This window comes from Musca autumnalis, unplaced genomic scaffold (assembly GCF_047663935.1).
Source record: "Musca autumnalis isolate F117 unplaced genomic scaffold, ASM4766393v1 scaffold_1, whole genome shotgun sequence".
Lineage (NCBI taxonomy): Eukaryota > Metazoa > Arthropoda > Insecta > Diptera > Muscidae > Musca > Musca autumnalis.
The window spans coordinates 42,494,696-42,566,784 of record NW_027411644.1 but is presented as its reverse complement, the minus strand read 5'-3'; positions in this window follow the sequence as shown (position 1 = coordinate 42,566,784).

Genomic DNA, 72,089 nt, shown 5'->3' with positions numbered 1-72,089 from the left:
TGTTTATTTTAATAAAGCCCTCACAAATATTTTCCTCAATTCCAACTTTTAATATTTTTGCCATAACTTCTTAATATACATGAGAGTACATAATAGTTTTCTTATAATAGTAATAAATAAATATAGCATTATTAACTTTCTACATTTTATGCAGAAAAAGAAAAACAAGAAAAACATGCCAACTGGTATTAGGAAGATATGACAATACAACAACAACAACAGAAACTTATTTATTGTTATAGTTTGAGTCTTTTTTCATCCCTCCCTTTCTTAATTTACTTTTTTCTCCTAGACTTTCTTCAATAACTTGTAATATTGTTAGATAAAAAACTTTGCCAGAGTTTACCCGTCATTTCACCCCCACCTTCTTAATGTTAATTTCTTTCCTCGTTCCTATGGTGTTCAACTCGAACTTTGTAATTTTACTTTAATAACTATTAATTTTTTATTGCGGCAACATTTCATGTTTAACGTTAGACCACACCATTGACCAAAGCCACCATCCATATAAGGGGAAGTATATTAAGGAATTTTTGGTTTTCTCCCAGAAACTCGTAGTCCCTAGCACCCACATATTTTGCTATCAGGTTTTAGCCACACACACACTCAAGTATATCTTGACAAAGCGTCAGCAAAATATACAGATCATGTCCATCAACATGCCAACATGTTATCTCTCTGTTCTGTTGTATTTTGTACTAATTAATAGTTTCAGTTAGATTTTTGTTGTGTTGTTGTTCTTGTTGGTTCGTTGTTGTTGGCCCATTAAGCCAAAAGGGCATGAATTTGGGGGAAGACCTAGCAAATACCTAGACATGATAATAATAGTGTTATCATGTTGAGAATAAACACATAGTTTCTCGCTCTATCTCTCCCTTTGCTTCTACCAGTTTAGGTCAAATTGTATGTATGGGTGTAAATTACATTTTTGAGTTAGGGAAAATTGTTGGGGTTTTTCTTTCACTTCATGATGACGGTAAAGCAGGTTACATAAAAAAATATAAAAAAATAATATGAGACATTTCGATCCTAAGGTTTATACAATTTATTATGTTTATACCCTCCACTCTAGAGGAGGGTAAATTAAGTTAGTTTTTCCGTTTGTAACGCACTATAATACACATTTGCGGTCTTATAGAGTATACATATTCCTGATCAGTGTAAAAATCTGAGCCGATCTACCCATGTTTTTCTCTTGCAATCACCCCAGCGTCCACTATAATTGAGTTACAACGAACCCGAGGATATTTTTTCTATAGAGCGGAAAAGTTATGGTCTGTACCGCTCCACGTTTTGGTATAGCCCCCATATAACGGTACCTCTCGATACTAGTATTTTCAGTATTTTTGCTACATTTTTTGACCGAAATACCTGTAATTTGACATTTCCTGTTGTGCGTGCATATTTTAGAATAGCCCATATAACGGTACCTCCCGATTTTCGGCATTTTGAATATTTTAGCTACATTTCTTGACCAAACAAGTTGTAGTTTGACGTTTGCGGTTCCCAGTGGCCACAAAACTTCTCCACAACAATTTTCAACATAGGTCCATGCCTTGGTATATCCCCCATTTAGCGGTACCTCCCAATTTTCGATATTTTGATGTTTTTATCAAAATTTTTTGACTGAACTAACTGTATTTTGACATTTTTGTTCTCTGCAGTCACGAAATTTGTCAACAAAAAATTGTCAACATAGGTCCCTGTTTTGGTATAGCTCCTACATAAGGGTACTTCCCGATTTTCGGTATTTTGAGGGTTTTAGCTATCCTTAATTTGACATTTAATGTTCTCTGCACTCACGAAATTCGTCCACAAAAAATTGTCAACATATTTTATTTTAAGGCATTTTGATATATTTATACCCCACACCACTATGTGGAAAGGGTATTATAAGTTTGTTTTGGGGAAAATTCATGTAACACCGCGAAATATTCGTCGGAGACCCCCAATGTGGTATACCAATCTTCATATCTCGGCGAGATAAAGCGATTTTGAGGTGTGTGTCCGTCCGTCCGTCCGTCCGTCCGTGTGTCCGTCTGTCCATTATAAATTGTAATCAAACTCCAGGCCGCAATTATGGACCGATCGTCACGAAATTTGGTATGGAGGTCGGTTTCACATCAGAATAGATCGCTATTTTAATTGGTGATGATCGTAAAATATTTAGCGGGTGAAATGGACCAAAAACATAATTTTTATCCGATTTTGTAGCTGCTCTGTAGGTCGCAATAATAGTCCGATCGCCTCGAAATTTTAAATAAGGTAAGAGTATATGACAAAGAAGAAGCTTGCAATTTGAGATGGCGATCAGATAATATTTAGAGGGTTAAATGGACCAGAACTTTTGTGTGAAAATTGTGAAAATTTTTAATAAACAGCTTATATCTTTGTTCCTGAAGGACACATTCCCCACTCGTGAGCTATATTTGGAAGACGATCTCTTGATCTTTCAATTGATGTCAATTATGTTGATGTACGTGATCAGATAACAGAGTTACAGCCTAATATATCCAGGTTTTTGTTTGTAGTGTAATCATAAACCCGCTAGAGGTCGCAATTATAGCTCAATAGTCACGAAATTTTGCACGAGGTAAGAGTTTAGGTTGAAGAAAATGCCTATAATTCTGCATGATGATCTGATTCTATTTAGCGGTTGACATAAACCATTACTTTTGTATGAAAAATATAAAAATTTTATTTTTGGTCCATATTTTCATTCCTGGAGGGGATATACTGGCAAAATAGCCTACATATGGAAAAATAGCTACTGATCTTTCCCCTGATGCAAATTGCAATAATGTGTCTGCTAGATAACGCACCTACTGCCTGTTATATAATGTGTTTTGTGTAGAGAACCACAATTTCCTCCCATGCTACAAATTGGATTTTTATACAAATATTGCAACATGGGGTTGCCTCGGCACATATTTTATACCTCAGGATTTAGGGTAAAGGGGATACAAACAAAATAAGACCAAAGATGTGTCTCATCGAAATATTGGTTTTAGACCCAAAGTATATGTGAATAAAATTCGTTTCAGACAATTTGGAGTCTATTTAGCGCTGTCCGTTCATCGGTCTCTCTTAATGTCTAGCTGGCTGGTGCGCACAATAACTCTCGAACGGATCTACCGAATAGAACCAAATGTTATACAACGTAATATTTTGCCCAAACTTTGTTTAAGTTCGAATTTAGGCTATGTCCCCCAAAAAAGTTCAAAATTGTATTCGAAAAATTGTGTGAACGATAACTAGCGAAGTGAGCAATCGATTTGCCCATATAATATTATTCCTTCCAGATATAGATCGGATAAGACTAGATCGGTTCACACCTTAGGGTACCTCCCACACAAAATTCGGAAAAGGGAAATTTAAGAGTCCTGTCGAATCGTTTTGAATTGTTTTCAACAGATTGTACTTGCGCCGCAAATCCGCAAGATAACTCTCAAGGGGATTTTCTGATTGCTCGAAATTTTACACATCGTATTATTTCATCCAGTCATGTGTCCGGTCGGAATATGGACTATATCGGTCCGTCCTTCGAGTACCTCCCACACAAATTTTGGGAAAAGTGCAGTTTGAGGACCCGTATCGGATATATTTGATTATTATTATTTATTTATTTTTTATTTTTGGAGAAGGTTCTTTTACTGTCCCTATTCTGGTCCCTTTCCCGTGGTAAGTCATACTTCCTGAGATAATAGTCCAGAATTTCCAAAAACCCCTGCCGGCTCCAACTAAAATTACAATCTGAAAAATAATTCTCAAATATTTCCAAAACTCAGAATTTAGCTTACTAAAATTGATTTGGTATAGCCCCATATTACGATACCTACAGATTCCAAGTATTTTGAAGCAAACTCGTGTTACAAAATAAATATATATTTATACGGCAAAGGCTGAAGGTATATCACCGTTAGCGCAGCTGACTTATACTATCTTCTTTGTTGTATCATTGAATATGAATAATTTTGGGATTTATAAATTTGTTTGAAAGCAACATTTTTGAATTTCTATTCATTTTCAGTTATTTCTACCGGTATAAAATATATTTTTGATTTCACAATATATGCCCACAATGAACTATTTTCGAAGCATTTGTGAGGTAAAAGTGCACAATTTTTGGGCGATAGATCTTCAATAAACTCGCAATTTTCCCAGTTACCAATTATCAAATATGCCAAATTGCATGGTATATATATTTATTTATTTAAGGTGTATTCCAAAAAGGAACTTGATATTCAAAGACAATTTGAAGATGTAGCAGGAGGGGCTAATCAATGTGAATTTTCCAATTTTCGAATATTTTTTAGAAATGTATAATTTATATATTTTTCCACAAACATCCCAGTAAAGACAAGGGAGGCTTCCCTTATATCAATGGATTCATATTAAGTTATTGATATGTGACCTAGTTTTTATCGCCGAGTCCGAACGGCGTGTCCTAAGTTTCCACTTGTAGAAACGTTTTTCATGGCTGAAATACTCAGGAAATATCGCCAACATTACTAAGGGGTAGTTTGCCACCGTTGACAATTTGATGGAAATCGAACCCGGACGTTCAGCGTGAAGGCGGTTTCACATAGCTAATTCCTACAGGTTGTGGTGTAGGGTATCACATGGTCGGCCCCGTCCGACTATAGCCTTTGCTTACTTGTTTTTAACTAAATTACCCGTAGTTTGACATTTGAGGTTCTGCGCCGCCACGAAACTTCTCCATTAAAAATTGTCACCATAGGTCTATATGTATTTTGGTATAGCTCTCACATAAGGGTGCCTCCAGATGTTCGGTATGTTGATAATGTTAACTAAATTTTTCACCGAACTAAATATTATTTAACATTTCAGGTTCCCAGTGGTCACAACACTTATTCAGCAAAAATTGTCAACATAGGTCCATGTTTTGGTATAGCGTCCATATAAAGTTACTTTCCGATTTTCGGTATTTTGGTTTCGGCTACATTGTTTGAAGGAGCTACTCATAATTTGACGTATGAGGATCCCTGCAGTCAGGAAACTCCTCCACCAAAAATTGTCAAAATATCAAAATGTTTGATCATAGCCTCCATATAACGGTACTTCCCGACTTCAGGTATTTTGGGGTTTTCAGCTAAATTTTTTGGCTGACCTACCCGTAATTTGACATTTGATATTCCGTACAGTCACGAAACTTCTGCATAAAAAAAATTTCAAAATAGGTTCATGTTTATGATTTTCGGTATTTTGAGTATTTTGGCTATACATTTGACTGAATTACGCGTAATTTGACACTTAAGGTTGCCTACAGTCACGAAACTTCTACACAAAAATTTACCAATATAGGCCCATGTTTATGTATAGTCTGCATATAACGGATTTTCAGTATTTTAAGGTTTTGGACACATTTTTTGCTGAATTACCCGTAGTTTGACATTTGAGGTTCAGTGCCGTCACGAAATTTATCCATAAAAAATTTTCAATATAGGTCCATGTCAAAACGAGTCTACATAGTTCCATGTGTTGGTATATCGCCCCATATAACGGTACCTCCAGATTTCTGTATTTTGGGAATTTAAGCTACCTTTTTTACAGAACTGCCACTGCCACACTCTTTATCACCTGGACGGCAGAACATATTGGGCGATGGTGCCCTGATTCCAACCAGTAATTACCCCAATATATGTTATGTAAAGTTCGATAGTTTACATTGTCCGCCCAATCCACAGCTATTTGCGACAAAAACAGAAATTGGAAACATGTTCTCAAGTCGCTGGGGTTCTGACAAAGAAATCTTGTTTACCACTTATGTATGTGTGACATGCTATGCGCCGCCAGTGTGGTATGAAAATGTTAACGCTACGCCGTGGAAGAATGTCGACCTGAGGACACCTGCAAGTTGCCCCCTTATGACACCAGTGGACCTATGAGCATCCCTGTCACGATTTAATGGACAGGTTTTCCCTACTCACGTGCCTGCCAGGAGAGATATTCATGATCTAGAGAGAGAGGTGCAACGGTATAAACGAGAACTTCCGGCTTGAATAGCATATGTATTGATGCAATTGCGCAGGCAATATTGCTTGGAAACCATACCCAAAGTTCGCAGCAATAGAACGTCAGCAGCCAAGGCAAACACGAGTTGTTTTAGCCCAGCTCCCCACCCAGGCACCTCAGATGAGACCTTTATGATCTGGAGAGGAAGTCCAGGCACCTCAGATGAGACCTTCATGATCTGGAGTGGAAGGTCCAAAGGTATAAGCGAGAACCTCTAGATCAACGAGTGTATCAGTAAGGCTTGAATAGCACCCATACTGATCATCAGGCTGTATAAATATACAGTATAAATGCCACACTTAGAGACCACACCCCAAAACTTCATATTGGGCTCGAATTAATCGCATGCGTGCCATGTATGTGGATTGGGACGGCACAACACCCTGCATATGTTTAGCTGCTGACTCACTTCTCTCCTGATTCTTTACGAACGTAGCCAATCCAGGTTGCAGAATTTTTGAGTCTGGATACAGAGGAGAAAGGTCCAGAAAACTGAATAAATATACGAATGTTTGTTCCACAAACATCCCAGATGGGACAAGGGAGACTTCTCTCATATCAATGAGTGCCCGCCGATTCATATTGGCTCAACGATATGGGACCTACTTTTTATTGCCGAGTCCGAACGGCGTGTCTTACGACACCACTTGTAGAGAGGTTTTTCATGGCTTAAATACTCAGGAAATGTCGCCAGCATTACTGAGGGGGAACTTTGCCACCGTTGAAATTTTGATGTTGCTTGGCCTGGGATTCGAACCGCAGACCTTCTGAGTGCAAGGCGGACGTGCTAACCATTGCACCACGGTGGCCCCCAAACATATTTGCTTTTTATAGCCTAAGCGTACTCAGGACAGTTTCACATACGACTATGTGTTGAGTTGTTAACAGTGACTTGAAAAAATCAATTTGCAAAAAAATGTAATTTAGTTGTGAACTAATTACCGACGTGAATAATCACGGCAAGAGTGCATCGATCAAATTAAATCTTTGTATGTCGATAAAGGACTATCCTATAGCACTACGAAAAACCGGTTTAATGAATTCAATCGTGGCTAGCCGCTCGCCAAAAAACGAAGTTCGTCCGAGAGTCGTCCAAAAACGGCCGTTGTGCCAGACAAAATTAAGCCGTGTGTGAACTGATAATGCAAGAACGCAGTGCTATGTACCGTGAGATAGAGGCATCCTTGGGCATTTATTCCACCAACTAACATTTGATATTGCATGAACACTTGGTGGCAAAAATGGGGGTTTTCTCATTGAAATTTCGAAAAAGTACGATCGCGGCGCTTCAAAACACGTTTATTAGATGGATCCAGGTTACGATTCATGGAACTATGCGTATAAACCCGAAAACCATGTTTTGGATGTGTCTCAATTAAGCCACTGTAAACAACCCAGCAAATGGTCGTATACCAAACTATCCTGAGTACTCTTAAGCAGAAAACTGTAAAACTTTCAAAAAAAGTCAAATGACGCCTGGCGACTCTGCGCGTTCCCTAGGCCATTAGGTTTTTTTAGTGACCCTCCCATACTATTAGACAAAACCCTATCGTCAGTGAAATTCTTGAGCCACTCGGTTTGACAACAATAAGACCGAAGATGTGTGGCTCGAATGTGGTGCGACATTGTCCATATTTTCTCTTTCGGTTATAATGTTTGTCGCAAAAGTCGCAACTATTTCCTACAGGTCTTCCCTGTTTTAAAACACAATTCGTTGACTGATGGATTGATTGTCTGTCCATTTGGCTGTAACACGCATACCTCTCTCAGTTACAGCCAAAACAACGAGAAAAAAACCATAAAATTTACAGCGTATTTAAACAACAACAACAACTACATTTAAAATAGCAACTACAAAAACTAAACAACAACTAAAATCGAAAAGTAAAACTACAATAACTACAACTTCGCTACTCAGTAGTAGTTTACACAGTTCAATGCATTTTTGTGATTAGTTTTCCAAAAACCAAAAAAACCCTAGTGCTAAATCCAAACAGACTGCTACTGTAACAGCAAGGAACAAAACTACAACATACGGGAGTCAATTGTTTACGCCACTCTAATCCTTGAAGCGTCGAGTTGAGTTGTTGGCACGCAATTTGAAAACCATGCAATCGCTGTTCACAGGATTTTTTTGCCAGTCCAGATAGATAGCAGAAGCTTACTTTGAAACATGCAACTGTAAAGTGCAGAGCAGATTACAAAAATGATGTTGTATCGCGAAAGGGAAAAGTGGAGAATAGCAACGTGGCGATATAAAGGACATTGTACATTTATGTTTTGTTCATGTTGTTGCTGTTGTCATCGTTGCCCCCGCATGAACATTTGTAATTAAGTTATTTAAACAATAAAATTCAATTAAAAATATATATGCATGTGTGTGGGTGTGTGGAATATGGTATGTATTATATATAACGTGATTTAGAGATATTTCTATATATGATGTGGAACATTGTAGAAAAAACTTTGTGTTGGTTGTATTTGTTTTCAGATGTACATCTGACTTTTTATATTTTTATAAGGTAGTTTAACGATACAACACCAAAAATATTGGAGTTTCTGTAATTGGAACTATGATTCGTTTCACTCACAAGATTTATGTCATGCCGATTTTACAAAAAAATGCCTTTGAGATCTTTTTGTCATGTGCGTATGACTTAAATTATGTTTTTCTATAAGTTAGATCACTTTATTCTCGTTAAAGAATAATAATTTTTCCATGAATTATTTGAATGAATTATTACATACCTTAAGTTTAATAATGTTTCCCTTGCTGTAATGATAGAAAAATAAAAGTATATGACAATTAGTTAAAACTATTGAAACTATTGACAATAAAATTTTTAAACAGGGGGTAATGAAAACGATTGCTACATGCGAAGGCAGAAAAGACTACTGTTTCGTATTTATCTAAGCCCCCCAATAAAATAACTGATAATGAAAACGATAACTTGTTTTTCGTAGATTAGTTCCAAACGTAGATCAAGTGCTGTTCAAAAATGCTGTTCGTTAAGGGCTGCTTGATGATCGTTTTGAAATTGTTGCCGAAGGTACCTCCTTGTCGTCCTATTTACACTTTTAAAATATTTTTCGTGGTCAACTTCATGCTTCTAACTAAATTGGTTAATGACCCACCACATCGGTTACCTCCTCCCACCACAGCGTTTCGGATGGTTCTAAGGTTTTTGCAGCATGTTGTCCCAGCGGTCCCTAATACAACGGTGCAATGTTATTCGGGGGCACGTCCATACATCCTGAGATATAACCCAATATTTGCAAAAAACTTTACGAACATCCGATTTGACCGTAAGTCTTCTTGAATATGAACATAGAAAGTCTTCATCTGTCTACTGAAGACCTCAAAAGCTTCGACCATTTACCGCTTTTTAACTAAAACCAATGTTTCAAGATCTTTTTAGAAGACAAAAAACTTCTTCTATCAAATGAAGAACCCAAGGGTTCAACTGACCATACAAGAATACAAAAGGTCGTCTATTCCGTCTATAGAAGACCTCAAGAGGTCGTCTATCTATAGAAGACCTCAAGAGGTTTTCTTTCTCTAGAAGACCTACATTGTGCATTGTAGACCTCAAGATTTATTCTGTCTACAGAAGAACTCAAGAGATCTTTATTCTATAGAAAACCTCAAGAGGTATTCTTCTAAAGAAGACCTCAAGAAGTCTTCTGTCTATAGATGACTTCAAGATGTCTTCTGTCTATAGAAGACCTCAAGAGGTCATCTGGCTTTAAAAAAATCTTAACGCCATCTGTCTATAGAATACTATAAGATGTCTTCTGTCTATAAAAGTCCTCAATGGGTCTTCTGTCTATAGAAGACCTCAAGAGGTTTTGTGTCTATAGAAGAACTCAGGAGGTCTTCTGTCTATAGAAGACCTCAAGAGATATTCTGTCTAGAGAAGACTTCAAGAGGTATTCTGTCTATTAAAGACCTCAAGAGGTCTTCTGTCTATAGAAGACCTCAAGAGATCTTCTGTCTATAGAAGACCTCAAGAGGTCTTCTGTCTGTAGAAGACCTCAAGAGGTCTTCTGTCTATAGAAGACCTCAGGAGGTCTTCTGTCTATAGAAGACCTCAAGAGGTCTTCTGTCAATAGAAGTCCTCAAGAGGTCTTCTGTCTATAGAAAACCTCAAGAGATCTTCTGTCTAAAAAAGACCTCAAGAGGTCTTCTGTCTATAGAATACCTCAAGAGGTCTTCTGTCTATAGAAGTCCTCAAGAGGTCTCCTGTCTATAGAAGACCTCAAGAGGTTTTCTTTCTTTAGAAGACCTCAAGAGGTCTTCTGTCTATAGAAGACCTCAAGAGGTCTTCTGTCTATAGAAAACCTCAAGAGGTCTTCTGTCTATAGAAAACCTCAAGAGGTCTTCTGTCTATAGAAAACCTCGAGAGGTCTTCTGTCTATAGAATACCTCAAGAGGTCTTCTGTCTATAGAAGACCTCAAGAGATATGTATATGGAAGACCTCAAGAGATCTGTCTATAGAAAACCTCAAGATATCTTCTATCTATAGAAGACCTCAAGAGGTCTGTCTATAGAAAACCTCAAGAGGTCTATAGAAGACCTCAAGAAGTCTTCTGTCTGTAGAAGACCTCAAGAGGTCTTCTGTCTATAGAAGACCTCAAGAGGCCTTCTGTCAATAGAAGTCCTGAAGAGGTCTTCTGTCAATAGAAGTCCGCAAGAGGTCTTCTGTCTATGGAAGACCTTAAGAGGTCTCCTGTCTACAGAAGACCTCAAGAGGTCTCCTGTCTATAGAAGACCTCAAGAGGCCTTCTGTCAATAGAAGTCCTCAAGAGGTCTTCTGTCAATAGAAGTCCTCAAGAGGTCTTCTGTCAATAGAAGTCCTCAAGAGGTCTTCTGTCTATGGAAGACCTCAAGAGGTCTTCTGTCTAGAGAAGACCTCAAGAGGTCTTCTGTCTATAGAAGATTTCAAGAGGTCTTCTGTCTATAGAAGACCTCAAGAAGTCTTCTGTCTACAGAAGACCTCAAGGGGTCTTCTGTCTATAGAAGACCTTAGAAGGTCTTCTGTCTATAGAAGGCCTCAATTAGTCTTTTGTCTATAGAAGGCCTCAATTAGTCTTTTGTCTATAGAAGGCCTCAATAAATCTTTTGTCTATAGAGGACATAAATAGTTCTTCTGCCTCTCAAGAAACTCGAAAGGCCTTCTATCTATAGAGGACCTGAAGAAGTCTTCTGTCTAAAGAAGACCTCAAGAAGTATTCTGTCTAAAGAAGACCTCAAGAGATCCCTTGTCTATAGATGACTTCTAGAGGTCTTCTGTCTATGGATGACCTCAAGAGTTCAAGAGGTCTCCTGTCGCATGGATGGCTTTTTAGCAGAAAGCATTTAAATAGTATAAGGTTTAGCACAGCCCTTAAATGATCCCATAAACACCCCATCCGTATAGCACAAGAAGTCCCATTTCGCTCCATCCTCGGCTTCATCCCATCACTCATAAAAAGGTACGTTTATACTGGCCAATGAAACGATTATCATTAATTCAATAATAAATTCATCACTGTCAATATTTGATAACAAATTATTGTCAACACAAAAAAATCTAGATAGCCCCCAAATGGTAGATTTATTGCAAAATTATTAAAAATCGTAGGACACAAATCACCAAAAACAACAAAATATCCAACTATAAATAGAGTTTTCTCTTAAAGCCTTAAAGTGACAAAAGGGAAAAAAGGTTTTCCAACTACTCCTTTGTACCCATATCAATGAAAACGAAAAAAATTGAGAAAGTATCATTTGGAATTCTTTTTACTTGAGGCACGTCTGACCATTTATTTCGACCCACAAATAATTGCTACAAAATACTTTGAGTTTTCGTTTTTTTTCTTCTTTTGCTACTTTACTGTGCTAAATCTGATTTCGAACACTTATGCACGACCACAGAACAATAACAAGAATAATAAGAACAGCAAGAATGGGGAAGAACCAGTAACTACTTTGGACCAACAACATTACGAACACGAATGATGAACATGACGACGGTGATGATGATGATGACAAGCATAGTAAAAAGAAAGTATTGCATTAAAGATTTGTGGGCTGGGCCGACGATGTTGGGTTGGTAAAGTGGTGAATAAATGAATAGAAGAAAGTCAATAGAAAATTATACATTTTTCTTTGACACAAAATTACCTTAGTCAAGGCAAAAAAATGAAACTATGAAAAGAACAAAAATAAAAAAAAAACGAATAAAGCACAAAGGAAAGTAAAGAGTCTTTGGTATTCTACAGTTAAGATAAGTTCCAGTCTGGCTGAGACAAATTCATTTAAACTAGCATAGAAACAAAAACACGAAAGGAATTGCAAGTAGGCAAAAAATGCAAAGACACGCATTATCTGTATTCTGGAACTACTAAAAACTATGCTACAGTTGGAAAACACTTTCATAGATGTGTCATGAAATCAGCAGTAACTGAGACCAATAAACCACACAAAAGGTACATACACATGTATTGTGATGTCAGTAAAAAATGGAAAAAGGAATAGAAAGAATAAAACTTTTTCCTTTGTGTCGGAAAACCTGTGCTGTTTTTCTAGTCACCATGTCTATGGCCATAAACACATGTGTCCCAACAGATGGCTTGCTACGTTTGTTTGTATTTGGTATCGTGTTTGTGAGAAACCATTCATTAACATGTCACGTCAATACATGAGAAAACAATCTAATGGTTTGCTTATGATTTTTATCTTTAGCCAGGATACAAAGAGGACCAATACTAAAACAACGACAACATGTGCCACATAACAGCCGAAGGAAAACAACAATGGCATGAATGCAGAATAAAATAGTTACAGAGAGAAAAAAAAACAAACTCAACAACTAACTTGATCTGAACCACCCATGTCAATTCAACCGGAAAACCCCTTAAACATGAAATCAACACATTCACGTACATAAGTAATACTCATTTGGAAAAAATGACCACAAAATGGATGGGAAAAATTAAATTACAGAAGTGTATGGCCGGCAATGGGGACTAAACGATAATCTATGTGAATGTTTAAAGAGGTGGAAAAGAGGTTCTAAGAGTAGAATTCTTCAAGTTAGAAAAAATTCTTTGAAAAATCCACGTCATAGAAAAAAAATTCTTTGAAAAATCCACGTCATAGAAAAAATTCTTTGAAAAATCCACGTCATAGAAAAAAAATTCTTTGAAAAATCCACGTCATAGAAAAAATTCTTTGAAAAATCCACGTCATAGAAAAAATCCTTTGAAAAATCCACGTCATAGAAAAAATCCTTTGAAAAATCCACGTCATAGAAAAAATCTTTTGAAAAATCTACGTCATAGAAAAAATCTTTTGAAAAATCTACGTCATAGAAAAAATTCTTTGAAAAATCCACGTCATAGAAAAAATTCTTTGAAAAATCCACGTCATAGAAAAAATTCTTTGAAAAATCCACGTCATAGAAAAAATCGTTTGAAAAATCCACGTCATAGAAAAAATTCTTTGAAAAATCCACGTCATAGAAAAAATTCTTTGAAAAATCCACGTCATAGAAAAAATTCTTTGAAAAATCCACGTCATAGAAAAAATCTTTTGAAAAATCTACGTCATAGAAAAAATTCTTTGAAAAATCCACGTCATAGAAAAAATTCTTTGAAAAATCCACGTCATAGAAAAAATCCTTTGAAAAATCCACGTCATAGAAAAAATTCTTTGAAAAATCCACGTCATAGAAAAAATTATTTGAAAAATCCACGTCATAGAAAAAAAATCTTTGAAAAGTCCACTTCATAGAAAAAAATTCTTTGAAAAATCCAAGCTATAAAAAAAAATTCTTTGAAAAATCCACGCTATAGAAAAAATTCTTTGAAAAATTTACGCTATAGATAAAAATTCTTTGAAAAATCCACGCTATAGACTAAAATTCTTTGAAAAATCCACGCTATAGATAAAAATTCTTGGAAAAATTCACGCCATAGAAAAAATTCTTAAAAAAATCCAAAAACAATTATGTAAAAGATCCAAGAATGAAAGAATAAATTCTTTTAAAAATCAACGCTATAGAAAAAAAATTATTTATAAAATTAAAGCTGTAGAAAAAAATTTTTAAAAGATCCGCGCTATAGAAAAAAATTATTTAAAAAATTAAAGCTGTGGAAAAAAGTCTTTAAAAAAATCCTCGCTATACAAAAAATCATGTGAAAAATTCAGGCTATAGAAACAAATTCTTTGAAAAATAAACGCTATAGATAAAAATTCTTTGAAAAATTCACGCTATAGATAAAAATTCTTTAAAAAATCCACGCTATAGAAAAAAAATTATGTAAAAGTTCCAACCTGTAGTAAAAAAAATAAATTCTTTTAAAAATCCGCGCTATAGGAAAAAATATTATTTAAAAAATTAAGGCTGAAAAAAAATCTTTGAAAAATCCGCGCTGTAGAAAAAAACTGTTTCAAAAATACGCGCTGTAGAAAACAAAAATTAATAAAAAACCACGCTATAAGAAATATTTCTTAAAAAAATCCGCGTTATGGGAATCTTTAAAAAAACACGTTATAACAAAATTCTTCAAAAATTCAAAATTAATTTTTCTTTAAACTTTAAAAAATTTACGTTACAGAAAAAACTCTTTAAACAAATTCACGCAATTGAAAAAATTCTTTAAAAAATTCAAGTAATTGAAAAAATTGTTTAAAAAATCCACGCATAGGAAAAAAAATTTAAAAAAATCTACGCCACAGAAGTCATTAAAAAATCCACGTTATAGAAAAAATTGTTTAAAAAAGTCTATGTTATAGAAAAAAAATGTTTAAAAAATCTACGTTTTGAAAAAATCTAAACTATGGAAAATCAATTTTTTGAAAAAACACGTTATAGAAAAAAATCTTTAAAAAATACGCGCTATAGAAAAATATTTTTAAAAAATCCACGCTATAGAAAAAATTTTTTAAGAAATCCATGCAATAGAAAAAATATTTTTAAAAAATCCACGCTATAGAAATTTTTTTTTTAAAAATTCACGCTTTAGAATTTTTTTTTTAAAAATCCACGCTATAGAAAAAAATTGTTTAAAAAAAATATTTATAGAATCTACGCTATAGAAAAAATTGTTTAAATAATTCTAGTTTACAAAAATCTTTAAAAAATCAACGTTATAGAAATAATCTTAAAGAAATTAACGTTATAGAATAAATCATCAAAAATCCTCGTTCTAGAAAAACAATGTTCAACAATTCCAGATATAGAAAAAAATTGTTGAAAAAAATAAAGTTATAAAAAATAGCTTAAAAAATGCACGTTAAAAAATTTTAAAAAATCCAATTATGGAAAAAAATAGTTAAAAAAAGTCCACGTCACAGAAAAAAAATTGTTTAAAAAATACACGTTATAAAAAAAAATTTAAAAATCCACTTTATAGAAAAAAATTTTAAATAATCCACGTTATAGAAAAAATGTTCAAAAAATTCAAGATATAGAAAAAATTTTCAAAAAATTCAAGATAATAAAAAATTGTTTAAAAAGCCACGTCATAGAAAAAATTCTTTAAAAAAATCCCCGCTATATGTGAAAGATCCAACCTGTAGAAAAAATTTGTTTAAAAAATCCACGTTATAAAAAAAATATTTAAAAAACTAAAGCTGTAAAAAAAAACTTAAAAAATTCACGCTATAGAAAAAAAAACTATTTAAAATATACACACTGTAGAAAAAAAATAATAAAAAACCACGCTATAGGAAATAATTCTTTAAAAAATCTGCGTTATAGAAATCTTTAAAAAACACGTTATAACAAAATTCTTTAAAAAATATATTCTTCTTTAAAAAATCCACGATAAAAAAAAAACTTTAAAAAATTTACGTTATACAAAAAACTCTTTAAAAGATTCCCTAAACAAATGTACTTAATTGAAAAAATTCTTTGAAAAATTGAAGTAATTGAAAAAAATTCTTTAAAAATCCTCGTAATATTTATAGAAGTTTTTTAGAAAATCCACGTTATAGAAGTTTTTTAGAAAATCCACGTTATAGACCAACATTTTATAAAAAATTCACGTTATAGAAAAATTGTTTAAAAAATTCACGCTATACAAACAATTTTTGAAAAATTTACGTTATAGAAAAAATACTTTAAAAAATCCACGCTATAGAAAAATAATTTTTTGAAAAATTCTTTAAAAAATCCATGCAATAAAAATTCTTTAAAAAAGTTCTTAAAAAAATCCATGCTATAAAAAATTCTTTAAAAAATCCATCCTATAAAAAATTCTTTAAAAATCCACTCTATAGAAAATAAAAATTGTTTGAAAAATCCGCGCTGTAAAAAAATATTTAAAAAATTCACGCTATAGAAAAAGAAACTATTTAGAAATACACGCTGTAGAAACAAAATTCCATACTATAGAAGAAAATTTCTTTAAAAAATCCGCGTTATAAAAATAGAAATAGAAATCTTTAAAAAAACACGTTATAACAAAAATCTTTAAAAAATTCACAGTATAGAAAAAAATCTTTAAAACAACACGTTATAAAATATTCTTTAAAAAATCCACGATAAAAACTTTAAAAAATTCACTTTGTAGAAAAAAAACTCTTAAAAAAATTTACGTAATTGAAAAAACAATCTTTATAAAATTCAAATAACTGAAAATTTTTTTTTAAAAAATTCAAGTTATTGAAAAAAATGTTTAAAAAATTTAAGTGCATAATTGAAAAAATTATTTAAAAAAGCACGTAATTTAAATTGTTTAAAAAAAGCAAGTTATAGATCATTTTTGTTTAGAAAAAGCAATGTAATTGAAAAAATTCTTTAAAAAATCCACGTTATAAAAAAATTCTTTGAATCATTAAGTTATAAAAAAAATTATTAAAAATCCACGCTATAGGAAATAATTTTAAAAAAATTTAGTTATAGAAAAAATCTTTAAAAATCTACGTAATAGAAAAAAATGTTTTAAAAAATCCACGTTATAGATATTCTTTAAAAAATACATGAAGTTATGTGTGCTATTTCTTCACACAAAAATATTTTCAATTCAAATTCCATGATGTAGAATGGTGTAGGGTGGCTAAGACATAACAAAATACAAATACATTTACAAACAAGAACAACATACATGCTAAATACACATTTCTACCCAGCAAACCAATCGTACCGACATATTAACGAAATCGGAACAAAATTCGGACGATACTTCCGATGTCTGATCCGAAATCGTAAAGATATCTTAACGAAAGTTGTATGAAGTGGTTGCCATAATTGCGGAACGAAATTTCGGAGCGACATCGTATCGATTTCAATACGATTTCGTAACGAAATCTGAAGAAAATCTTTGGGAAATTCGGAAAGGAAATTTCTTTTCGACATTCGTTCCGAAATCGGAACGAAATCGGTACAAAATCTGAACTATTTCCCCTCCGAAAAATCGTTTAGAAATCTGAACGACGTTGCTTCCGAAATTGTTCAGACGTGTCGCACATCCGACATTTGGTTTGCTGGGTAGTTATGCTTCCATGAATGACCATTACGACCAAATCGCTATTGAATGAGAAACCAGGAAGGAACCAGGAATCCATTTAGCTTATACAGGTTTTCTGTATTTAATTTATACAATTCAACAGACATCAATATCTTGAATGTATGGTTGGTTGGCTGAAAGGACAAATAACCACTGAGATAGTTACAAAAGTGGAGAATAGAAAAATTATAACAAAATCCCTTCAACCATCTAATCATTTAGCCAGCAACCAACCAACAAATGAATCATACAGCGTTTCTTCTTGTCAGTTAAGAGCTTTTGGCTATTCCAACCAAACAGTTGTCAAATTAGGAAATTTCAAGAAAAAAAAACCTGAGAAAACTTTACCACTTTCATGGTTCAAATGTAAAAAAATGAACCAAACAACGATGGGCCAAAAATATGATTGAAGGCAATTGTATGTAATTACAGAGAGGCAGAAAGAGAAAGTTGAAGAGAAAAACGATTTATTAATGATATGGTTTTACGTTACGTTGTTCTTTAGTTCCTTTCCTTGGTTAGCTTAACACAACTTAAGGTAAATTGAATGATAAATGACCATAAAGCTTAGGTGTTGTATTTACAATGATCTTATATAATCCAGGGAAAATCTATGTTATTTGTTGGTGTTAAAGAGGCAACAAGTTTTTGGCCTTTAACTGCAGGTGTGTGTGGATATACACAAATAATTGTTGGAATATTAAAGACCATAATTTAAGGGATACCTGAAGCAATGTTTCTTCGGTGGTTCGTCGAGAATTCAATGAAAATTAAATTATGCATTTTTAAGAAAATTTTCATTATAATAGTCAAATGGCTTAAGACGTTGTGGTGAAGGTTGCTATTGACTATAAATTTATGGGTTTATAATCCGCTTGTAGTTTGTATAAACCTTCTATCACGGCTCATAGGCATATTCTAAGGGAAAAATAAAAATAATTTTCCTTTAGAATTTCTGATAAACGTGACACAATAATATTTCCCTAAATATATGAGAAATAGAACGAACTTTTAGTACCAGAAATATTTCTAGGAAAATTATTACTAATTTTAATTTCTTTTCATTGCAGTACTAGCATTTCCTTAAGACATATTCTTCAATAGCATTTCTTCACCACACCCCACCAAAACCTCTCATATATTTATTCATAATCGCCATAATGTACTTCAATTTCTTCCTTTCCTTCGACAATAATCAGCAAAATTTTGGAATCTTAATTAAAGGAAGCTCTTCTATGCGTAGCTGTGTGACTACAATTGAATGTCATTGCGATAAGAGCGTCGTCGCACGCTTTGCCTGGTTACTTGCAATTAGAACCGATATTGTTGGCAACATCAAAGGAAAAGAAAATTTAATAAGTGCAAAGCATACTAAAGGACCTTGAGGTTATAAGTGGAAATTAAGTATCTTTATTGCGAGATATAATAGAGTGGGTCCAATGAAAACAATTTAAATACAAATGTTTTGAAATGGCAACTGAACAATAAACGTGGATTTTTAAAGAATAATTTTTCAAGGACTAACAGACCACAAAATGAGAATTTTTAAAGAATAATTTTTCAAGGACCAACAAACCAATGGACTTTTTTAAGAATATTTTTTAAAGACCAATATTCCAATGTATGTTTTTTTTTTTTGAAGAATATTTTCTTCAAGGACCAAAAAACCAATTGGTTTTTAAAAAATATTTTTCAGGGAACACCAGACCAACGGACAAACTAAAGTAAAATTAAAGTTTTTTCAAGGACCAACAAACAGTGGATTGCTTAAAGAATATTTTTTTAAGGACCAACAAACCAATGGATTTTTTAAGGACTAACGGACCAATAAAAGTGGTTTTTTAAAGAATAATTTTTCACGGAATAACACACCAATAAACTTGGATTTTTTTAAGAAAATTTCTCAAGGACCAATAAACGTGCATTTTTTAAAGACTTTTTTTTTAAGGAACAATAAACGTGGATTTTTTAAAGAATATTTTTCAAAGACCAATAAACGTGGATTTTTTAAAGAATATTTTTTCAAAGACCAATAAACGTGGATTTTTTAAAGAATATTTTTTCAAGGAACAATAAACGTGGATTTTTTAAAACCCCCTTTTTCAAGGACCAATAAACGTGGATTTTTTTAAAACCCCCTTTTTCAAGGACCAATAAACGTGGATTTTTTTAAAACCCCCTTTTTCAAGGACCAATAAACGTGGATTTTTTTAAAACCCCCTTTTTCAAGGACCAATAAACGTGGATTTTTTAAAGAATATTTTTTCAAAGACCAATAAATATTTTTCAAAGACCAATAAACGTGGATTTTTTAAAGAATATTTTTTCAAGGACCAATAAACGTCGATTTTGTAAAAGAATATTTTTTCAATGATCAATAAACGTGGATTTTGTAAAGAATATTTTTTCAAGGACCAATAAACGTCGATTTTGTAAAAGAATATTTTTTCAATGATCAATAAACGTGGATTTATCAAAGAATATTTTTTCAAGGAACAATAAACGTGGATTTTTTAAAGAACATTTTTTCAAGGAACAATAAAAGTGGATTTTGCAAAGAACATTTATTCAAGGACCAATAAACGTGGATTTTTTAAAGAATATTTTTTAAAAGGCCAATAAACGTGGATTTTTTAAAGAATATTTTTTAAAAGACCAATAAACGTGGATTTTTTAAAGAATATTTTTTAAAAGGCCAATAAACGTGGATTTTTTAAAGAGTATTTTTTCCAAGGCCAATAAAAGTGGATTTTTTAAAGAATATTTTTTCAAAGGCCAATAAACGTGGATTTTTTAAAGAATATTTTTTCAAAGGCCAATAAACGTGGATTTTTTAAAGAATATTTTTTTAAAGGCCAATAAACGTGGATTTTTTAAAGAATATTTTTTTAAAGGCCAATAAACGTGGATTTTTTAAAGAATATTTTTTTAAAGGCCAATAAACGTGGATTTTTTAAAGGCTAATAAACGTGGATTTTTTAAAGAATATTTTTTTAAAGGCCAATAAACGTGGATTTTTTAAAGAATATTTTTTTAAAGGCCAATAAACGTGGATTTTTTAAAGAATATTTTTTTAAAGGCCAATAAACGTGGATTTTTTAAAGAATATTTTTTTAAAGGCCAATAAACGTGGATTTTTTAAAGAATATTTTTTTAAAGGCCAATAAACGTGGATTTTTTAAAGAATATTTTTTTAAAGGCCAATAAACGTGGATTTTTTAAAGAATATTTTTTCAAAGGCCAATAAATTAAAAAATATTTTTTAAGAACCAACAGGCTAATTAATTTGGATTTTTTAAAGATTATATTTTGTCGGACCAACAGGCTAATTAACTTGGATTTTTTACGGACCAACATGCTAATTAATTTGGATTAATAGACCAATAAACTTGGGTTTAAAAAAAATATGTACATATATTTCAACGACAAATAAGCGTCGATTTTTATACCTCCACCATAGTATGGAGGGTATATTAAGTTTGTCATTCCGTTTGTAACACATCGAACTAATCATTTGCGACCCGATAAAGTATATATATTCTTGATCAGGATAAAATTCTAAGCCATGTCCGTCTGTCCGTCTGTTGTAATCACTCTAGCGTCCGCAATAATTGAGATAGAGTGCTGAAATTTTGCACCCGATGTCTTTTTTCCATAGGCAGGTCAAGTTCGAAGATGGGCTATATCGCTCCACTCTTTGGTATAGCCCCCATATAACGGTACCTCCGGATTTGAGGTATTTTGACGTTCTTCGCCACATTTGCAGACCGAATTAGCTATAATTTGGCACTTATGGTTCCTAGTGATCAACAAACTTATATTCCAAAGGATATGGGCATAGGTCCATGTTTTGGTATAGTCCCCATATAACGGTACCTCCCGATTTTCGGTATTTTCAGAATTTTAGCCACAATTTTTGACCGAACTATGTGCAATTTGACATTTGAGGTTCTCAGTGATCATGAACTATCTCCCCCAAACATCGTCAACATAGGTCCATGTTTTGGTATAGCCCCCATATAACGGTACCTCCGGATTTTCGGTATTTTGAGAATTTTAGCCACAATTTGTAACCGAACTATCTGCAATTTGACATTTAAGGTTCTCAGTGGTCATGAAACATCTCCACCAAACATCGTCAACATAGGTCCATGTTTTGGTATGGCCCCCATATATCGGTACCTCCCGATTTCCGGTATTTTGAAAATTTTAGCTACAATTTTTAACCGAAATAACTGTAATTTGACATTTGAAGTTCTCAGTGGTCATAAAACATCTCCAACGAAACATCGTCAACATAGGTCCATGTTTTGGTATAGCCCCCATATAACGGTATCTCCCGACTTTCGGTATTTTGACAATTTTAGCTGCAATTATTAACCGAACTAGCTGTAATGATCGGTATTTTGAGAATTTTAGCTACAATTTTGTCTATTCAAAAATAATCGTCAATATAGGTCCATGTTTTGGTATATCCCCCCATATAACTGTACCTCCCGATTTTCGGGGAATTTTCAGTGGTCACTAAATTTCTTCACTAAAATTCGTCAACATGGGTCCATTTTTGAGTGTCTACATTGTTTTGATGAAACTACCCTCAATTTGACTCTTGAAGTTCCCTGCAGCTATAAAATTTTCCGCCAAAAAATTTAAAGATAGGTTGACTCTTTCATATGGCCCCGTAGGTGGTACCTTTCACCTAGCTGAACACATTTTTTTGGATTAGATTAGATAACACTGTGCAACAAAATGGAGGTGGAAGTCTGGGGCACGGAAAATTCCTCTTGGGGAAGAAAGGCCTTGGTGAGTATATTATGAACCCCGAAGGACAGATCCGCCGTGAAAGATATAACGCTAATTCATGATGGCTTACAGGGTCTCTTGCAAAAACTTCATCACGCCATAACGCGGCAGTTCGACTCACGGCGCATCTGTCCTTCGGGGTTTTTAATATACACACACCAAGGGCTTTCATCTCCATTATCTCTGCCCCAACATTTGTGTTCACAATGTAATTTAAGCAATAGTGGGAGGCAGTAGGAGTCTATCCATTGTCGAAAAGGTGTTCCACCTAAAATTGTGAAAGGACCCTAATTATTCCATTTTAATTAAGACTATTTTATGGTGGAGGGTATAAAAAGTTCGGCCCGGCCGAACTTAACGACTTTTTACTTGTTTAATAATATTTTTTAAAGGAACTACATTATGGCTTAATTTTTTATCAATATTCATGAATGTTGTTTGAACGCTTCTAATAAACGCCCAACACCCACGGCATACTCACATAAGCATTTTCATATTCATTTGTATCGTATTATAATTAAGCCTCAAGTGTTGCAATGATCATAATTGTATTACGCATTTCAATTTAAACTTCAACTCATTATTGTGCTCACATTTCACTCACGTATTACAAAATTAATGAATACACACAACATTTCATGGCCTTGTTTCCGCAAATAGCACAATGACATATCGCGGCATTCTTTGAACTTTAAAACCGTGTGAAATCAGTTGAAACCTTTATGGAGATACACATGTAATTTAACGCAGATTATTAGTGAAACATTTTCGACAATTTAAATTATTACTTAGGCGATAATAACTACAAAACTAGTCGAGTGGCTCTCGTTACTATGGTAGAAGCTTAAGATGTTCCTTTGGAGATGTTGGAGGAAAGTATAATTTGCTATTGACTGAATGATGATTAAAACATTTTCAAGTTTTTTTTAAAAAAGAGTAAATACTAGCCCTACAAAACATCTCTACTTAGTATTCAATTTCAAAACCAAAATCAAACAATTTGCTTCTTCCACATCCTAGGCTAGTTGAAAATCACACAACAGTTCTTATTTGTTTTTAAAACCTTTTTAAATGACCTTAAACAAATATTGAAGTAAAACTATGTTTTCTCTTCTATTTCATTATCAACATTCTTCTCAACACTGCCATCATCTTGCAGTTTGATTGAACCCTGTCGTCGGTGATGCTGACAGTTTGTATAAACAAAAAATCAAATTACACTTTAGAAAATATATATTTTATTTGTTCGCACTCTTTCTATGTGTGTGTGTGTGTTTTTTTTTTATTTACCTTTCTATGGATAAATCTGCACAAGGGTTAGGTGTGGGAGAGTGGTGGTGACTCCTAGAAGAACATGAAATAAAATTGCAAAATTTGGCAAAAAAAAGGAGAGAGCCATTTGAAATAAACGAATCCAAAAAAAACTTTCATCTTAACGAAGTATATTTCAACATTTGTTCTTGATTACTTTTTGTTCTCTGACTTTACCTAACAGAACGAACAGCAATGTTCAAAATACAACAAAAAAACAAACGACTCACCAGAAAACTGAAAACTTCTTCTTCTCTGTGATGTGATGAAGGCACGTGTCCTTTCGGATGTGGGTATGAAATAAAACGTAGCAAGAAACACCAACACCAAAAAGGAATCAAAAGCTGGCAAAATGAAAAATTTCACCAACAAGACAAGAAAAAAAAACGAAAGCTGCAAAACGAAGATGTTTTTTAAAGTAAATATTGAATCAGTTGCCAATTAACTTCCATTCACTATATTAAAAATATATATAAAGGAAAACAATAGCAAATAAAGGCAAAAACAAATAAACAGTAAAAAAGGTTATTTGGCCAAAAAGAAAGAAGCAACAAAAAAGGGTTGTTTGAACATGTTTGCTCCAGTCACAAGTCACATGGAGGCATAAACATGTGATTTTTATAAGGGTTTATTTAGTTTTTTTTTCGGTTTCGGTTTTGGGATCTTTCAATATGGTGCCAAGTACTGTTTGGCAAAATGTACATATATATTTTCTAAGGTCACAACACCATCAGTCCAAAGAAGTAAAAGCAAAAAAGGATGTGTAAACATCAACATAATATCATCTTAAATAGAAAATAAAAAATATGGAATAACAACACGTAAAGCAGTGGAGCGGAGGGGGTACGGTTTGCTTCAATATCAATTCAATTTAAAACAACTTTATTTTATATTGTACCAAACAATTGTCTCTACTTGTTATAAGAGCAATTTAGACAACTTCATATTCTTTGAATTCAAATACAATTTTAACATTTTTTATTCGTTCAAAATCTACATTTCCCTTTTTGTGAGGGTTCTTGTTATTTTGCCGAAGGATAAGTTCATCAGGTAGAGGACAGGGCTATTAACTTACTTGTTTCATTTTTATGTAATATTCTCGGGAAAAATAAAGTCATGTATTTGTAACTAAATAAGAAAAAAATCGTGGATAAATACAGAGGGTATGTGCACCTTATCATCGTCACCCCTGTTTGTGTGGCATGAAGGTAGTAACCAGTTCTTCGATACATAGATCAGATTCGAATATGGTCTATGTCGGGTAACACCAACACAAAATTTCAAATTTGTAATTTTCCCCGTTAGGTCGAAAATCTATTTAATATTAATTTTTATTCCATGGCAAGCTTGGCCTCTTTATTGCAATATTCGCACACAAAATATTACAAAAACTTCGGTAAAATTATAAGATTTGAAGCATTGCCAGAGAAACCATTTCCAACGAAGAAGTTATAAAAATGTCAAAGACGTTTTTGAAATTGAAAATTTTGATTAGGTAGGTGGGGGATTAGCTTTCCTACTGCTCCAGTCTATCCAATACAGAGCTATCTCACTTGAGCTTGACTCTAATGAGGTGTGAAACTGCCGAGGTATAGTTGTAATGTATACATCCCTTTGATAAGTACCTATGCTCCTGGTTAATGGAAGGACATAAAAGTATGGTCTTGGGGACCCTTATGCTCATCATGAATTATGACATTGGGTCTTCGGAAATGACCAGAGGCGTAAAGTGCTGGCTAAGCCTATTAATAGCTCCACATTTTTCATTGTCAATGAGGACGTCCCTACCAGAATTAGCGGACCGGAGACGTTTCGCCTGGTCTGACAAATGTTCGCCAAACATTACCAAAGTTTTACTTTGTCTGACAAATGATGTCACCTGGCAACCCGTCGTTTCTCTTGGGTCAGACTATATTCCAACAATCGTCTCCATCAGCAGATCGACCGATTTCATCGCCTCTGAAGGTCGCACTTTCATCAATCACGGGAATGCTTATTGACCTAGTTTAAGAGAGTTCACTAACCAGCGCTTCATATATCTGCCCAACCTTTCTTATGTTCGGGTAGCAGAAAGGAGGTTCCGAGACACCATAACTGCTACAACCGGTCGCCATATACCTGATGGCCGTATACAGGAAGTATGACCAAATTTTCCAGCATAGGCGACGATATTAGCAAAGGAGCGTTATGTGCTTCGTCGTGCCAATCCCAGCGACCCCAAAGTCAGGAAGTTGAAAATGGAAGTTAAACGGTTGGCCGATGAGCATAGTCCGAAGAAGTGGCTATCATCATCCGAAGATTTGCAACAATGAAGCCAGAATAAGTGCATTGTGGGCAACGGTTATGTAACTCTCGAACTCTGGAAAGAAGGAAAATATGACCTCCGTCACGTTGTGCAACATTACACCGACTGATCTAAAGTGATGCGCAAGTTATTTTAAATAACAGTCTGTCGAGTACCCCTAAGTGACAAGGCGAAGAGTACTACGTCTCATAAAATCTCTTCCTGCAGAGGATAAACCGCCACAATTCACAATGGATTATGTTGCAATTGTCATTCAAAGGGTTGGGCTCTGGTGGAATCTTCATCGTAATGCTGAAAAGTTGGATGAGCCGAGTATCTCACCAAAGTTTTCAACCTGTTGCTAGCCTGATGCATCGCTCCCGAAGTCTGAGTGGGCATGGTGGCCTCGCTACTGAAGCCAGGCAAGGATGCAGAGAATGATCCACCACAATTCACCATGGATTATGTTGCGATTGTCATCAAAAGGGTTGGGCCCTGCTGGAATCTTCATGGTTATGCTGAAAAGTTGGATGAGCAGGGAGTCGCGTATTTCACTAAAGTTTTCAAACTTTTGCTAGCCTCCCGCGTCGCTACCGATGTCTGGGTGGGGCATGGTGGATGCATGGATGCCCGCAAAGGCCATTGAGATTTTAATCCACCTCTGCGTCCGAAATAGTTATCCAGTTGCCGATCATTAGCATGGGTTCCGTAAGCATCACAATACGACAACAGAGCTGGAGATCTCCACACATATTAGTCGAGGACTCCACCAGAGCAAGCCCTGTGATAGAACAGTTATTGCGGCGCTTCACTTGTTCAAAGCATTTGACAATGTCAAGCACTCCATGATTTTTGAAGACAAGTAGTAGACTACCCTCCGGTGATGTTTGAAACTTTGGATAATTAATTATACATGTGTGGACGCCAGTCGTACGTGGAATTCATTAACGTAGAGTGATACAGGGAGTTCCCCAAAGTGGGGTCATATCTCCGGAACTGTTTAACCTCTACCGTTCTTAATTTCAACAACCTGCAGACGGCATATAGATGTGTGTAGATGATTGTACGATCGTGCCTTCCCCGATGTCATTTGTGAAAAGCTCATTTCACCACATGGACTTCCGAGGTGAGCACTGAGTTGAATGTCATGTTCAATGGTAGCAGAATTCCGACCGCCAGCTCCAAGATTCTATGGGTCACTCCAGAATGTTCACGTCCTCCGCGCATACCACGCATCTGCAACAATCAGAGATGTAGGAACAAGGTCATCAAATCCCTAGCCGTCAGCTCTTGTGGTGCAGATAAAGAAACTTTGTAGACCACATACAACGGGATAGGTCGGTCTGTGGTAATCAATGTTGCGCCAATGTGGTCCTTGAGTACACCGAATGCCGCCCTGCGAACTGCACCAGGTTGCCTCCTCATGTCTTTCGTGGACCATGAGAAGACAAAGATTCTTGCAGTACAGCTATACGATGACATGCTCCCGTTGCAAGATTTGCTCGGGTGTTAGCGTGTGAGCCACGCTATCATTCAATTATCGTGTGAATGCGGTCCTCGGAGTACAAACCCCATATATCGTGTCGGAGGAGTGTCAGCTGCCACGATGGGGCAGCCGTCTAAATTCATATAGGGCAAGGACTGGTGACATCGTACATCTGTCCAACTTACAGCAGCCCAGCTTACACCGTAAATTTTCCCAGCATGTTACACACTGCATCTTTTCAGATGCCTTCTCAAACATATTCAACTAACTGCAGAAGGTTTGTGGTTACAACCCATTGAAGCAGCAACATTCCTAGAACTGGAGATAGACGCAGAGGCAAATTAAGCTGAAAAACGAAATACTGTTACAACGACAACAACATACGAAAAGAAGTAGGAACAACGACCTCAATTCGGGTGCCGCCAGCAGTTCGGCTACTGACAAAGATGTCTAATAAAGCAAAAATTGGGAATGTGGTCCAGAATAACGAATTGAGGGTTAAAGCCCTTTGTCTGCTTACGACACCATTGGACTATCTTCATGAGGAGCCAAATATTTTACATGTTCGTCAGTACAAAACGACGTTGTTATTCCATCACCTTGTTGGGCGCTAAGAGCTATAAGCACTCCTGACGCAATCTTGTGAATAAGCTGCCCCACCCAGGGAGATATAAATGTGAGCCTCTAGATCATGAATAGAATTCAAACTTCTGAGTTAAGATCTTGTCTTGTGGTATTTTTACTACGGTTGAAGAAATGAAGGACGAAAAGGACATGGAAGGAATTGAGTTAGAGGGATGAAATATTCTACAAAAAGATTCGCTGATTCGATTTGACTGAAAAGATGTAATCTCAAAATAATGCTACAATAACGCTAAACAGAGATATAAAGCTATTTTCTCACACATTAAGGGACCAAAATTATGTTCTAGTAGACTTATTTGCTTACTACAATCCCAAGAATCAGAAACTACAGGCACCCGTGATGGTGTTCAAATCGCCCCACCTTAATAAAACCCCTTTAGCAGATGAAGCAAGAACAGTTCAGATTGGATTAAATGGAGAGCGGAGGAAACAAATTCAGTTGCGATTGAATTTAAAATTCTTATTATTCTTGTTTTACACAAAAAATAAATTATTTATTTATTCGGAATATTTTGCAAAAGCTTGCATTTTTATTGCACCTTTGAAGTGAATAAAAACACGTATCGAAGAGTCCCTTTAAATTCGCATCCAAAGCACTGCATCAAAACACTATTCTACCCTAAAGGGTTAGTTAAAATGCGATTCCAAAGGGTTAGTTAGGTGCATCTCCTGACCTAATTTAGGCATTTGGGTATTCGTGATCATAACATATCTCCACAATCTACAATTGTGGACAGGAAAGAAAACAAATTATGGAGTAATTAGTTCCGTATATTATGTGTTGGAGGGCCTGGCCGAACTTAACGATTTTTCACATGTTAGTATACTGTCTTACGGAAAATGTGAAACAATATTAAAATTTATGTATGAATATATCGCTGCCTCCGCCAATATTTAATATTTTACCTAATTAATTGTTTATTAAATTTAAGAGGTGATGCTCGAAATTTTCGCCTTTCGTTTCTTAAAGAAGATAAAGAAGCAACAAAAAAATATGTAACAAATTTCCATTTTGCATGATGGCACCACTAACAAGTCTTCTTCAGTTAAAGGTTTTGTGCTAACAAACTTTCTTTTATGTCGTCTTCTTCTTGCACCGCTAACGGAGGTAGAACGAAATAACTACAAACAATGAATGAATAAATGAATGTTTCATAGTAATGAGGCAAAAAGAAGATACAACCACATCACACTCAAGGAATAATGCAAAAAAAAAAAACGAGAAGGAAACTCAACAGCAACCACAAAACAATGTCGTGGCATCATGGTACGTGCAACGTACACACATACTTACTCACTCGCACAACTGTTTAACAATGAGTGAGAGTGAGCTCTGGCTGATGCCATAAAGGTGTCAATGATGCCGAACCCCAATGATGTTCAACGACGATAACAATGACAATAATAATAATAATGATGTCGCTTGTACTTGTGGCGACAAGTAGCAAAAGCGAAAGCAACAACACATTTAACAATTGAGGTGGTGGTGGTGGTGGTGTTGGCGGTATTCCCCTGTAGCTTTTTCTTCAACCATCCACCTTAATATTTTCTTTTACATTTAAAGACTAACATGCATTAGAGTGGGCTGGGTGGTGAAGCTGCGAATTGTTAGCTTGGCTGCATATATTAGTGCCACATCGCTGACGAGGCCACAACCAAGTAAATTTTAGCTACATTTCTGCAGGGGCTGTTAGAGAAATCATCATTACACATTTTCGTTGTATTTACCACTGTCAATCCCGCAAGCAAACTCAAGATACAAATGAACGAAGAAAGCACAACAGGAATTCCGCAGAAAGAAAAGAAAAAACTCTACAAATTCAACAAATTTAAGAAATCCTTGAATATCGTTGATAATTTGTGTGTAGCAAATTTATAATAGCAAACATTTGTTATTGTTGCTGCTGTTTTTGTTGTCGTTAGTAGTAAGAGATATAATCAAATTTATGATTATAATAAACAAAAACATTTCAAGTGTAATAAAAGACAACAATATATTCAAAAAAGCAAAAATACACAAACAAAACATAGAATATCATAAGTTTTTAGTACTCTTCTTTAAATGGAATCTCGTTTTATGGAAAGTAATTTGAATAGCCGGCATAACGTGGTGCCTAGCAATGGAATCTCAAATGTGAAATGCAATAAAAATTATCACAAGATATATTTTGATAATACGATTTTTTTGTTTGTTATTGTGGATATGTTAGTTATGGACTTTTAAGGACTCGTCGAGAATTTGGAATGCTATTAGAACTATAATTTAGAAATTTAAAAAAAAAATCATATTTTGAATAACTATCATTGCCCGTCCAAAAATGCATTATGTAATGTCTACCACCAAGGTGCAATGATGAACATGCCCGCAGAAGGTCTTGATTACCAATTTGAGTTTTAATGCAAAATTTAAGTCTTCCCAATTTGCTGAGAGCTTTTTGGTTTTCTAAGAACTTAAAAAATACATGAAATCGGACAATTCCGTTATAAGGGAGTGAAGTGGAGGAGACAACTTTGTTTGACCACTTCAAATCCAGTTTGTGCCGAAAACGTGGATAAAAACTTCAAATTACCTGATATCGGACAATATCGTTATATGGGGGCTCCTCCAAACATGTACCTACATACATATGTCCAAAATTTTTTGGTGGAGAAATTTCGTGGCCAGTGTAGGTAATAAATTTAAAAGTAACCTACAAATTTAAAATACCTTAAATCGGGCGGTAATGTCATATTGGAGCTACTCGAAACAGTTTTCCGATATAGACATTCTTGAAACTTAATGTACGCCTGAAAAATATATTTCGATCGGTAGAGTTTTCACATATTTTAGGTTAAGATGTATAAGTATGTATATTACTGTCATCAGAAATACAATGACTACCTTCGGTTCGACAAAAGCGACGAAACATCGGTAATAAAAAGCAATAAAGTCTTTGTTTTATTTTCCAAAACTACCAAAGGTCTAAAAGCTTAATCAAAACCACAACTAACTACTTTGAATTTCTTTATGGCAAGTATCTAAGAAGATATTCGAAATATGAATGGAAGTTATCATCTCCGAATTTGCAGCAGCTTGGGGAGAAATATTACCATGTAAAAAGTTCGAAAAAAATATCAAGAGATTTTCTGCTTCCTAAAAATCAGCTCTAAAGGCTTATGTTTTTTCTATAGAAGACCATGAAGTTATAGTTATCCATATAATAACTCAAGCGTTTATAGAATACGTCAAGATGTTAGAAGAAGAAACTCTTCTGTTGTCTTAAGAAAACTCAAACATCTCTATTATAACTCAGGAGGTCTTCGGTCTATAGACGTCCCAAAACGTTTTTAAATGTTCTTCTGTCTATAAAATATTGGAAGAGATCCTCTGTTTATTAAAGGACCTCAATACACCTTATGTCTTTAAAAGACATCAGGCATCGATTAAATAATGAAATCAAAATATGTGTGCATTCTCTTGTAGGCAGAAGATCTCTTGAAGACGTCTTAAGGATTCCCAGGGACAGAAGTCATCTTGAAGTCTTTTTCAGATAAAAGAAAGCTTTAGGACTCGTATAGGTATTTTACAGACCTCTTTACGTACTCTGTAGGCAGAAGATCTAATGAGGTCTTCTATGGACAGAAACCCTTTTGAAGGCGGATTGAGGACTTATGTGTCTTTATGGACAAAAGATATCATGAGGTCCTCTGGAGGCTGAAGACCACTTCAATGTACAGAATGTCTCTTGAATACTCTAGAAGAAATCAAGAGGTATTCTGATACTAGAATGCCTCAAGCGCCTTTTTGTTTTTGGGAAACATCCGCCATTAATTAGACAATTCATGTTAGTAGGTGCGTGAATTCAAGGGGAATTCTTCTATAGCCAGAAGTCCCCTTGAAGACGTCTTATGGACTTCCGGATATCTTCGGCTATTCTATAGACAGAATACCCATTGAGGTTTTCTATAGTTAAAGGCCGTCTGGTGATCTTTATAGACAGAAGATATATAAGGTCATCTATAACAAAAGACTAACAGAAGTCTCGTCTACAGGCAGAGGACGTTTTGAAGTATTCTAAAGACGAAACCTCCGTAGTCAAAAAAGGGTTTATATGGACCTTACATTAACTTAAGTGCAGTTTAAGGGCTGTTCAAGGATTGTCTTGAATGTTTCGAAGCTAGTCCTGGATGTGGATTATAATACTATATTTTGCGTGGACCCTTCTATGCTGACATAATTGTCCAAAAGCTCTAAAAAATTAACTATCAAAGGAGCCACCGTGGTGCAGTGGTACGTAAGTACATCCGACTTGCACACAAAAGGCCTGCGGTTAAATCCCTGAACAGAACATTAACATTATTATCGGTGACAAGTCTCCTCATAGTAATAGCTCTGTTCCAGAACTAAAAAGTTTTTAAAATTTTTACCACTTTAACACATTTTGCGTACACAAAATTTATATGCAAATCGTTTACGACTTTTACAACTTTAACGACTTTTACCTCTTTATAAAGTTCGGCCAAAAGTTGACTTGCATTTCCTGAGTATTTCAGCCATAAAAAATTATCTACAAGTGATGTCGTAAGACAAGCCGTTCAAGCTAGGCGATAACAAATAGTTTCCATATCATTGAGACATTATGAATAGACGTGAACTCATTGATATGGGAGCATTCTCCCTTGTCTCTGGGAAGATGTTGTAGAACCATATACATATATGTATGTAGGGCTTGACTGACATTGGTGGAATCTTTGTACATCGTAGTATTTCTCTCAAACGTATATCAAGTTCAAACATGGATTATGTCAGACGACTCCTTCCGGTATCTTCCTCACAAAAGTTCAAAAATGTTGTTGTAGTCTTCAAAAGTTCAAAAATGTTGTCGTGGATTATTTTGAAATTATGACCAACAGAAGTGCTTGTGATTCCGGTTACAGTGCCATAATTTTATTCGTGGCCAAATGTTTCCTGATATAAAGACCTACGATTTATGCAAAGTCCTACTTTAACCAACTGATAATTGTCGCAAGAAATGAATCCCGAAATTAGATACACTTCCTAGATGGCGGTGCATTCTTCAAGTAACTCCACCGCCCTTCTCTGATCGTGTGGAAATGTTAATAGCGAGTGGCCACTGTAGTCATGACAACAACATTATATTTTTCTGCTAGGGGAAGACAATATTTCATGAGGTATGGTTCTCGAAATGATCCAACTTGTGGCCAATTCATACCATCAAGTTTTACTAATCTTTGTTACAATGCTACTATATGTATTAGGCCGGGGCGATTTGTATGGAAGGAAAAAACCGTAATGGGCCCTTCGCGTTTCTGATTCCTGGGCATAGAGCATAGGTCTACGGTGAAAACCGAGCCTCCCAATCTTGACTTTAAATTTTTATCCACGTTTTTTGGACATTTTGGCATAGAGCAGCCAAGGCCTAAAATTGTAGCCAAGAGAGTAATTAAGAAGTATCTAATACATCGCAAAAGCATTGGAACGCTCCTTCAGGCTGTTTCGGCCTTGAGAAGGTGCAAACTTTTCGAAAAATGTCGATTAATGACTGTGTACAAAAGTTGACCAGAAAAATATACAAGCGTTCTGATGCAAAATTATATCGTGTTGGGATCCATGGACAACGACAATGCCAATTCAGTTATAGTTTTTTTGTGGGGGTTTTCAGACATAAACTACTATAACTTAGCCATTCGTTAACCGATTTAAAAAATAATAACTTGTTGGAAAAATATTATTTACCCCTTTAAAAGGGGTGGTTTGGCTGTTATATGGCAAAATTTTCAAAAACCGTGGATAAAAAGTCAAAATCGGAGAGCTCGATTTTCACCGTAGACCTATGGTCTAGTGGACTTTTTGGCTCAGTTCAATCCCAGGAATAAGAAACGCGAAGGGCCCATTAAGGTTTTCAAATCGCCCCGGCCCAATATGTTTACTGTTTTGATTATGTCTGTTAGTGGAACAATTAGGCCCACCGGTTATGAAAACTACCCTACAAATACCTACAAATTTACGCTGGAAGCTTCCAAAACCTCACATGTCATCTACGAAAATACTATTTTTTTAAATTAAAGAATATTTTCATAGCGCTTTTAAATCCACAACTCCTGTTATTATTTTATTCACAGTCACATGCTGAGGGTATATCTCGAGCTTTTCTTTGGAAGTATTTATAATATTCCCCCGTAACAAAATCTACAGCCCGATCATGTTTGGGTTATACCACCCATTGAGTAAATGAGCGATATGTAAATATTTACATTAGGGCTATAACCAAAAAATACCAATTACTGAATGAAATGACTGAAACCCTCTTGACATTTATGGAAAACAAATCCGGTTCTCACAGGCAAAGTCAATCAAAGCGAATTGGTTGCAAATGACCACATATTCTCTTGTCCGATAGGTACAATAAATACAAACATAAAATTCGCGAGTTTATAAAGAAAAACAAAAATTGCAATGTTGTCAAATGTGCATTAAATGCTCTGAAATGTCGCGATTTTATAACAAATTGGTCCAGAATGGTTCGATATTGTTTTTAAGTTAGATTCCAACTGTTAATAGTTTTTTACGAAAAACGTATATTTCATTATAACGAATTAAATTAAATAATGCATTACTGAACTTCAATGCGTTTGGCGCGGAAAAAGAAAAAAAATTACACCGTGTTTTTAAGTAGTTTTTTCTTGCTGGCGGTGCACAGTGTCACGACCGTGGCCAAAAATGGTAAAAACTAAATAGTTCGTTGAACAAATTTATTGATGGGGTGTGATAGAAAACATATTAATTAAGAAGAATCTGAATTTTGGTACTGATACGTGAAGTAGTTTTAGCTATATGAGGATTTAAATCCGACAATTTTAGTTAATACGTATTTTTGTGTGTTTTTTTTTTCTAAAATTAATAAATTATATTATGAGTTAATATTTAAAATTTAAAAGTAACAGTCGCTGCAAAAATGGTTCCTAAGTTCTCTTGGGATGTAATAAACTTGGCTATACTTTTGTTTGCATGTAAATATTAATCATATGGTGTTTACATTTACCCAAACATGTATTACTAAGTTTATTAATTTTCTGAAGCAAATTTTAAATTGAGTGGAGTGGGAAAAAAATTGTATAAAAGTGTATATCGATATTTTTTGCTGTATGAGTAGTAAAAAGTGAGTACTTCAAATATATAAAGGTCCCAGCTGCAGAGGTTTGCAGACGAACGTGTCATTTCTCTTTTTCAGCGACCACCTCACTGAGAGGATACCCCCTTTTTTAACAAATCGTTTTGCGGTGTTGGCTATAGCGCGAAAACGAATGAACCGATCATCATATATTTTTGTGGGCTTATTAAGTACCTAATAGTCTTGCTTTAAAACGAGAGAATTTTAAAAAAATAAATTTTTAAAAAAATTGTGTACTGCGAAAATCAAAATTCGATTTTTTACAAAAAATTGACCGTTTTTTGACCACTAATCGGTCAAAAAAATTTTTTTAAGGAAATTTCTCATATATAGAGACAAGAGTTTGATATATCCAATATGCTCACAAACAATATGAAGACTAAACACCAAATTTCAGTCATATCGGGTGGATATTGGGGCCACAACACTCAAAATACCGAAAATGAGGAGGCACGGTTCTATGGGGGCTATAGGAAGACGAGGACCTATACTGACATATTTCTGGTGGAAGGTTATAAGTCCCCCAACGGAGACTTAATACCAATTTTCAGCCATTTCGGTGTGATAATCAGGCTAAAAGCTCCAAAATACCGAAAATCGGGAGGTACCGTCCTATGGGGGCTATATGAAGGCGTGGACCTATGCAGACAAATTTCAAGGTAAAGGTATAATGCCCCATACGAAGACTAAATACCAAATTTCAGCAATTTCGGTGTAATAATGAGGCTAAAATCTTCAAAATACCGATACTCGGGAGGTACCGTTCTATGGGGCCTACATCAAAACGTCGACCTAAGCCCACAATTCTCTGTTGGAATGTTTAATACCTCTGCCGAAGACTAACCACAAAATTTGAATACTTTCGGTTGGTCATTGTGTCTAAATCATTCAAAATACCGAAATCGGGAGGTACGGTTCTATGGGAGCTATATCAAAACGTGGACCGACCAACCCAATTTTTTGTCCTGAAGATTGTAAGTCAATAATAGGTACGTGTACCAAAATTGATGCACCTACGACAACTCCTTCTATTTTTGGCCACAGTTAATATGAACTCGCGACATTGTGCGGTGGTATTTTTGATATTTACAAAAAAGTGTAACCCTAGTGCACATACTTTATTAACAAACCCAAACGATGTAAATAATTTGTTATGTATTTCATTATCTGTAAACTCTTTCCCTGTTTCACAATTATTTCTACGTATTCCTCCTCAAGACAACCGAGAGAACATTAAGTCTTCTGACAGCTGTAGCTAAGCTTTCATGTTATCAAATTATGTCCATTTAAGTGATACCTGCAAAAAGGAAATTAAATCTTTGTAAGGCATACCACCACCTTTTCTACACTAATTTTTACATTTGTCTATTCATTATGGTGGCTTAGCTTCTTTGGAGATTTACTTCTTTTTGTGGCAACAAATCCGCCTACTCGGCATGACATCAACATCCAGCTATCTGTCTGACAAATGACAAAACAAAAACCATTTATCTATATTTAACGTGATGACAGGAGTGCTGTGCCATGTTGTGTGTATGTATGTATGTGCTTGAACTCACTTTTTCACCTCATACGCATTATGTTGTCCCATATCCTAGTTTTGTAAATATGGAACGTTGGAAACAATTGTCGAGATGTTTGAAGGTGTTTTTAAAGGCGAGAAACAAATACGGAAAAAACAAATATGGAAAAAATGTGTTTTTTTCATGATTTTTAAGAGAACCGACGGATAATTTTTTTAGTAGTACAAATAACACTATACAACAGAACAAATAATTGAAAAATCAACAGAAAGTTAGTGCAAAAGGAGAATATTTGCCCACTATTTAGGTGACATTAGGAGGACTTTCAGAACGCAGATAAAAGTGGACTTTCGATCCACTTTCCTCATTAGAAAAAACTTTAATTTGCAGCATAGTGTGATTGAAGTATGGATTTTATTATACCCTCAGCATTTATGCTAACGAGGGTATATATACTTTCATACGGGCAAAATGTGCCTCATCGAAATAATGGTTTTAGACCCCAAGTATGTTTGGACGAAATCCGTTTCAGACAATTTGGAGTCGATTTAGCAATGTCCGTCCGTCTGCCTTTCTGGCGAGCTGGTGCGTACGATAACTCTCGAACGGATGAACCGATTTGGCTCAAAAAAGTTGAAAATGTTCGGAAAATTTGTGCGCACGATAACTCTCGAAGGGAGTAACCGATTTGGTCCATACTTTGCACATCGTAAAATTTCTAGCAGACTTAGATGAGGTTCCAATATGGACTCTATACGTCCACTCCTTCGGATACATCCCACCCAAAAGTTCGGAAATATTCAGTTCAGGACCTGCTTTCGAATCGCTTCGCTTCGCCAATTTGGTCCAAAATATGGGATTCGTAAAATTTTGTCCAAACTTAGTTTAAGTTCGAAGATAGGCCATATTAGTCCACTCCTGCAGGTACACACATTTCAAAAATGTTCGGATAAATTGTGCAGATGATAACTCTTGAAGGAAGTAACCGATTTGGTACATACTTTACACATCCTAATACATAAACCAGATATAGATCAGGTTCGAATATGGACTATATTTGTCCACTCCTTCGGGTAACTCCCACACAAAATTTCGGATAAGTTCACTTTAAGACCTGCTCTCGGATCATTTTAATTTTTCTTGAAGCAATTGCATTCGCTGCTTCAAATACGACGGTAAAAGTCTTTTTCAAGGGCAAGTCCATACTTCTTGAGAAAAGAGCCCGAAAGGTGTAGAAACCCCCTATGCCCCACCTAACCACCTTAGGAGCACGAAAACTGGTCCAAAATTTGACCTTTGGTCATATTTTGTCCAAACTTTGGTCATATTTTGTCTAAATATTTAAAAAATGTCACTAAAATTATATGTACGATATCTCTTGAACGGGGCAACCAATTTTCCTTCTAAAATGGCCCATATCGGTCCTCTCCTTTAGTACCTCCCCCACCAAAATTCAACATTTGCGCCTAAATGCAGTTAAGGGTCTGGTCGAAGATCCTTTGGAAATGTATACATGCTTCCTAGCATACTGGTCCAAACTGAAACGACAAGTGGGCGCGATATGACTCCCAAACTAACATCCACTTCCATAATGGACTATGTCGGCCCATTTCCTCGTCCTCCCCAACACTTTAGAACTTTAATCCTAATCCACATTTTTGCCGTTTCATACGTCCATCGTTTTGAAAACCCCCAAAAAAACATAAGTTTTTTGGGAAAAAAAAGTTTCAAATTATATAGGCTGAGGGTATATCTCTGTCGGCAAAGCCGACTGTTACATTTTGTACTTGTTGAATTTCTGTACCCTCCACCATAGAAGGGTATCGAGACCGCCATATAACATTTGAACATTTTAGCTGTCTTTCTTGTCCGAACTAACTTTCATTTGACAGTTGAGGTTCCCAGAGGTCACAACGTCTATCCACCAAAAAATCTCAATATACGTCCATAAACACATAATTGCCCTATATTACTTCGCTTTTAGAGGGCAATATCCGTCTGATGCTAGGGGACTACAATGCTCATCATGACCTTTGACATTCCATCCTAGGTAATGACCAGAGGGGTACAGCGCTGCCCGAGCAAATTGGTAGCTCTACGTTTTGCAAGGCGAAGACAGGCAGACGCTCCTACAAGGATAAATGGAGGTTGACACAGCTCGCCAGGTATCGCCATTGTTGCACCAGGTCTGATAAATGACGTATCCTAGCAATCCGTCATTTCACTTGGCTAAGGCCACTGTCCGATCATCATCTCCGGAAAAAATGCCTAGACCACCTGATGCCTAGAACCTGAAGAATGCAATATTAGAGTAAGAAGGCGGGATAGAAGGATGAACGGTTCTTACTGACCTAAAGAGGTGAGCTTGTCATTTTAACCGGCAGTTTATAGATTACCCCGAGAGTGATATGCCATATAAAAATAGCCTTCCCGTTGCCTTTACGTTGGGCGATGTTGCAGACGTCATACGGAACACGAAATCATCCAAAGCGTTCGGCGCACACGGAATGTCAATGATAGTGCTTAAGTAACAGGGTGAACCCGGAAATGAGTATTTAACAAGTGCCCTCAACCTATTGTTAGCCACCCATATTATACCAGAAGCCTTGAAAGTTGGCAGGGTGGTCCCTCTGAATCCGGAAAGGATGACAGCAGAGTTGCCCAGCAACAACATTGATTCCGGAAATGCATAGCACTGCAACAGCATTACAGGACATACCCCCACATATCAGTGTAGGACTGCACCAGAATAGGCCGTGCGACCGAACATTCATGGTGGCACTTGACCTATCGAAGGCCTTCGAAACCGTGAACCATGCCAAGCTGTTCAAGAATATAAAAATACCACTCTCCAGCCAAACGTTTGTGGAACCTGTAGAGTGAGGGAGTTCCCCAAGGCGCTGTGATATCTCCGAAACTGTTCAGCCTCTACCTTTTTAAAATTCCACACACTCCAGACGTCATATTGTCGATGACATATTTGATAGGTTAAATGTCTACATAACTAACCTAATGCAGTGCTTCCATCTGAGGAATTCGAAAATATCAGCCTCTAAATCCACCGCCACACTGTGCACCACTTTGACGGCTGAAATGAGTCTTCCACTGAACATAGTGGTCGATGGTGTACTGATTCCTACCACGAACTACCCCAAAATCTTGGGGGTAACGTTCGATAGCATGTCTAAGTCATGCGCGCAATCCACAGCTATTTGCGATAAGATCAGAAGTAGGAACAAGATCCTCAAGTCACCGGCCGGTAGAACTTGGGTCTTGACCTTGTTGATCTCTTACAAAGCAATAGGCCTGTCTGTGTATGCTATGCGGCACCAGCCTGAAGAATATTTCAACCTGCCAGAATGCCAGCCTGAGGAATGCAACAGGGTGCCTCCTTATGACACCAATGTACCATTTTCATAAGTAGGCTAAAGTTTTACGGATGCATAAACACAACAGGATGTTGTCGATACTGCACCTGCTCGTGGGCTACCGCAGTGAGCATCTCTGTCAAAATTTAATGAACAGGCTTCCTCCCTCCAGGCACGTCAGGAAGGATATTCAAGATCTTGAGAGAGGTCCAAAAAGCTTGTATACCATTCACAGTGATGCAGTCGCACAGGCATAACAGCACACGCCCAACCATCGCAGCGGATGAACGCCAGCTGGCAAGGAAAACTCGAGTGATTTTAGCCCAGTGAAGATCCTCACAATGCAGCCGCCTCAATTCGCATTGGGCCCGAATTAATGTCACGATGTCCAACACATTAGGAACCAGAACCTGATAACTGAAATAATACATGATCGAACTTATATGGTATAGCCCCATATAACGGTTCCTCCCGATTTTAGATATTTTGAAGAGTTTTGCTGCATTTTTAACCCAACTAATCGTAATTTAGCAAGTGAGGTTTCCAGTGGTCGAAAAACTTCTGCACCAAAAATTGTCAACATAGCTCCATGTTTTGTTATAGCCCTTATGTAACGGTACCTCCCGATTTTCGCTATTTTGAGGATTTTTCTGCAACTTTTAACCGAACTAGCTGCAATTTGGCTTTTGAGGTTCCCAGTGGTCGAAACTTATTTGAGTTGCTACAACAACAACATAGGTCCATATTTTTGTATAGCCCCACATAACGGTTACTCCCGATTTTAGGTATTTTGAAGTTTTTCTGTTACATTTTTAACCCAACATAATATAGAATGAGAGTTTCGCAGTGGTCGAAAAACTTTTGCACCAAAAATTGCCAACATAGGTTCATGATTTGGTATAGCCCCCACGTAACCGAACCTCCTGATTTTCGGTATTTTCAGGATTCCTCTGCAATTCTAACCGAACTAGGTTCCCAGTGACCGAAAAACTGTTGCTACAAAAATTTTCAACATAGGTCCATGTTTTGGTATAGCCCCCATATAGCAGTACCTCCCGATTTTCGCTATTTGGATGATTTTAGCTGCAATTTCCAAACGAACTAGCAGTAATTTGGCATTTGAGGTTTCTAGAGGTTGAAAAACTTCTACACCAAAAATTTTCAACATAGCGATTTTCCGTATTTTGAAGGTTTTAGCCAAAATTTTTAACCAATGTAACTCTAATTTGGCATTTGAGGTTTCCAGTGATCACAAAACTTTTCCACCAAAAATGTTTAACCTTAGTCTACGTGTTGGTATTTTCAGAATTTTTTCTAAAATTTTTAAACCAACTAGCCCTAATTTTGTGTTTGTAGTTCCTAGTGGCCAAAAAAACTTCTGCTACAAAAATTGTCAACACTGGTCCATGTTTTGATATAGCCCCGTATAACCGTACCTACCGATTTTCGGTATATGGAAGGTTTCAGCTACAAATTTAACCGAACTAGTCTTAATTGCCATTTGAGGTCCCCAGCGGTCAAAGACATTCTACATACCAAAATTTTCAACATGGGTCCATGTTTTGATAAAGCCCCCTACATAACCGTACCTGCGGATGTTATGTATTTTGACCGGCCTAGCCGTAATTTGGCTGTTGTGGTTCCCAGTAGTCGAAAAACTTCTACAGCAAAAATTTTCAACATAGGCCAATGTGTTGGTATAGCTCCTATATAGAGGTACCTCCCGATTTTCGGTATTTTGACGACTTTTGCTAAAATTTTAAAAGACCTAGCTGTATTTGCGATTTGAGGTTCATAGGGGTTGAAAAACACCATCACAAAAAATTGGCAACCTATGACCATGTTTAAGTATAGGACCTATATAACGGTACTTTCCGATTTTGGAGAATAACTCCATGTACCGATACCACTCGATTTAGGTGTTTTTACGTTTTTAGCTATATTTTCAGGTCAAATTAGCCGTAATTTGGCATTTGTGTTTCCTAGTGCTCAAAACAATTCTCCACCGCAAATAGTGGACGTATGTTCACATTTTGGAATGGATTTGGTTGAAGATTTTGTAATGGTAATAAACTTTGTCTTCTAATAGCTTCATAAGGATATATATTTACAAAAATCATGGACTTTTAGCAAGACTAATGTGGGTATGTTTGTTGTTGTTATCAAACACTTTTCCTTCATCAACACACTAGACACACTAGCACTCACTCCTGTATGCCTGCATTACAAAAGCGACCGCACCTTAATGTTGTGTTTGTTTATGGTAGCTATTGTTGTTTTGTGTTTTCATTTTTTCTTTATGCTCTCACATGTTTCTCATTTCGTTTGTCAGGTTGTCAGAAGCATTGCGTATAATTTCTAGTGCAGACATTATTTGCCTGCAAAATGGATTTGGATGGGTGTGTTTGTGTGAGTTTATGTGAACGCTAACAACTTCCTGTTTTACATACTCGGCTGTACTGAATTTCCTCAACAAGCCATCTTGTTGCTCTTGCTGTGATGTCGGTGTTCTTGTTGTTTGTATGCAATATGTGTCTCAATTGTGTGCTCTTGTTTTGCAACAACACATTGTTAATGTTTAAGTGGTTGGTTACCGCACTTCTGTTGCCACTGCTGCTGCCACTGCTGCTGCCACTACTGGCCTTGTTGTAGCTGCTTTTCAAGCTATAGTCATAGGACAAAGATAAAAACCAAAAGCACAACAAAAAATGGGCCCACATGTGCAAAAGAACATTCCTTCATGCATATTCATGTCTGTGTTATGCCTCTTCAGCTGTTGTATGTGTCTTGACATTTTATGGCACAATTTTCTGCTTATGGTGTGACAGAGGTGTGTGGACCCCTCAATCTTAGGGGCCATTACATCGTTTTCTTTTCTGTTTTTTTTTTCTCATCTTGAGGAATTTTATGTTTTCTCTTTTTTTTTGCCATCGCAAAAAATTATATTAATTCTTTTGCTTTTCGTGTTTTATAATGTGTTTGGTTTTTTATTTGTAATTTTCGCATATCATCAAAAGCTAATAAAGACAAGGCATGCAAATGAATTTATGAGCAAAGAACTTTCTGTGTAACACAATAGCTTAGAAGCAACCAAGGAAAATTAATAACACTCAACAGGATAACACATCATTTTAAGGCAATCAATAATGTGAGTGAGTGTGTGGGAAAAGACATGTATGTATGTGGTAGAAGAGCAATGAAAAATGTTGCTCATTTAGCTCGGCAAGAATGTGAAAATATTTACGAAATTACCAACATTTTTTATACTCACATAAAAAGTTTTTTATGTATAAATGTAGATATTATTACCTGGAAATAGAAAATAAAATTATGGTTAGTATCCATATTCAAATCAATAATTTTTATTGAAAACATTGTAACGATAAAATCAAAAACTTGTCAAGTTATTATTTTATGGCATATAAAATATCGGAGGAATTATTCAAAGCAAAAAAAAAAAACAACATACATCATTATCTTAGAAAAACAAACAATAAACAATTCCTATAGGTCCATAAATTTTATAGGTTAATGTTGCTTGGAAATATCTCATATGCAATGAGGCTATGTACGCTTCATTAGGCTTGTTTGCTCGATAAAGCATAACAGAAATTATGATTTTTTTACTACGTCTAGAAAAGAGAAATATGGGCCTAAATATTTGCGTGGAGAAACAAAATTTTACAGTGGTTCACAATAAATCGATTAAAAGAATCTACAAATTCAGAACGATTAAAAATGAGTTTATAATACATAATAACTGAAGAATGCAAATAAATTATAATAATAATTAATAAATAAATACAATGCGATTAATTTAATTAAATAATTGTATGTCTCTTTTGCAGGTCTGTGAATTTGCTTGCGTTCGCGAAGTTCAACACGATTCGAGATGTGGATAAACTGAATACCAGCGCAAAAGTGTTGTACATTTGAAGAGGAGTTACGTAAAGGAATTGCCCGGATTTAATTTAAGAATTCATTCCATTCGATAGATATCATTCCATTCAGCCCTTTTAGTCTTCTACACGTTGTGACCAGAATCACAGGACTACCTTTGACAAAAATACCAACAGAATCCTCAAACAGTACTGCACATAAGCAAAAGTTTTGAACTTTTGTGATGGAGGTACTGGAAGGAGTTGTCGGATATAGTACGCCTTCGAATTTGATTTAAGTTTGAGAAAAATATTTTGATGTGAAAAGTATGAACCAATGCCAGTCACTCTTTTCGGTAGTTGTAGTTCTTACCAGCCACAATATTTGTACGCCATAAAATTGCCAGGAAGCCTGGACTTGTCTACCAAAAGGATCACCTTTGATGGAAATTTTAAAACAATCCTCGAACAGTTCTTAAACTACACTTAAGCGAAAATTTTTTTATGAGGAAGGTACCGGAAGGACTTGTTCAATTTGAGAGAAATAATATTATGAACCAATGTCTCTTGGTAGTTGTAGTGCTTACCAGCCATTTTATTTGCATATCGTAATATTGTCAGGAAATATGGTCTTGCCCACGAAAATATTATATGACTGTTAAAAGGAGCACATGGAGTACTTTAGCTACAAATTTTAAAACGATATGACTGTGCAGCATAATTTTTGGGGGGTGGAAAATTTCATTTGGAGATGAAAGCCCTTGATGAATATACTAAGAACCCAAAAGGAAATTTTCGCCATAGGTCAAGTTTCTGAGATATCGCTCGATGAAGTTTTTGATTTTTTCCCTATAACACTTGGGAAAATAGCTCCATATCTCCGTTTGGCGTTGTTGAAGCTTGGTTTTGAGGTGACATGTCTTCAGTCAAATCGATTGGCGAATCTTTTTGTAGAACATTTCATTCTTCTAACTCAATGCCTTTCAGGTCCTTTTCGGCCTTTATTTCTTGAACCGTAGTGAAAGTACCACATGATGAGATTTTTCAGCATCCAAATATTCTACAAAAATGTTGCTCAGAAGATTCTCTTTGACAACTAATCGATTTTGTCCCGTTTTCGTTGTAATTTTTGATATTTATTCGGACTTGGTTCGGAATTAAACTATGTTTTGTTTATCTGTATATTCGTTATGTATAGGTATGTAGACATAATAATTGGTTATTGCTTATGTAGACATCTGTAGTGCGATTCTCTAACTCTTTTTTTGAGTTACCGACAAAAATCGTTAACATTAAAACGCAAATGAATGAAAAGTTCAAACAACAGTTGACAACACTGTTGCTATCGGTAGAACTTTACGACTACTTTTTATTAGCCGCTAACTTACCGAATAATATCGTTAATTACCGAAATTATAAGCATTTTAATTTTACCGACAATTGTCAGTAACTCAAAAAATGAGTTAGAGAATCGCACTACTGGGGTGCTTCTGAAATATTTACCAAAAATAGCTCTTGTAATGATGAACACGTTAATAACAAATTTTCTTGGAGGATAAATCCGGTTATCTCAGTTTTTGAACCGGATATTCCGACATTATATATATATCATATTTCAACCGGTTTTAAGTAACCGATTACCATTAAAAAGCTTATAGAGTTGCCAAACTAGAACAACAAACCGTTTTCTTAAACCGGTTTTAAGGAAAAATATCAATACGCGCAAATATGGAGATCAAAGGCTGGGGGGTGAACAATTCTTTTTGGCGATGAATGTCGATGAAGATAATATGATGAACGCAGAAGGATAGTTTTTACAAAGGTCAAACTTCAAACTTCAAAAATGACAACGAAAACGTGACAAAATCGATTAGTTGTCAAAGAGAACCGTACCTAAAATCTTCTGAGCAACATTTTTGTAGAATATTTGGATGCTGAAAAATCTCATATTGTGGTACTTTCACTACGCTTCAAGAAATAAAGGACGAAAAGGACATGAAAGGCATTGAGTTAGAAGAATGAAATTTTCTACAAAAAGATTCGCCAATCGATTTGACTGAAGACATGTCACCAAGCTTCAACAATGCCACACAGAGATATGGAGCTATTTTCCCAAGTATTATAGGGAAAAAATCAAAAACTTCATCGCGCGATATCTCAGAAACTTGACCTATGGCGAAAATTTCCTTTTCCAAAAGAAATTTTCAACCCCCCAGACTTTGAGTTCCATTTTGTGTCACTGTGAATTCAAACAGCCCTTAAACTGCACCTAATCGAACATTTTGAACTTTTTAAGATAGTTTATGTCAAGAGGCCTTATTGAGGTATTCCTCAGAGAGAAGAGACAGAAGTCATATACAGAAGGAAGATCTATTGAGGATCATATAGAAGTCATATACAAATAGAAGTCCTCTTCTTATTAAGGTCAGATCCAGTACGAAGACCTTTAAGATGATTTTGACGCAGGAGAGCTCTTGAGGTCGTCTACAGACAGAAAACCTCTTGAAGTCATATAGAAATAGAAGTCCTCTTCTTATTAAGGTCATATCCAGTACGAAGACCTTTAAGATGATTTTGACGCAGGAGAGCTCTTGAGGTCGTCTACAGACAGAAAACCTCTTAAGGGCGTTTACAGACAGAAGATCTGAGGTCTTATTTTGACCGAAGAAGTCATATGGAAATATAAGTCTTCTTTTTCTCAAGGTCATATCCAGTAGAAAGACCTTTAAGATGATTTTGACGCAGAAGTCCTCTTGAGGTCATCTACAGAAAACCTCTTAAGGGCGTCTACAGACAGAAGATCTGAGGTCTTATTTTGACCGAAGAAGTAATATGGAAATATAAGTCTTCTTCTTCTCAAGGTCATATCCAGTAGAAAGACCTTTAAGATGATTTTGACGCAGAAGACCTCTTGAGGTCATCTACAGACAGAAAACCTCTTAAGGGCGTCTACTGACAGAAGATCTTTTGAGGTGTTTTTTGACAGAAGATTTTTGTGTTCTTCTTTAGAATGAAGACCTTTTGATGTATTGCTTAGACACAAAACTTTCTAAGGTCCTTTGAAGATTGAATAATTTTGCAGGTTTTCTATAAACAGAAGTCCCCTTCAAGTCGTATCTTCTATTGACAGAAGACCTGCTGAAGTCTGAATTATACAGGCAACAGAAAACCTCTTGATGCTTTCTAAAGACAGCAGAAGATAGCTAGAGTCTTCTATAGACGACCTTTTAAGGACTTATATAGACAAGAAAAGGCCTACTGGGATCTTCTATAGACAACATATGACCTATTGAGTCTTCTATAGGCAAAAGAAGACCGATTCAGATCTTCTATATGCAATAGACGATTTCTTGAAACCTTCTATTAAGAAGGAGACATTGAGACGTCGTATAGGTAACAGAAAACATCTTGATATATTTCGTAAGCGACCGCAGATATTTGACGTTTTCTACAGACAACAAAAAACCTCCTGGGGTCCTATATAGATAACAGCAGAACTCTAGGAGTCTAATAAAACAAAAAAAAAACTTCTAAATTTTTTCTACAAACACAAGGAGACTTCCTGAGGTATTCCATAGACAGCATAAATAAGACCTCCTGAGGTATTCTATATTAAGGAAAACCTGTCGAGGACTTTTACATAGGCAACAGAAGACTTCTTGAGGTTTTTATAGACTACAGAACAGCAATCGAGGTTTTCTATAATCAACAGAAGAACTCTTGAGGTGTTCTAGACAGAAAACTTTATGTGGCCTTCTATAGACAGAATACCTAATAAAGTCTGATATAGACAGAAGACCTACTGAGGTCTTTTATAGACAGAAGACTTCTTGACGTCTCTATAGAAGACCTCTTGAAGTCTTCTCTAGGCAAAATACTTCCTAAGGTATTTCATAGATAACAGAAATCCTCTTGAGTTTTGCTAAAGACCTCAGATCACCTCTTGAGTTTTTTTCAGAAGACCTCAGATCACCTCTTGAGTTTTTTTCAGAATATGTCTTGATGGATTCTAAAGACAGAAGACCTCTTGCAGATTTCTATAGACAGAAGACCGCTGCAAGTCGTAGACCTCCTGAAGTCTGAATTATACAGGCAACAGAAAACCTCGTGATACTTTCTAAAGACAGCAGAAGATAGCTAAAGTCTTCTATAGACAAAAGTACTGAAGTACTTTGTAGGCAAGAGACGACCTCTTGAGGACTTGTATAGACAAGGAAAGACCTACTGAGAAATTCTATAGATAACATATGACCTATTGAGTCTTCTATAGGGGCCAAAGAAGACCGATTCAGATCTTCTATAGGCAGTAGGCGATTTCTTGAAAACTCATATTAAGAATAAAACTTTTTGAGACGTCTTGATATCTTCCGTAACAACCGCAGACATTTGACATCTTCTATAGACAACAAAAGACCTTCTGGGGTCCTATATAGATAACAGCAGACCTCTAGGAGTCTAAGAAAAAAACTTCTTAAGCTTTTTTACAAACACAAGGATACTTCCTGGGGTATTCCATAGACAACATTAGACCTCTTGATTCTACAGGCAGAAAAACAACTTTTGAGGCCTCCTATAGATAACAGTAGACCTCCTTACATCATCTATAGACAACAGAAGACTTCTTGAGGTTTTTATTGGTTACAGAACACCAATCAAGGTTTTCTATAACACTGTGCAACATTTTTAAGGTGATCTTGTGCAAACAATTCGAACTGAAGATTTTTTGAAAGTACAGATCCAAACGACAAAAAACCCTAGTTGGGTTTTGTTGTGTCAGATCCAGCTCGGATTTTATGGCCCCATCTAAACATGGTTAAATATTGAGTTTTTAAAGAAATTCGGGGCTATATCTCTGAAAGCAATGCGGATCTTCTTCTGACCTCTGAAGCAAATTTGTAGATAAGGACAAGAATAATACATTTGGAGAAATAATGAACTCGAAAAACTACATTTATTGCCTCAAAATTCAAAATATATGCAAAACTTCCACAATTTTTATACATTTCGCACCGTATCTCCAAAACCGTTAATTTTTTCTGAATATTTTCTTTTGGAAAAATATTCCCTGGAATGTAATACACAACTCTTCAGAACATGTCATTGTTGTAAAATGCCTCTATGCCGTTTTTTCCAGTACATTTTTCAAAGACGATCTAATAAAAATGTCAATAATGCAATGAAATCCAAAATGCGAGAATAAACTGTTGGTGTGAACTGTGTTTGAAATACATGTTGTAAAAGATATGATGCAAAATACCGCCGAAACAACATGAAGTAAGCATTTTAGAGTTTCAGAATGTTCTAAAGAATTGTTGAGAACTTCATTTGGAAGATATTTGCAAAAGGTTACTTGGTTCAACTCCCAACAGTTTTGCCGATACTGACCAGAATTTCAGCAATTATGTAAAATTTTCTATATTTTATAGATTTTGATGCCCTAGATGGAGTTTTTCTTATGAGGTTTTTTCAAAAGATAAGTTCTTCTAATTTAGGGCTACAATATTGAGATAAAGGCCTGATAAATGCAAAAAAGTGTAGATTTAGCCCGGCTCAGATGAGGCCATAAAATCCGAACTGGATCTGACAGGACAAAACCAAAGACGTATAGCAATAAAGACCCGAACAAATGCATTTTCCAAAAACATATGCTAATAGTTCCACATTTTGGTTACAGATGGCTACACAACTCACTGGAATTGATAACAGCAATGCCAATCGTTTTTGATTCCCATTTCTCGCGGCAGAAAACATTAACGTTGTGTTTTGTGGCTAAAATTTGTTTCTTCACTATTTTTTATTTTTTATTTAATAAAAAAACAAAAGTCAACGCCGTAAAATTTGAGTTTTAACGTTTTTCTTGACAATATTCCAATGAGTAACAGTTTTTGTTTAACAGAATGTTGCTATGATGTCGTAGCAACAGAGGTTAACTCCCTCTACAGTTAATTTTTCACAATTGACTTTTCCTATCTTGTAATATTGACATCTTTGACAAAACCCTACAAGGGTTTTTATAGTCTAAATATGTACTTTCAAAAAATGCATACTATAAGTTGTTTGCATTTTCAGTGTTGCATAGTGTAATCAACAGAAGAACTCTTGAGGTGTTCTAGACAGAAAACTTTATGTGGCCTTCTATATACAGAATACCTAATGAAGTCTTATATAGACAACAGTAGACTTCCTTGCGTCATATATAGGCAACAGAAGACTTCTTAAAGTTTTTTTTATAGGTTACAGAACACCAATCGAGGTTTTCTATAATCAACAGAAGAACCAGACAGAAAACCTCATGTGGCCTTCTATAGACAGAATACCTAATGAAGTCTTATATTGACAGAAGACTTCTTGACGTTTCTATAGAAGACCTCTTGAAGTCTTCTATAGGCAAAATACATCCTAAGGTCTTCCATAGATAACAGAAATCTTTTTGAGTATTTTTAAAGACCACAGAAGACCTCTTGAGATTTTTTCCAGAAAACCTCTTGAGAAATTCTATAGACAGAAGACCTCTTGAAGATTTCTAAAGACAGAAGTTTTCTTGACGTCTCCAATAGGCAGAAGACATTTGACGACTCTAGTAGAAGACCTCGTAATGTCTTAAATAAACAGAAGACCACTTGAGGTCTTCTCTACACAGAAGACTGCCTATAACAAGACCTCTTGATGTTCTCTGTAGGCAACGTAAGACTCTTAATGTCTCCTATGGCCAAAGGAAACCCTCCTGAGATCTGATATAGGCAATACAGAACCTCTTTAGGCCTTCCATATACAACGGTAGACCCCATACTGTATTCCACTATAGACAACAGGAACACTCTTTAGGTTTTTTATGGCAACAGAACACACCCTAAGGTCTTATGTAGGAAACAGAAGACATCTTTAGGTCTTCTAAGACCAGTGGATGTCTTCTATAGACAAACGAAGACATATTGAGAGGTTTTTTGGAGTTCTATAGACCTCTTTAGGGTTTCTATAGACAACAGAGGATCTCTTTAAGTCGTCTACAAACAACAGAAGGTCTCTTGATATCCTCTATAGACAACGTAAAGGCCTCTTAATGTCTTCTATGGAGAGGGGAATACCTCTTGATGTCTTTTATAGCAAAAAAAAAAACATTTTAAGTCTTTTCTCTACAGACAACGTCTGCTGCTTAGGTCTTCCACAGACAATGGAAGTCCTATTTAGGTCTTTTGTATACAACCAAAGACCTCATGATGTCGTCTACAGACAGCAAAAGATTTCTCGAGGTTTTCTACAAACAAGCGAAGGCCTCAAAAGGTCGTCTACAGACAACAGAAGACCTCTTTAGGTCTTATGTAGACACCAGAGGTATTCTATGGACAAAAGAAGACCTATTAAGGTCTTCTATAAACAACAAAAAGGCCCCTTGAGTCCTTCAACTGATAACAGAAGATCTCATAAGGTCTTCAATTGATAACAAAAGGCCTCGTATGGTCTTCTATGAACAAAAAAAGCCCTCTTAACATAAGACCACTTAACTTAACCTTAAGAGCCTTACGGTTTTCTATCCACAACCGCTCTGCTATAGACAGCAGAAATTTTCTTGATGTCTTCTACAGACAGCAGAAGACATCCTGAGATATTTTCTAGACAACAAAAGATACATTAAAGTCTTCTAAAGACAGAAGACATCCTGAGATTTTCTTGTCGGTACCAAAATACTTTGTGAGGTCTTGGCTGGACCCAGTAAAAAGACTATCATATAATAATAATATAATAATAATTGTTCCACAAACATCCCTGAAGGGACAAGTGAGACTTCTCTCATATCAATGAGTGCACCCCGATTCATAATAGCTCAATGATATGGGACCTACTGTTTATCGCCGAGTCCGAACGGCGTGTCTTAAGACAACTCTTGAAGAGAAGTTTTACATGGCTGAAATACTCAGGAAATGTCGCCAACACTACTGAGGGGTATTTTGCCACCGCTGAAAAATGTTGCATGGCCGGGGAATCGAACCCACGACCTTCAGCGTGCAAGGCGGGCGTGCATACCATTGCACCACGGTGGCACCCAGACTATGATATAAAAATTAAAAAAATATATGCAATGGGTTTTTAGGTCACTTCACTTCATAAAGTGATGTTATAACGGTAAATATAGAGAAAATGGGGTTTCTTAATTTTCAAGTTTTAACGGGCGTAACTTCTTTTTTTCACAACGGATTCCTATAATTTCCTTTAAAAGAGTCGAACATCATCTTTCTAACAAAGCGATAAGCTTATGGCTTTGTTGTAGTGGTTGAAGTGTGAAAAGAGCGTATTAAAAACACAAACAAAAAACACAGTTTCTACACGTTTTCTACGCTGCTTAGAAGACACCGAGCAATGTTGGCATATATTATTACGATAAATGATATAAGGAAAGCTTTCGAAATTGGGACTAAATATATCACGAATATTGTCAAATATTTCATATTCCATTTCAGAAAAAAAGGATACATTTTTTTCGCGCTACATCAACGATTTTTGATATGTAGGTTAAGAAAAAAATTCCCAGTATGAATCTGGTCGCGAGCCAATTTTTGGTTGTTGCGGACAAAAGTTATGGCGCTTTTATTTCGCTTTTTAAGAAAGAAAATATTATAAAAATGCTAATTATTTTAATGAGCACAATTGTTACAAAAAAGTTCTCTCGAAGTGACTTCAGCGAGTAGATTGCATAATACCTGCAAAATGTTACACAGAATTCGCGGAATGTACATAAAATTGATAAATTATTGAATATAAGTCAACTTTTTTCAAAATTAAGGCCCATTTAGTGGTCATAAAATTAACTAAAAATTTGTTGTGGATCAAAACTTCACGGCGAATCAAATGAGACTACAATCGTACATATTGGTGTTATAGTTTTGATGTTACAGCCAAAATAAGCACATATTGTGGCCAAAAAAGAATTTTTTTATTTGACAAAATATTTTTTCACATGAATTATGTAGTAGAAAATATTGGAAAAATCTATAGGAATACTTCCTTCATTTTGCTTAAATCTCCCAATAAAATAGACGGATTTTGCTTTATTGACATTCATATTAAAGCTTTCCCATTAGGTTGATGAGGATATATCTCAAAGCTACTGAAATGGAAACAGAGGTCAAATAACCCATTTTAATTTATCCGCATGTGATTTCCATGTACAGCAAGACCATATCTTTTAATTTGTATACATTTTTCGAAATTTAATTTGGAGGCTAAGATGTAGCATCGGCTGCATCTAAGCACTAAAAAACCTATAAAATATCGCTAATTTGCGCAAAGTGCATACAATTTTTGCCCGCATCCGATTTCAGTGTTCACCATGAAAATCTATATCGAAATATATCTATTCCAAGGCGATCAATCAAGAACCGTGGATGTAGCATCACACACTATTTTTTCGGATAAAATGAATGTATCAGTGAAGTTTTCAAATCTCTGTTTCCGCTAAAACGAAGATGCTGTACTAGTTTTTTCATTGCAGTGGAAACGAACCGTAGAAAACGTGTCAAACCACGCGATATTTCCAAAAACAATTTTAGATGATTTTTCTACTTTGGAATTTCTTGTAATTCGCGTTTTAGTAGATGGATTTTCACGGGGAATGATTTATTGGATCAGGAACGTAAAAAACTAAAATGTGCAATCAAGTACGAAGAAATCGAATGACAATTGTTAAAATTAGGCCCGAAAAATACGATTTTTAGAAAAATGTTCGCACAAAATTTCCGCATTTGGGTGCAGATTTCTATGAAGCTGTGCAGACTACATTCACAATATACGTATAAAATAACTCAGAATCGCAAGTACTACAATCCTATATATGATTTTTTGAAAAACCTGTTTGCGGAATGAAATTAGAAGAAAATTTCAAAGAACACTGTAAATCTGGCTTCAAAATGTCAGCATCATTTAATGGTAGAAGCAGACGAAATTTTGAAAAGTACTACACTAGTGAGATAATCCTTATTTAGTTTGCTTCTGCTTTTACTTTGACAGGAAACTCGAGAGAAGTGTGGTTTACTCACAAATCCCGAGAAAACAAAAAAAAGACATGGTGGCTTCAACCCATTTTCACAAATTTTTTAACATAAATATAGCCACAGCTTCCACGCAAATTATCTTTTAAGGCCAATATTGTTTGCCACGTCCAAAAACATTTCATTTTATCCAAAAGTATTTAATTTGTATAATATACAATCACGAGTCGCGTGTTCTAAAAGGGCAAACCTTGGCTTCAGCTATGTTAAATTTTCAAAAATATTGGTGATATAAAAATAGAAGAGTGATCTCATTTGTTGTGTTTTAATTTTTGTGGTTTTTTGTAATTTGGAAATTCTTAACATTGGAACCCCTGTGCGTATGTTTGTTACTAATTAGAAAGATTATATTGCGATACGCCCTTATTTCACGGTCCTTCATAAAAGTCTTTTTATACCCTCCACCATAGGATGGGGGTATATTAAGTTTGTCACTACGTTTGTAACTACTCGAAATAATCATTATAGACCCCACAAAGTATATATATTCTTGATCAGCGTGCAATTCTACATCGATATAGCCATGTCCGTCCGTCTGTCCGTCTGTGGAAATCACTCTAGCGTCCGAACGGATTGACGTAGGTTGATGAAATTTTGGGAAAATATATTATTTGTACGTAGGACTTTTGGTATTGAAAGTGGGCTATGTAGGTCCACGCTTTCGTATAGCCCCCATACAAAATGACGCGTGACGCGTCGTCGTTTTAAGGAATTTTTAAGATATTTGTCCCATTCTACCACCGAATTGGTTGTAGTTTGGTACTTTGTGTCTCCAGAGGCCAAAAAACATTCCTACCAAAGGTGAGTTATATAGGTCCACGTTTTGGTATAGCCCCCATATAAAGTACGCGTCATTTTAAATTATTTTGAATGTATTAGACCCATTTGACCACAGAATTGGTTGTAATTTGGTACTTTGTGTCTTCAGAGGCCAGAAAACATTCCTACCAAAGTTGGGTTATATAGGTCCACGTTTTGGTATAGCCCCCACATAAGGCCCCTTATAAAGTACGCGTCATTTTAATATATTTTGAATGTATTAGACCCACTTGACCAAAGGATCGGTTGTAACTTTGTATTTTGTGTTTCCAGAGGCTAAGAAACATTTCTACCATAAAATGTTTATATAGGTCCACGTGTTGATATAGCACCCATAATACGATATCTCCCGATTTTCGATATTTTGAAGGCTTTAGCCTCATTATCACACCGAAATGGCTGAAATTTGGTATTTAGTCTTCTTTAGGCTTATAAAACTTTCCCCCAGAAATTTGTAGGTATAGGTCCACGCCATCATATAGCCCCCATAGAACGGTACCTTCCGAATTTCGGTTTTTTTAAGGTTGTGGTCCCTAGGGTTATGACTTTTTTACAACCTCATATCCCTGTATCATAGCGTGATGAGTTTTGCCATAAGATTACACAAAATCTTAATTATAAGATGATTCGGCGAAAAAACCTCACGCACAAAATGATTTTAAAATTTGAATTTATCAAAATTATGGACAATTTTTTAAAGTCACTGAAAACAGATATGTAATTAAAAATAAACTTTAGAGCCACATGAGATAATTAAAATGACATAAAATTTATTTCTCACTATTTTTCTTCAATTCTGAGAATCGTAAAAATGTCGTAAACGCTTTTATTCAAAAATATAATTTTTTAACAAAAAATTTAAAATTTTTAAAATTGACTTTTTTCGCGACTTTTTTAATATTTGAATGAAATAAACTTTATTATAGTTATTAGTAGGCTTATATTTATTCATTCGTGCAACACAAAATAATTTTTTGAAATTTTTTTTTTTTCATTTCATATATTTTTTCAAAAAATTATTTTTTTTAAATCGATTTGTGCGTGAACTTTTTTTATATTTCAATGGAATAAACGATAGCATAGTGATTAATAGGCAAAAGTTCATTCACCCCTGCTACAGGAAATCATTTTTGAGGAAAAATGTCAAAAAGTCATAACCCTAGTGGTCACATTAATCCACCGAAATGGCTGAAATTTGTGGTGGAGGGTATAAAAAGTTCGGCCCGGCCGAACTTAACGCTTTTCTTACTTGTTTTTAACTATTTATGACTGTATTCAAGGTATGGATAATTGTTTTTTTTTTCTCAGACTATTTGGTAAATGTTCTATCAAGCATACCAAGCATTTTATAGAGACCTTGCTCACTTTTAAGCATATTTTGAAATTCTGAAAATTCCAAAGTTTGTGTTGATGTATATTTAATTTGTTTTAATTTGGAAAATAGCGTTCAAAGGTTTTATTTTGAAACACAAGAACTTGCGATAATTCTACACAATTAAACCCATGGAGATAGGCACGAAATTAGATTAAATATGAAAATTAAAAAAATCGAAATTGTATGTTTGCTTTTCAGGGAAATGCACACAAACGCAGAATACCTAAAAACATTCTCAGTCATCAACGAAAAAAAAACTTTGAAATTTTTAATTAATTTATTATTTCTAACACATTATGGGTCATTTTTATGGCTTCTTAATAGCCACTAAAAATCCACTTTTATTTCATTTTAATTTCTATTTTAATAGCAGTTAATGATTTCGGACATAAAATTGTTGGAAAAAAATTAATTACCCAATAAACTTTCGCTCCTCTCCCAACAATATATGACTTAACTTTGGGTTTGGCGGAGTGGGGTCAGTAGACATCAATCGTTTTGATCTGTAATTACCACGAATGTTCTTTACAAAATCGTTAAAATAACCTGACTAAGCTTTTGTAACACGCTCCTTATTTATTTGCCATTTACGCACAACCATCCGATTATAAAGCAATTTGTTTTCTTACCAAATATCCATTGCAACAAATTGTAATGTTGCAATTATGCCCTGGCACGATGGTACGGTATTTTTATGTCCCCGGAACAAACAGTTTAAAACATCAAACATTGATGATGACGATTAGATTTGAAAGGCAATGTGTTCAATGTTGGCACCTGGCACGTTTCAATACTAAAACTCATAAACATTTATTGCTACATGGCTAAATTCGTTTTCTTTTTTTTTAGTTTTTGTTCTTGTTTTTTACTGTCATAAAAAATAACGACTTTCAAATTTTTGTTTTAAAACTGGGAACAGGAATGTTTTAGGTGATGAGGTGTGGTAAGGGGTATGATTGAAACTAATTTAAAGGGTGTTGTATATGGATCAGATGTATTGATTTTTTGGAGTAATGGTTTGAAACTGTACATATTTATATGAATATATTTACTAAGGACTTTGGGCCTAAAAAAACGTAGATTTTTTAAAAAATATTTATTTAGGACAAAAGGCCTAATAAACGTGGATTTTTTAAAAAAAATTATGAAGGACAAAAGGCCTAATAAACGAGGATGTTTAAACAATATTTATTAGGGACTAAACGCCTAACAAACGTGGATTTTTTAAAGAATATTTATTAAAGACTAAAGGCCAAAAAAACGTGGATTTTTTAAAGAATATTTATTAAGGACTAAAGACCAAATAAACGTGGATTTTTTAAAGAATATTTATTAAAGACTAAAGGCCAAATAAACGTGGATTTTTTAAAGAATATTTATTAAGGACTAAAGACCAAATAAACGTGGATTTTTTAAAGAATATTTATTAAGGACTAAAGGCCAAATAAACGTGGATTTTTTAAAGAATATTTATTACGGACTAAAGGCCAAATAAACGTGGATTTTTTAAAGAATATTTATTAAGGACTAAAGGCCAAATAAACGTGGATTTTTTAAAGAATATTTATTAAGAAATAAATGCCTAATAAACGTGGATTTTTAAGGAATATTTGTTAATGCCTAATAAACGTGGATTTTAAAAAAAAATTATTAAAGCTACAGGCGTAATAAACGTGGATTTTTTTAAGAATATTTATTGACAACTAAAGGCATAATAAACGTGGATTTTTTAAAGAATATTTATTAAGGGCTAAAGGCTTAATAAACGTGGATTTTTAAAGAATATTTATTAAGCACTAAATGCCTAATAAATGCCGATTTTTAAGGTAAATTCATTAAGGACTAAAAGGCTAATAAATTTGTATTTTTCAGAGAATATTTAGTAAGGACTAAAATGTTCATAAATTTGTATTTTTAAAGAATATTTAATAAGGACTTAATATTTATAATGAATATGTTTTAAGGACTTTGGGTGAAAATAACGTCGATTTTTTTAAAGAAGACTTCCATTGGGCCACCTTTAGATGATCGTCTACCTCTAAATCAACATAAAGTTAGTGCCCTTTAAATTATCCCTCCTAATATGCCAAACTTTCCCAACGACTTCGTGTGAAAAATCTAAATCTCCCCATACATATTTAAAAGTCTATATTTTCCACGAAAATCCAATACCATTTACCCGCTCTTGACAGTTCATTGTAATGCTGCAGATCATTAAAATGTCTGCTGCTTAATACATTCTTGTTAAGAAGCCTCAAGTGTTTACCGAAGATTTATGTTGCTATACTGTAACAAATATAAATATATCTCCCAAGCGTGTGATTAAAATGTCTTTGGGGATTAAATTTCACGCATCACAGGGGAAGAACACTTTGGGGGGATATGTTTCGAATGTCAAGAATTTTCCATTTAAATTTTCCAATGTATTTTAAGGTTAAACAGGTGAAAAGGGATAAATTAAAACAGGCAACAACAAAACTAGCGCCAGCAAAGTAACGTATTAATTTTTTCCCAAGAATCCCCCGAACCCCACAAGAAGACAACAACAGAGAAAAATGTGAATAAATTTTCACGCAAAGAGAAAAAAGAATTTCGATTAAAGCTTAACCAAGGAAACCGTTGTTTTGTCATTTTAATTCCTCGCCAACAACAACAAGAACAAAGACCTCTACAGAATTCGCACAAATACCAAACAACCCCTTTTTACACCTTTAAGCAAAGGAAGCCGGCAAGCGAAAAATTCAACTAAAGCCTTCAAAGAATGGCTTGCTGGTTTGTTTGGCATTAAAATAAAGTCTAGACGTTGGGGGAAAAATATAAAACAAATTCAAAATTCAACAAAAAACCAAATATTAAACACCAGCAACAACAAAAACAAAGAATAAATAAACGAGTTTTGTACGAGTTCAGTGCTTTTTTGTGCTCTTCCTTCTCTAATGACCTCCTTTCATTATGAATATTTTTCCCACCATATTAGCGAGCCAAGGAGAAAGGGGAATAATGGCGCTAACCGTTTTATAACAAGTATCAAATGAGCTTTTCTTGCGGAGGGTTGTAGTGTGTAAATGACTTTTTTCTTGAGGAAAAAACAAAACAAAACGAAATCAACAATAAATCGAGGAAAATGGAATCCTTTGTTTTCTCAAGAATGTACTCATGAAATGAGTGACACCTTAACGTTAATATCACCCATAATGCCTAAAAGTGGAATGAGATCTAGGTTTGCTAAGAAATACAATAGGCATCAGCAGGAGATGTCAAGGCCCTTTAATGGCATGGCTGGCGGATATTCACCCATGGGGTGTTGCTGATGCTAATAATTATTGCCAACATAATGATGATGACTGAGAGAAATGTTTTTAGATAATGGCAGCAAAAAAACAGTTTGGAAGATACCAAAAAAGCTAAGCAGTAAGAGAGTGAGAGTAGGAAATACTATATGTATATGGGACCCATAGTCCTTAAAAATATTCTTAAAAAATCCAAGTTTTAAAAATGCCCGCTTATTTAACCATATGTCCTTAATAAATATTCTCCAACAAATCCACGTCCTTTGGAAATATTCTCCAACAAATCCACGTTTATTATGCACATAGACCTTAGGAAATATTCTTTAAAAAATCCACGTTTATTTGGCCTTTAGTCCTTAATAAATATTTTTTATTGGACCTTTATTCCTTAATAAATATTCTTTAAAGTATCCACGTTTATCAGGCCCACATTCCTGAGGAAATATTATTATTAGGCCATTAGTCCTTAATAAATATTCTTTAAAAAAGCCACGTTTATTAGGCTTTTAGTCCTTATTAAAAATTCTTTAAAAAATCCAAGTTTATTACGCCTTTAGTCTTTAAAAAATATTCTTTAAAAAAGTCACGTTTATTAGGCCTTTGGTCCTTAATAAATTTTCTCTAAAAAGCCACATTTATTAAACCTTTAGTCCTTAATAAATATTCTTCAAAAAAGCCACGTGTATTAGGCCTTTAGTCCTTAATAAATATTCTCCAAAAAAGCCACGTTTATTAGGCCTTTAGTCCTTAATAAATATTCTCCAAAAAAGCCACGTTTATTAGGCCTTTAGTCCTTAATAAATATTCTCCAAAAAAACCACGTTTATTAGGCCTTTAGTCCTTAATAAATATTCTCCAAAAAAGCCACGTTTATTAGGCCTTTAGTCCTAAATAAATATTCTCCAAAAAAAGCCACGTTTATTAGGCCTTTAGTCCTTAATAAATATTCTTTAAAAAATCCACGTTTATTTGGCCTTTAGTCCTTAATAAATATTCTTTAAAAAATCCACGTTTATTTGGCCTTTAGTCCTTAATAAATATTCTTTAAAAAATCCACGTTTATTAGGCCTTTAGTCCTTAATAAATATTCTTACAAAATCCACGTTTATTAGGCCTTTAGTCCTTAATAAATATTCTTACAAAATCCACGTTTATTAGGCCTTTAGTCCTTAATAAATATTCTTACAAAATCCACGTTTATTAGGCCTTTAGTCCTTAATAAATATTCTTAAAAAATCCACGTTTATTAGGCCTTTAGTCCTTAATAAATATTCTTTAAAAAATCCACGTTTATTAGGCCCTTAGTCCTTAATAAATATTCTTTAAAATATCCACGTTAATCAGGCCCGCATCCCTGAGGAAATATTCTTTAAAAAAAGACACGTTTTTAGGCCTTTAGTCCTTAATAAATGTTCTTCAAAAAAGCCATGTTTATTAGGCATTTAGTCCTTAATAAATATTATTAAAAAAATCCACGTTTATTAGGACTTTAGTCCTTAATAAATATTCTTAAAAAAATCCACGTTTATTAGGCCCTTAGTCCTTAATAAATATTCTTACAAAATCCACGTTTTTTAGGCCTTTAGTCCTTAATAAATATTCTTACAAAATCCACGTTTATTAGGCCTTTAGTCCTTAATAAATATTCTTTAAAAAATCCACGTTTATTAGGCCTTTAGTCCTTAATAAATATTCTTAAAAAATCCACGTTTATTAGGCCTTTAGTCCTTAATAAATATTCTTACAAAATCCACGTTTATTAGGCCTTTAGTCCTTAATAAATATTCTTACAAAATCCACGTTTATTAGGCCTTTAGTCCTTAATAAATATTCTTAAAAAATCCACGTTTATTAGGCCTTTAGTCCTTAATAAATATTCTTTAAAAAATCCACGTTTATTAGGCCTTTAGTCCTTAATAAATATTCTTACAAAATCCACGTTTATTAGGCCTTTAGTCCTTAATAAATATTCTTACAAAATCCACGTTTATTAGGCCTTTAGTCCTTAATAAATATTCTTTAAAAAATCCACGTTTATTAGGCCTTTAGTCCTTAATAAATATTCTTAAAAAAATCCACGTTTATTAGGCCTTTAGTCCTTAATAAATATTCTTACAAAATCCAAGTTTATTAGGCCTTTAGTCCTTAATAAATATTCTTAAAAAAATCCACGTTTATTAGGCCTTTAGTCCTTAATAAATATTCTTAAAAAAATCCACGTTTATTAGGCCCTTAGTCCTTAATAAATATTCTTTAAAAAATCCACCTTTATTAGGGCCTTTGTCCTTAATAAATATTCTACAAAAAAGCCACGTTTATTAGGCCTTTAGTCCTTTATAAATATTCTTTAAAATATCCACGTTTATCAGGCCCGCATTCCTGAGGAAATATTTTTTAAAAAAAGACACGTTTTTAGGCCTTTAGTCCTTAATAAATGTTCTTCAAAAAAGCCATGTTTATTAGGCATTTAGTCCTTCATAAATATTATTAAAAAAATCCACGTTTATTAGGCCTTTAGTCCTTAATAAATATCCTTACAAAATCCACGTTTATTAGGCCTTTAGTCCTTAATAAATATTCTTAAAAAAATCCACGTTTATTAGGCCTTTAGTCCTTAATAAATATTCTTAAAAAAATCCACGTTTATTAGGCCTTTAGTCCTTAATAAATATTCTTAAAAAAATCCACGATTATTAGGCCTTTAGTCCTTAATAAATATTCTTAAAAAAATCCACGTTTATTAGGCCTTTAGTCCTTAATAAATATTCTTAAAAAAATCCACGTTTATTAGGCCTTTAGTCCTTAATAAATATTCTTAAAAAAATCCACGTTTATTAGGCCTTTAGTCCTTAATAAATATTCTTAAAAAAATCCACGTTTATTAGGCCTTTAGTCCTTAATAAATATTCTTAAAAAAATCCACGTTTATTAGGCCTTTAGTCCTTAATAAATATTCTTAAAAAAAAATCCACGTTTATTAGGCCTTTAGTCCTTAATAAATATTCTTAAAAAAATCCACGTTTGTTAGGCCCTTAGTCCTTAATAAATATTCTTACAAAATCCACGTTTATTAGGCCTTTAGTCCTTAATAAATATTCTTACAAAATCCACGTTTATTAGGCCTTTAGTCCTTAATAAATATTCTTACAAAATCCACGTTTATTAGGCCTTTTGTCCTTAATAAATATCCTTTAAAAAATCCACGCTTATTAGGCCTTTAGTCCTTAATAAATATTCTTACAAAATCCACGTTTATTAGGCCTTTGGTCCTTAATAAATATTCTTACAAAATCCACGTTTATTAGGCCTTTGGTCCTTAATAAATATCCTTTAAAAAATCCACGCTTATTAGGCCTTTAGTCCTTAATAAATTTTCTTAAAAAAATCCACGTTTATTAGGCCTTTAGTCCTTAATAAATATTCTTACAAAATCCACGTTCATTAGGGCTTTAGTCCTTAATAAATATTCTTAAAAAAATCCACGTTTATTAGGCCTTTATTCCTTAATAAATATTCTTAAAAAAATCCACGTTTATTAGGCCCTTAGTCCTTAATAAATATTCTTTAAAAAATCCACATTTATTAGGGCCTTTGTCCTTAATAAATATTCTACAAAAAAGCCACGTTTATTAGGCCTTTAGTCCTTAATAAATATTCTACAAAAAAGCCACGTTTATTAGGCCTTTAGTCCTTAATAAATATTCTTTAAAAAATCCACGTTCATTAGGGCTTTAGTCCTTAACAAATTTTCTTTAAAAAATCCACGTTTATTAGGCCTTTAGTCCTTAATAAATATTCTTTAAAAAATCCACGTTTATTAGGCCCTTAGTCCTTAATAAATATTCTTTAAAAAATCCACCTTTATTAGGGCCTTTGTCCTTAATAAATATTCTACAAAAAAGCCACGTTTATTAGGCCTTTAGTCCTTAATAAATATTCTTTAAAATATCCACGTTAATCAGGCCCGCATTCCTGAGGAAATATTCTTTAAAAAAAGACACGTTTTTAGGCCTTTAGTCCTTAATAAATGTTCTTCAAAAAAGCCATGTTTATTAGGCCTTTAGTCCTTAATAAATATTCTTAAAAAAATCCACGTTTATTAGGCCTTTAGTCCTTAATAAATATTCTTAAAAAATCCACGTTTATTAGGCCCTTAGTCCTTAATAAATATTCTTACAAAATCCACGCTTATTAGGCCTTTAGTCCTTAATAAATATTCTTAAAAAAATCCACGTTTATTGGGCCTTTAGTCCTTAATAAAAATTCTTTAAAAAATCCACGTTTATTGGGCCTTTAGTCCTTAATAAAAATTCTTTAAAAAATCCACGTTTATTGGGCCTTTAGTCCTTAATAAAAATTCTTTAAAAAATCCACGTTTATTGGGCCTTTAGTCCTTAATAAAAATTCTTTAAAAAATCCACGTTTTTGTTGGGCCTTTAGTCCTTAATAAAAATTCTTTAAAAAATCCACGTTTTTGTTGGGCCTTTAGTCCTTAATAAAAATTCTTTAAACAATCCACGTTTATTGGGCCTTTAGTCCTTAATAAAAATTCTTTAAAAAATCCACGTTTATTGGGCCTTTAGTCCTTAATAAAAATTCTTTAAAAAATCCACGTTTATTGGGCCTTTAGTCCTTAATAAAAATTCTTTAAAAAACCCACGTTTATTGGGCCTTTAGACTTTAATAAATATTCTTTAAAAAACCGCACCACGTACCAACAACTCAAAAATTACATAAATATTTTTTTTTTTTTAGAAAATCACCCATATATTCTGCACCAAAGCATAAATGAATAATTACTCAATGGAATTATAAAAACAAAACATAAACAAAAAACCCTTTATTTAACAAGCCATACAAATTCCACTTCGAATGCACTGTGAACTAGTAATTATAATCGAAATGATTGTTTAACAAAAAACAACACTGTATATATGTATAAATATGTATGTACATATAAAATGGTTTACATTGCCAGTAGCTGATTGAATGGTTGGTTCGTTAGTTGTTTTAAAATAATACGCACTTTCATATAAACATTGCCATGGAAAGAGGAATAGAAACAATAAATACAAATTTAGGTTAATTAAGTTATGCTACAACTATGGCAACACATATCACTATAGATATACGTAATAATATTTTATACACACACTCATATTCACAAACACAGTTTTAGATAAATACTGTGAATTTCTACGAATATGTGCTTAAACACTAACAAAGAATGTACAAAAACAAAAAAAAAAACGAAATTTCAAATACATTTTTCCATCATCAATAATTTCAACATTATCAAAATTCCATTTGAAAACATATGCATACACATACATACATGTACATATATTGTACATATTCAAAATGAAATGGACCTGCAATTCTATATATTCGCATATTTCAAATAATTTGAATACTACTGCAGTAGTGCAGTATTGCAATTGCGTGTTTTGAACTTGTTTGTTTTATTCTAACACACATATATTTTTACAGATATATCCAGTAGATGTAGTTGTTTTGTTGCAACTAGGATTACACGCAAATGATGTGTAAGTTTATGAGCAAATTTAAAAATAAACAGACGAAACGGTTGTAGCTAGAAGTTTGAAATTTTGAGTGTGGGTTGTTGTGTAGGAGTGAGAAAAGGCTGGGTTTTTGGAAATTCGAACTGAAAGGATAGGAAAAATACTAAAATGTACTAAATATGATACGTTTTGTATTAGGCGAACGGGAAGAGCTAGAATTCTGAAATTTGGAAAGAAAAAGAGAATTAGAAAGAAGTTCCAAAGGGTTTTATGGAAATTCGACATATAAGTTTACGAAAAGTACTAAAATTTACTAAATTTGGTACTAATTGTATATAATTGACGGATATAGATAGAATTTTGGAATTTGGTATGTGAATCAAGGTTGGGAATAGGTGCTAATCTAAGGAAATTGTTTTGGAAATTCGTACTTATTTGTATGAAAAGTACTAAATGGTACTAAATTTTGTGCAACTTGGATTTGGGTGAACGGATACAGCTGGAAACTTGAAATTTGGAATTAGGTTTACTGTTAAAGAGTAGTTGTGTGACGTAAGGGATGAAAAATACCAAGGAACGGTCCTGACCGGCTTTAACATGGCAAAGTCCAGGATTTATCTTGGTGTCTCTTTCATCTCAAGTGGACACTGACCTCCGCGTGTTGTCACCTGGGGAACTGCCTTTAACACTCGTTAAAGGTAGTGAGGTAACACGTGCAGCGCGTTCACCCATAAGAACGTTAAAAACTTGGGTTTGGGCATCGGGTTAATAATCCTCCCCTAGAAAAAACAGCCTACTATGAAAAAACAAAAGAAATGAAAAACAAACCCCTCTAAAGCTGACGAACACCGTTAACATTTTAAGGACCATGATCTGCGAATCTGCACCTTGAATGTTCGAACTCTTTATAGAGAAGGTGCAGTTTACGCATTGGCAGATGTACTTGAAAAGTACAAGGCCGACATTACTGCCACACAGGAAATACGATGGAACGGAAGAGGCGTCACAACAACACCTAAAGGTGACGCACTGTATTATAGCTGCCATGACATAAAGCATGAGTTTGGTTGCGGATTCGTAGTTGGTCGGAGGTTAAAACACCTGGTCTCCAGCTTCACACCCGTGAATGAAAGACTTGCTACAATTCTAATAAAAGCAAAATTCTTCAACATCAGCTTTATTTGCGCTCATGCTCCCACTGAAGACAAGAACGAACAGACCAAAGATATATTTTATGAGTGCTTAGAAGATACATATGACCGTTGTCCTGCCCATGACATTTAAATTATTCTAGGCGATTTTAATGCCAAAGTTGGAAAGGAAAATATCATCTCGATATTCATAAGGGCACCTGACTGTCTCCAGATTAAAGAACAAGTAATCAAATTGATCATGTTGTGATAGATGGAAGACATTCATCGAGCGTGTTGGATGTGCGTTCCGGTTAAACGTAGCAAACAAAGTACGAACAGACACAACACGAAAGTTAGACATCGGTAAGCTGCAATCACAACAGATAGCCACAGCATATTCCACTCAACTAGCCCAATTGTTTAATCAAAGCACTCCTCATCCCGATAACATATCAGCGCAATGGCAAAGTATTGTCCACTCCATGCAAACACCCGCAAAATCCATACTTGGATACCAGAGACCTCTACCAAGGAATCCATGGTATGATCAGGAGTGTCGTGCTGCTACCGAAGAGAAAAATTCGGCATATAGGGCTACTTTACAATCTGTAGCAACGCGTAGCGCACGAGAGAGATATCGGGAGAAAAGGAGAGAGGAGGAACGTCTTTTCCGCAGGAAAAAGAGAAAGATGGAAAAGCGGGAGTGTGAAAAAATCGAGATGTACAGGAGCCAGAATGAAGTCCGAAAATTCTACCAAAGAGTCAAGCATCAAACTGATGGCTTTGGTACAGGCACATCCTCCTGTAGACACCAGCAAGGTAATTTGGTAACTGATACAGATAGTGTGCTCAGGATATGGAAAGAACATTTTTCAATACTGTTGGTATCCAATAGCAGCAAAGACGACGAAGATACCACAGACCCTATCCCAAAAGATGGTATTAAATGTATACCACCCGGCCAAGATGAGGTAAAAGCAGCAATCAACAGGCTGATGAATAATAAAGCAGCAGGAGCCGATGGCTTACCAGCCGAGCTGTTCAAAACCGGAGGCGACACGCTGATAAGGTGTATTCATCAGCTAGTTAGCACCTTCTGGCAGGAAGAACGAGTACCCGACGATTGGAACCTGAGTATCCTGTGCCCCGTCCACAAGAAAGGAGAAAAGACTGTATGCTCCAACCATAGGGGCATAAGTTTTCTCCCTATTGCCTACAAGATAGTGTCAGGGATATTGTGCCAACGACTAAAGCCTATGGTCAACGAGATAATTGGACCATACCAATGCGGCTTTAGACCTGGCAAGTCCACCATTGACCAGATATTTACCCTGCGGCAAATCCTGGAGAAGACACAAGAGATGCAGATCGACACCTACCACCTTTTTGTCGATTATAAAGCAGCCTTCGACAGCCCGCTGCGTTCGAAGGTATTCCAACCCGAGTCTGAATTTGGTATCCCTGCAAAGCTCATCCGGCTTTGTAAAATGACTTTAACTGACACGAGATCCTCAGTTAAAATAGGAAAGAACCTCTCCGAAGAGTTTTGTACCAAAAGAGTTTCAGACAAGGAGACAGCCTTTCGTGTGAACTCTTCAACATCCTGCTGGAAAAGTTTATACGAGATGCAAACGTCAAAAGAAGTGGCACAATCTACACCAATAGCCACATGTTACTTGCTTATGCTGATGATTCTCGTATAGACATCATGGGACGATCAGTAAAAGAAGTAACTGATAACTTTATGAAGGTCGAAGGAGAATCTGCTAAAGTGGGTCTGGCGGTGAGAAGACCAAGTCGACGCGCAATGCGTCCATTGAGCTCGGACCAATTGTGGAAGTTGGTCCCTAAAATGTTGAGGTAGTAAAAGACTTCGTCTACCTAGGCACCTCCGTAAACACAACAAACGACATCAATTATGAAATAATAAGAATAATTGTATTGACCAACAGATGCTACTTTGGTTTAAGTAAGTACTTAAAAAACAAAGCCAAATATCGTCAAACAAAAATAACGCTCTACAAAACACTGATACTACCCGTGCTGACGTATGGCTCCGAAGCCTGGGTACTTGCGCAAGCAGACATGGCAGTGCTTGGTGTGTTTGAGAGAAAAATTCTTCGAAAGATCTACTGACCAATTTGCGTTGACGGTGAATATCGACGTCGCATGAACCACGAGCTGTATCTGCTATACAACGACATCAATATAGTTAAACGTATCGAGATGCTCAAAAAATTATGGACATGAATCCACGTTTTGCTGTACGCCCATATAAAAGTACTCTCCGATTTTAAGTGTTTTACAGTTTTTGACTACTTTTTCTGACCTACTTAGCTGTATTTTGGCATTTAAGGTTCCCAAAGTTCACAAAACTTCTTCGCCAAAAATTTTGGTATCCCCATAATATACCCCCATAATAATACCGGTACTTAACGCCTTTTTTACTTCAAAATAAAACGGCGATAAAATGAATATTAAATAGTAGCAGTCGAAATCCTCGGAGTAATTACCTCGAAGTATGTACTTTAAGAAAAAAAATATCCCTAGTTTATATAAAATACATAAAATCGAAAAATTGTGTCCTAATATTTATAGATTATTTTTCAGAAAATTTACCACATAAATAATCTAGCATTCACTTCTCTTTTAAAGCCACACCTCCAAGCTGTTAGAAAAAATTAAAATATGCACTGTTTACCTTTTTTTCAACAATTTTTGACGACGAAAACACATACCAAAAAATTTGATTTAGCTGTCACGAATAAAAACTGATCCTATAACGGTCAACAATAATAAAATAAAAAAAATATAAATGTTTGTTTTTTTGGATGTTTAATTACATTGAAACTTAACGAAAATATTTCTATATATACATACATTCTAACAATTAAATTGTACAAATGCAAAATTCCACTATTAAACATTATACTAGAGAGCCCGTTTGTGGGACAATGTATTATATAAATAAAACACCGTTAAAACACTATAAAATGGACCAATATTGGGTTTGATTCCATATTCATGTATTGTCATCTGAACCTGAAAAGTGTGCAAAGTTTCAGTTCGATTGGTCAACTGCAACTGTGTTAAAAATGAGTTACCAGATTTGTACTAAACGGACCAAAGTAAGTTAAATAAAACACTGTAAAAACAAAATTGTTTATTATTGATGGGTCCAGCTAAACGTTTAGAATAAAATTCCATTCATTATTTTCATATGGAAAGTTTTCGAAATTTTGCGCCGCTAGATTTTAATTTCGCCCATAGTGTCCCGTTGCTCTTATTTTATACAAGCTTGTGGGAAACTAATTGTTTTGCATTTAAAAAATAAATTTCTTTAACCTTTGAAATATTCATGACCTACCCTTGCAATTTTTTCTAATTTCCCCAACTATGAAACTGCATTCATTTCACTATAATGTAATTCAATTAAATCAAAATATTAAATTCGTATAACAATCGAAACGTGTTTATAACTTTTTTATCGGATCGTATTTGCAGCCCACTTGACTTAAAAAAAAAACAACACAATTACTACAAAAGTTTTTATTTTGTTGTTGTTGGTGTTTTTTTTATTCAGGAAACTTGTTTTCCTTATTATTATTATTAACTATAACTATGCCATGGGTTAAGTAGCCTGCATTTGTATGTAAATTTCTATATTTGTGTGTGTGTATTTTTTTATTTGTTATTTCATATTCAATTAAGACCCTTTTTGCAAGCGGACCTCACTCTATTGGCGCTGCTACTACAACCACTGCTACTATCCGTCCGCCATTGCTACTGCTAGTCAATACCGTTGCATGCAAATTGCCAATAAGGATTTCCACTTCTCGTATTTCTTCCTATTATTAGACTATTTTAGTTTTTACTGTTTTTTTTTTGCTGTTATTATTACTATGAAATTGGGTTAAATATTTGATGCAAATAAAGTTTTTCTTTACACTTGTGTTGTAGGGTGTGTTTTCCCCACTCAAATAGTGCTTGAAATAAACAAAATGAAAAGGAAAATTATAATTGAAAGGGAAAATTGTAAATAATTATTAATGCGATGAAAATACACACACATACGCATACATATGTACATATGTATGCTATTGGAATAGAGTAATGGCATTTATGCAGAAGTGTTTCATAATTCAACAGTAATGGACACGGGGTGTAGGAGAAGTTGAAAATCGAAGGAAAATAATGAAACTGTTTCCAGTATTTATGAATTATGGAAATCGTACATATTTAAATTCGATATTTTATTTATTTTTGATTTTAATTAAAACTATTGAGAAACTAATATAATAAACCTGTACACGTTAGTGGTAAAAGTCAACCTCATGTCCTTGGATTTTCCATCATCTTTCCCCAAAATTATAAAAAAGAAAAAAGTAGTACGAATATTTTTTATAATTGTCACATTATTATAAATATATTTTGTTGTAATCACGGTTGCGGAGTCAAAGTCTATGAGTCGCAGTCGAGCAATTTTGCTGGAGTCGGAGTGTGAGTCGAAAAAATAGCTCGACTCCGACTCTGGTCAATTTTTTCTACAATATAAAAATATAACATAAAATTCGGCACACCATTTAAAAAAAAAAATATTATTTATTTTAAAAGATAGCTAAAAAACATATAAGCAAAGGGTATATTATACATATTTAGAGAACGAGAGAACAAATTTCATCTCTATTTTAATTACAAATTGCATGTCCAGAATATTTTTGAACCAGTTGATCCTTTATATTTGTTGCAAGCAAAAGTAATGTTCTATGGAATTATTATTGGACATGCAACTTATATAAGCTCTACAACAAAAATGTACTGATCTTCTCATCTTGTCTTTTGTGAGATGTCATCTTTGTCTTCTATTAAGGGACCTGTTGGACTCTTATGAAGGACACTGTGGTCGCTATGGGAAATCTTACTGACATAAAATGGAAGTCAACGTCTGGGGGTAGAAAATTGATGTTGGGAATGAAAACGCCTATTGAATATATTAAAAACTCCAAAGGACCCATAGCAGAAGTTTCTGAGTTATGACGTAAAGATTTTTATTGGCCCGCAATAATGCTTGAGTAAGTAGCTTTATGTCTTTGTTTGGCGATAAAGTTTCAACATGTTGAGATGAAATGTTTTCAGATAAATGGAATGAATATTCCTTTGTAGATTATTTTGTGCTTTTAATTCAGTTCCTTACATGTCCTTCTTGTTCTTGAACCGAAAAATAAACACAGATCAGATTTTCTTCATGAAAAAAATCTACAGAAATGTTCCTCCCAAAATTTTGGTAAGGACATCAAAATCGATCGATTTTAAGGGGTTATGGTCACTTGCAAATTTTACAAAATCGAACATTTTCATTAGCTTATTCTAAAGAACAGGTAAAATAGAATATGTTTCGAAATTTTCGAGTCGATCGGACAAAAACTAGCTGAAATATGAGCGTTAAAAAGTGAAAATTCATTCTGATTTGTATGTATCATCGAAGTTTGAAACGAGGTTTTCTCAAAATTACATTTCGGAATGTAGGGCCCACTGTAGCTCGAAAATGGATGATCCGATCTTCATATGTTTTTGTGGGATTATTATACATATTAAAAGTTTGTACTTAAGCGAGAGACTTTTAAAAAAGGCGTAAAAAATATCCATTTGTATACCTTCAGTATTTATGCTAACGAGGGTATATACACTTTCATACGGGCAAAATGTGCCTCATCGAAATAATGATTTTAGACCCCAAGTATGTTTGGACGAAATCTGTTTCAGACAATTTGTAGTTGATTGAAACATGTCCGTCCGTCTGTCTGTCTGGCTGGAGCGCACGATAACTCTCGAACGGATCAATCGATTCGGTCCAAAATTTGGCTTTCGAAATATTTTGTCCAAACTTAGTTTAAGTTGGAA